General features: G+C 45.0%; 2 protein-coding genes across 3 annotated transcripts; one reads left to right on the top strand and one right to left on the bottom strand.

The window, feature by feature from the left end:
• Nucleotides 1-606: 606 nt before the first annotated feature.
• On the top strand, nucleotides 607-28,807 carry FDFT1 (farnesyl-diphosphate farnesyltransferase 1). Of its 2 annotated transcripts, XM_084886365.1 has the most exons (8): nucleotides 607-822; nucleotides 9,542-9,639; nucleotides 10,382-10,565; nucleotides 13,775-13,903; nucleotides 16,853-17,044; nucleotides 22,393-22,569; nucleotides 23,883-24,035; nucleotides 28,283-28,807. In XM_084886365.1, exons 1-8 carry the CDS (start codon nucleotides 724-726, stop codon nucleotides 28,502-28,504), a joined length of 1,254 nt encoding a protein of 417 aa, XP_084742491.1. In that variant the 5' UTR covers nucleotides 607-723; the 3' UTR covers nucleotides 28,505-28,807. The 2 variants fall into 2 exon arrangements, with proteins under 2 accessions (XP_084742491.1, XP_084742490.1); XM_084886364.1 differs by lacking the exon at nucleotides 607-822 and having other exon boundaries at nucleotides 9,225-9,639.
• Nucleotides 28,808-32,318: 3,511 nt separating this feature from the next.
• On the bottom strand, nucleotides 32,319-54,414 carry CTSB (cathepsin B). The gene is made up of 10 exons (XM_084886368.1): nucleotides 54,271-54,414; nucleotides 42,750-42,900; nucleotides 41,703-41,788; nucleotides 40,886-41,000; nucleotides 37,207-37,325; nucleotides 36,411-36,496; nucleotides 35,958-36,104; nucleotides 35,354-35,470; nucleotides 33,654-33,782; nucleotides 32,319-33,224 (listed from the first exon to the last, which is right to left on the bottom strand). Exons 2-10 carry the CDS (start codon nucleotides 42,873-42,875, stop codon nucleotides 33,127-33,129), a joined length of 1,023 nt encoding a protein of 340 aa, XP_084742494.1. The 5' UTR covers nucleotides 42,876-42,900; nucleotides 54,271-54,414; the 3' UTR covers nucleotides 32,319-33,126.
• Between the last annotated feature and the right edge of the window lie 6,534 nt (nucleotides 54,415-60,948).

Raw genomic sequence — 60,948 nt, 5'->3', positions numbered from 1 at the left:
CCCGTGGGGGGTGGGGGCTTTCTGTCACCTATCACACCACAGAGCGATTGACAGAGAAGTGAAAGCGCTTTCTGGGAACACACAGGGAGTTCGCGTGCTGTTGACAAGCCCGGCAACTCGTGGATGGGCTCACCTGCCTTTTAACTTTGGGCAGTCGGGCGCGACCGCCCACACAGCGCGCCCCGCCGGGAAGAGCTAGTCTGGCCAGCGGGACAGACAAGACACACGGAGGCCTTACTGACCGAAACCGTGGCGGACGCTGGCCCGGTGTGCTCGTCTCCGCAGAGCCTCCCCGGTCGCCGATCGGGAGATCGGAGACTGCGGGGTGCGCGCCCCCAGCCCGGGGGAGGGCTGCGGAGGAGAGCAAAGCCCACCCCCAGGAGGAGCGCCAATCCGGTTCGTCTGCCTCTGTCTCACCGTTCAGTTAGCTCCCGGCACATCTCCATCACGCCAGGCCGATCTTGCCGCCGATTGGTCGACATCTTCCTGGTGCGAACCGCCCCGGCCAATCAGCGCTCGTCAGTCCACCTCGCAAGCCCGCCGGAAGCGGCTCGGGAGCCGGAGGCCCGTTAAGATGGGCGGGAGGTGGGCGTGGCAACGACGCGTTGGGCCCGCCTCCGTCCCTGCCCCGCCCGCCGCGCCTCCCGTGCCTAAGCCCGGTGTCGGGTGCCGTCCGGAGGTATAAACCAGGTGATCATCGAGGTCCCGCGTCCTGACGTCAACATGGAGTTTGTCAAGTGCTTGGGGCACCCGGAGGAGTTTTACAACCTGCTGCGCTTCCGGATGGGGGCCCTGTATAAGGTGATGCCCAAGATGGACCAGGTGGGTTGAACATCCCTGCATCCCTGCCCCACAGAAACCCCGCGCGCGGTGCCCGCCCTTTGGGCCTGGCCCGGCGGACCCAAAATGGGGGCGAGGCGAGGGGATGGCAGACGCCTCAGCCTCCCCCCTCCTCCCCCTGCCCAGGCAGGTGGTTCCCCCCTATCCCCCGCCCGGCCAGCTTCCTCTCCTTGACTCCACGCCGCGCCCAGCCGGGCTCGGTCTCCCACGCAGGCCTTCCCTCCTCGCCCGGACCCTCCCCAGGTGTGCTAGTCCTAATGCTAAAAATGTTTCTACTCGGCCAAGACATTGGTTTGCAGGTGGTTTTGTTTCAAATTTTATTCTTCATGTCGATGTGTATGTATGTATGTTCTAACCCTCGGTGTACAAAACAGGTTGTGTGGGTAATTTCAGTGGGAGAGGACCCGAGATAGGACTGTGTGAACCAAATGTTCTGTGTGGATACTATCAATGAATGCATTTTCTAAATTTAAATCTGCCTCATGGTTCCTGTTCTCTGTCCTGCCAGCAGTTGCAGACGCTTCCCTCACTTTCCTGCAGTCTGATCAATCCCTTCCTCCCCAGTGCTTCCTAGATTTTGATAACCTTTATTTACTCCTCCCAGTTCTTAGTAGTTAGTTGCCTGCGTGTCTGTTGATTCACTACATTGTTGGTTTCTTGAAGGCTAGACCTGGTTTATTTATATTGCATCTGCCTCATTCCTGTATCCTTTGTTAAATGGATGCTTAAAAAAGTATTTATTCCAACAAGAAAACTATCCTAAAGTGACTATTGAATGAATAAACTCCTGCAGCTGAATTAGTGGGCTATATCAAAAGTTTTAAATTCTTTTCCCCCAATGGCAGTATTACAGTGAAATACTGTTACTTGTTTAAATGTACCCTTAATTGGTATCCTTCATTAAAACACTTTTAATTTTCCATCAGAACATTTTTTTCCATTTGTCTCATAACTTAGAGTCCTCATCTTTCAAGGTCTGGCTTCAGTGAGTGCCACCTCTATTAACCATTGAGCAGTCATTTATAAAACACCTGTTCTGTGTTAGCCATTATAGAGGTGCAGCATTGCAGGCTGGTGTGTATAGACAAATACGACACTCAAAGAACTCACTATCTTGTCAGGTCAATAAAATGTTATAAAACTGTTCACAGAAAACTTAGGAAGGCACCATCATGAGATGCCTTTTCAATGTCACCTGTGATTGTCCCTTAACCATTTTCTCTATTTTACCTTCTATCAATCCCATAGTCTTGCATTGTGGTTATTTGTGTATTGGCTTTCGGTTCCCCAAATCCCTTTCAGATGTAAGATTTGGGATTTTAAGTAGTTTGAAAATAGGAATCTTGTTCGATGTACCTTTAGTGAATTAATGAACAAAAGATAGGTACACTGCCCTCAAGAAACATCAAGCTTTTTTTTTTTTTTTTTTTTTAAAGCAATTTGTAGGTTCTATTTTCTTCTGTAAACCTGAATGGTAAGTTGCGAGGAGAGAGTTTGGTCTTTATTTTTATTTTTTTATGTATATTTTTATTGATTTTTCACAGAGAGGAAGGGAGAGGGATAGATAGCTAGAAACATTGATGAGAGAGAATCATCGACCAGCTGCCTCCTGCACACTCCCTACTGGGGATGTGCCCGCAACCAATGTACATGCCCTTGACCAGAATCGAACCTGGGACCCTTCAGTCTGCAGACCGATGCTCTATCCACTGTGCCAAACCAGTTTCGGCAACATCTAGCTTTTAAACAAGATAAATGTAAGTAAATGTGACAGATAATAGTACAAGCCATCAGGGGATTAATCTTCTGAGGAATGTCTAAATGAAATGCAGTTTTAAATTGCTCTTGTGCCTTGCTCAATAGATATTTAATTAGAAATTCTTACTAAGAGTATTTATTTGGAGCTTTCCTGAAGTTGTTTGCGAATATTTATGTTACTGTAAATTTGTGTGTGTGTTTTTTTTGGGGGGGTGGGGGGTAGGGAAGGGACGGGGACACGGGGGAGAATGGTGTCCACTATTATCAAATTCTCCTAGGGATCTGTGGCATAAAACAAATAGTCACTGCTTTACAATCCAGGTTGTGCAATCTCCCGAACACCTCCTGTGACAGATAATTCACTATCTCTAGTCTACCCACTCCATTTCTAGCCAGTTCTGGCTTTTAGGCAGTGTTACTTTAAAGTGAGCTGAACTTCTACTCTTTGTTCTCACTGGAGCCAGAGAGTCTAATCCTTGTTTTGTAATACAGTACTTGAAGTGTTTTATCTTCAAGAAGTCTCATATCTCTCTAAGAATAGTGATATACAAGCCAAATGCTCTGTGTTCCTCCACTTGATATCTACGCTCTTTCCAGGTCATTTACTATCTTGGCCTCTCTCTCTCTTTAAAATCTACTGTTCAAAATTGAACAGTACTTTAGGGCTGGGCTGGTTATTTCAGACTTTAAAATTTCTTTTTATGTATGCTGTAATTTTTTTAAGTTAAAATCTTATTTATGACCCAGTAACATAAAAGATTTGTTGTCCATGTTCAAAAAGAAGAAAAAGGTCTTAACCAGGTCTGTGGTTTATCTCATCCCTTAGATTTCCCAACCTTACGTTTCTTGTTCTTAACACCTGTGAGGAGCTTCGGTGCCATCAGTGGGGGCGTATCATAGTGCTTGACGAAAAATCTCACAAAGCTCTAGCTGGTTTGGCTCAGTATATAAGCATCTGCCTGCAGACTGAAGGATCTCTGCCAACTGAAGGGTCCTGGGTTCGATTCCAGTCAAGGGCATGCACCTTGGTTGCAGGCTTAATCCCCAGTCCTGGTCAGGGTGTATGGGGGAGGCAACCAGTCGATATGTCTCTTTATCATCCATGTTTCTCTCTATCTCTCCCCCTCCCTTCCACTCTCTCTCTTAAAAATAAAAAGAGCCGAAACCAGTGGATAGAGTGTCGGCCTGCAGACTGAAGGGTCCCAGCTTCGATTCCAGTCAAGAGAATGTACCTTGGTTGCAGGCACGTCCCCAGTAGGGGGCGTGCAAGAGGCAGCTGATTGATGACTCATATGTTTCTAACTCCCTATCTCTTTCCCTTCCTCTCTGTAAAAAAATAAATAAAATATAAAATTAAAATAAGCTGAAACCGGTTTGGCTCAGTGGATAGAGCGTCAGTCTGCGGACTGAAAGGTCCCAGGTTCGATTCTGGTCAAGGGCATGTACATTGGTTGTGGGCACATCCCCGGTGGGGGGTGTGCAAGAGGCAGCTGACCGATGCTTCTCTCTCATCGATGTTTCTAGCTCTCTATCCCTCTCTCTTTCTCTCTATAAAAAATCAATAAAATATATTTTAAAAAGAAAAAGAAAAGAAAAAAAAAGAAATATCATATAAAAATAGGCAGCCTTGCCCTAGTGGGTTTGGCTTGGTGGATAGAGCATCAGCCTGTGGACTGAAGGGTCCCAGGTTCAGTTCTAGTCAGGGGCACATGCTGGGTTGCGGGCTCAGTCCCCATGAGGGGCATGCAGGAGGCAGCCGATCAATGATTCTCTCTCATCGATGTTTCTATCTCTCCCTTTCCTTTCCTCTTTGAAATCAATTAAAAAAGAAAAAAAAAAGGCAGCCTTGCCCTGGTTGGTGTGCTCAATGGTTAGAGCATTGGTTTGTGCACCAAAGGATCTCGAGTTCAATTCCCAGTCAAGGGCAGGTTCAAAGCTGGCCTTGGTCGGGAGTGTGTGGGAGGCAACCAATGTATTGATGTGTCTTTCTCATGTCATTGTTTCCCTCTCTCTCTCTCTCTCTCTCTCTTTCTCTCTCTCTCTCTCTTTCTCCCCCATCTCTCTCATCCACTTTCTCTAAAAATGAATGAGGAGCCCGGACTGGTTTGGCTTAGTGGGTAGAGCGCCGGCCTGCGGACTAAAGGGACCCAGGTTCAATTCCAGTCAAGGGCATGTAAATTGGTTTTGGGCAGCTGATTGATGTTTCTAACTCTTTATCCCTCTTCCTTCCTCTCTGTAAAAAAATCAATGAGAATATATTCAGGCAGCCTTGGATGTTATATTTCTAATTAATGCACGTTAAGATTGCTTTAATTTTAAAAATGTGCTTAATTATAAAATATTTAAAGAAAAATACTACAATAAACCATTTGTGTCTCCCAAGATTAACTATAAAATTTCTTTTGCTGTTTTTGCTTATCTTGTAGACTTAGAATTGTGGTCAGTCCAGATCCTAATTATACTTGTTTAGGACCTATTCTCCCATTTAAAAAAAATACTTCAGTTGATTTCAGAGAGGAAGGGAAAGGGAGAGAAAGAAACATCAATGAGGAAAGGGAATTATTGATCGGCTGCCTCCTGCTCGCCCCCTACTGGGGATCAAACCTGCAACCCAGGCATGTGCCCTTTGCCAGTATCTAACCCAGGACCCTTCAGTCCACAGGCTGATGCTCTATCCACTGAGCCAACCAGCTAGGGCTTATTCTCCTGTTTTGATGATCATAATAATGGCTAACATTTATTGACCTATTGCTATATGTGCCAAGCACTATTTTAAACACCTCCTTGCATCTATTATTTAAACCTTCCAGTGACCCTATGAGAAAGCTACTAAACTTTTTTGTGTTTTATAGGTGAAGAAATAGGCACAGAGAGATTAATTAATTGCCTGAGGTCCAACAGTATTCAGTAGTGGAGCCTGTTTTTGACCCTGGAAGTCTGACTGAGAGCTCACTCTGTTAATGCCACTACGCTGCTAACCTTTAAGGTGATGCAGCATGGAGAATTAAACAAGATTATCCAGATTCACCTAAAAGTGAATCTTTTGTGTGATGTACACAAAGTGGAAAATACCTCCCCTAAAACAACCACAGTCTAATGGAAAATAGATGTAAAAAAGTAATTAAAGTTATTTTGATTTCAGGAAGTTTTAGTGAAGTAGAAATGTTTGAGTGACAAGTTATCAGAAAACCCCCCAGGAAAAGTGCTTTGTAAGGTATTGGGCCTTGAAGAGGTATTAGATTTAGATTAGTAGGGAGGATCCTCTGTGGGAAAAGTCAGCTGAGCCAAGTCATGCAGGTAGGATGGAGCATGAAGTGTGTAGGATGATAATGAAACCAACCTGGCTGGAATTGAAGAATGTGAACTCGATGGATTAAGTTGAGTAAATTTGGGTGGGAATACAAAAGCTGAGCTGTATTCGGTAACACAGGTAATGGTTAACAGCAGAACTATGTCATGATGAAAGCTATATTTTGGAATACTCATCTGGCAGGTGAGTGGGATTAGGAGATTACATTGAGAGTTAGTGTGACCAAATTAATAATAATAATAGCCATTATTTATTGAGTTCCTATGTTTGCCAGGAACTGTGCTAAGCTTTTCAAGTCTGTTACCTCAGTGTATCAGTTAGCTTTCATTGAATAAGAAACCCCAAAACTTTAGGGCTTGAAGTTCATAATAATGGTTAACATTTATTGATGGTGACTCAGTTCTGGAGATTGGTTGCAGGACAATGTGTCCTTATAAACTTAATATTATTAAACTGCACGCTTTAAAAATGTTTAAATAATAAATGTTATTATGTTTACTTATCACAATTAACTAAAAATAATCAGTGACTTAAAATAACAACCATAATTGAGTTCACTATTCTCTAGGGCAGCGTTTTTCAACCGCTGTTCCGCGGCACACTAGTGTGCCGCGAGATGTTGCCTGGTGTGCCGTAGGTGCAGACAAGACAAGAATTTTATAACTTTTCACTATTTTGTTTACTTAATATTTCATAATAAAGTAATTATAAAATACTTTCTTTGTGTTTGATTCCTATTCAAGAGAATTACTTTATATATAGTCAATATAGGCACAGAGTTAAATTTTTTAACATTTTCTAATGGTGGTGTGCCTCGTGATTTTTTTTCATGAAACAAGTGTGCCTTTGCCCAAAAAAGGTTGAAAAACACTGCTCTAGGGAACCTGGGGAGTTCTTCTGGTCTGAGCCAGCTTGGTTGATTTCTACTGGTTTGCTCAGCTGAACTATTTGGCTTGTGGCTGGATAATCCAGTGGTTTGCAGACTGTAGGCTGGCCTGTCAAGGGGAGATTGGGCCATATGTGTCTCATCATCCAACAGGCTAGCCTCAGGACTCCACATGGCGACTAGATGAGGGCAAAGCCCAGTGTGCATGCACTTTTCAAGTCTCTGTTTGAGTCGCATTTGCCACTTGTTGGCCCAAAAAAAAAGTCACAGGGGGAGCCCAGGGATGTAGAGAAAGATCCCATTTTCTAATTGAAAGAGCCATAAAATTGTGCACCCATTTTATTTTCCACACCTAGTCAATCTCAACCGCAACCCTAAAGAGATAGGCCTATTGTTACTTACATTCTGTAGATTAAGAAATGGTAGCTTAAAGTAATTAAATAACTTGTTGGTCACCCAGCTGCTAAGCTCCTAAGTGGTGGTTGCAGGATGCCAACTGAGGTGTGTCTGAAGACCACCCTGTTTCTAGTTTGGAGGCCACCTGGGTGGGATAAAGAGCATAGGCTTTGACTGTTCCCAGACAGCTGATCAGATGCCAGCGCTGTCACATGTGCTCCCAGCACATAGCAGGCACTTCCCGATTCCTAGTTGCTGACTTCCCTTCCCAATTATGTTGTGTATTAGCTTTCTTGCTCCCTCCTTCCCTTCCTTTAACAAATATGTGGCTACCAATTTTATGCCAGATATTGTTCTGGTGTTGGAGATAGCAATGGTGAACGAGATTGGTGAAGACCTTTCTGTTATGAAACTTAGATTCTAGTGGAAGAGAGAATGGGGGAAAAGCAAATATACAATATTTCAGATGGAGATAAATACTATAAAGAAAAATAATAGGTCAGGGATCTGAGAATCTGAAGTCAGAGAGTTTGTAGGGTTCATATTTGGGTCTAGAGAGTGGACTTCTGGGACATGCCACGGGACCCAGAATCAAGTCCTGGCCTACCTGCAGGAGCCTTGTAATTGAGAGAGACTAAGACCCAGCCAGCCCCACCCCTTCAAGCCCCGCAGGGCACAGCCTCAGGTCCCCCGTCCTGGCCTCAGGTCCCTGGGCCCCCAGCATGACAACCATTCGCATATTAGCTCTTTGTTATATAGGATTTTTAAAAATTGATTTCAGAGAGGAAGGGAGAGGGAGAGATAGATAGAAACATCCATTCTGAGAGAGAATCATTGATCAGCTGCCTCCTGCATGCCCCCTGCTGGGGATCAAGCCTGAAACCCCCGGCATGTGCCCTGGACTCTTCAGCCCACAGGCTGACACTCTATCCACTGAGCCAAACTGGCAAGGGCAAGGGTCTAGTGTTTAATGTTAACATTTCAAAGTGACTATAGGATATCCAGTGGATATGACGTATGTATTTTTTAACCTCTCCTGTTAGATACTTCAAATATTTTCCACTTCTCTTTTTAAAAGAATGTGGGGGAGATTGTGGGCATGTAGGAATGTATATTGGGAACTCTACACTTTCAATTTTCCTGTAATAATAAAACAACTCTAAAATATAATCTCTATAAAATGACACACATACACAGCAATTCTTTCTTTTATGCTTGCATATCAGAATATGGTTTGTTGTGTTTTTTGTGTGTGTGTTTTTTTTTTCTGGAAAAACAGTACTTGTTTTCCTTAAGAAAGAATAAATTTCACGAAGCAGCTCGTTACAGCTCACTGATTTGAAAGGGGAAAGACATCTTAAAAGGAATAACTAGTTTTCCAGAGACTAGTATACGATTACCAGGTGTTAAAGAAAAAACAGCTGTACAAGTAGTTAAAGTGGTGAAAACAGATTTTACTTTAAAAAGCTGTTGCAATAGGGGAAAGAAATCTCATTATAGAACTAGGCTCAATTCTGAATACAAGGAAAAGTCAAGGAGCAGGCAGAGTGGAAGGGTCTTTGGAGGGAAAATTTCTAAGAGGAAACATCTGGGACAAGAGCTTTCTGGCACAAAGACTTAATGGGATTCTTGCTGGGGGATGGCGGGGGAGGAGCCCGGTCAGACCAAGGCTGGTCTGGTACCCAGGTTTGGGAAGTTTGGCCAAAGCATATTAGCAGGATTTTTGCAAAAATTGGGCGATGCAAAGATAGACACACAAGTGCAAATGTGGAGGACTCAAGGGAGTTTTGACTAAAGTTTGCCCGCGGAGAGATGCTGTCACGGAGGAAAAAGCAAGCTATTTAAATGTGGGCTGTTTCGTTAGCAGCCTGTGTGTTCTGGGGAGAAGGAGAATGCAATGAAAGGGTTTGCCAGCCAGAGGCCGAGGGGCATGGCCAGCCGTGGGGCGGGGCCGGCCTCGGGGCGCGGGGCGGGATTCACTCCCAGCTCGGCCAGCCCCCGGCCTATTAAGGTGGAGGGAGAGCCCGCCCCGCCCCGTCGGTGGGCGCCTCCCAGCTCCGCTCGGGTCTATGGAGGAAAAACGTTGCTCAGGCTGCACAATTCTGATGGCCGCAGCCGCCTGCGGCACCAAGGCCATGTCCCTCTTCAAGCGGACCTGGGTGCTGAGCCCCGCCGCGGCGCCGAAGGGCGCGGGCACCCCCTCGCGCTCCTGCCCCTGGCCTTCCAAGGACTGGACTCGGGGAGAGGGCGTCTGCGCTTGGCTGCGGCGTCCAGCGGCTGCCGGCTTCCTGCCCCCGGCCCACTCCTGCTCCTCGACCACTGCTACCTCCGTGTGTCTTCTCTGCCCGCAGGACTCGCTCAGCAGCAGCTTGAAAACTTGTTACAAGTACCTGCGCCAGACCAGTCGCAGTTTTGCAGCTGTTATCCAGGCGCTGGATGAAGAAATGCGGTGAGTGGCTCCTAGAGCGCTTGGAGTCTTTACAAGCAACTTGTTGATACAGCCCCTAGCATTGCACTGGGCGCTCGTGGCTGGTTAATGTGTGCCACTTCAGTAAAGGAAATGTTCCCAGGTGTTTGTTTAGTTAGGCTGCCCTTCCAGGCACCTCGCCATCTAATACTGTTCCTGCACGCCCAGCTCTTTCAAGGGAGGGGTGGGGGGAATGTTTATTAACCTTTCTTAGCCTTGGCCCGTGAACTTGTTTCTGAGCATGCCATGCATTTTTCTTGGCTTCACTTAGACTTCTCTATATTTCTAGTTTACCGGGTTAATTTTTTTCAAGTTGCCTCTGCAGATTACATTTATACATGAATTTAAACCAATTGCCTTTATGTATGATAGTATTTATGTTGTGTCTTTTTATTTTATCTGAAAAATATTAGTTCCATCTAAACATTTGGTCTTTGGCCTTTGTACAATTCTACATTAGTTCATCGTAACTCAATCTGGGAGTAGTAATGACATAGCTGATAAGTTTATTTTATTTTATTTTTATAAATAAACCACAGAAGTCCATTGCTACCATCTAAGAACAGAAAACTAAGATATTTCAAGTATGAAAGGCTGGCTGTTCTTTCATAGTTCTGCAGAGTGAAGGGTTTAGAAAATGACCTGCTATAAATGAGTTGTTATTTCAAAATAAATACCTTTGGAAGTTTGTTCCAATGCATTAATAGTTCTTCCTTTTTTACAGCCATGCAGTATGCATATTTTATCTGGTTCTCCGAGCCCTGGACACTTTGGAAGATGACATGACCATCAGTATAGAAAAAAAAATCCCACTGTTATACAACTTTCACTCTTATCTTTATGAACCTGACTGGCGGTTCACGGAGAGCAAGGAGAAGGATCGACAAGTGCTAGAGGACTTCCCAACGGTAGTGGAATTAGAGATCTCTTCTGCCTGTGGTTATTTTATAACTGATGATGCAATGTCAGTAGCCTGCATACCTGTAGAGAACAGTTAAATAAGCAATCAGAGGGCAATGCAATATAATGTGATTGCTAAGCTAAACTGTCTGGGTTAGAGCCCCAACTCTCCCACTTACTAACTGGTGCTTAGTTACAAAGCCTTTCCAGTCCTCACTTTTAAAAATCTGTAACAGAGAGATAATAGTACCTACTTCATAGTATTGTGAAGATTAAGAGTTAATAAAGTTCTTAGAATGGTGTTAGCTACTGTTATTATTGGTAGAGTGTTTGGAAGTCCCATGTTGACTCCTGTGGGAAGATGCCTTCGAGTTCCAGTGTCATAAAAGATGGATTCTCAAGCTAACCCACAAAACCTGTTCACTATAATGCAGTACCCTGACTTGGGTACTGTAAGCCTGATAGCATGGACAGCAGCTGTGGCGTAGGGAGCAGACACGCAGCAGCTGGGGTGAGGACTGAAAAGCAAGAGATCCTCTGTGGCTTGTAGCGCTGTGATGCTGCATAAGTTCCTTAACTTCTTGGTGTCACAGTTTTCTCATTTGTAACATTAAAGCTACCAGGATTGAATAAGCTCACATGTCTAAGTTACTTATAATAATCCTTGCCACATACTGAGTATTCTGGAAGTAATTAGGTGTTCGGTCCATTCTGTTGGAGTAAAGTGAGTTATAATTAAAACTCGAGTTTTAGGAAATCCCACAAGTTGATGTGATACATGGGGCAAGGTCCTGCTTTTCTGGATTTGCATGTCTTATACAAAAATAAGTGATTTCCTCATATCTTATGAAGTTTTGATATAGCAAATTCTCATGTTCCCTAAGAGCCCAAAGAAGCCCTTCTGTATGTACACAGTTGCCAGAATTCTGGGGGAAGAATGATTCTTATATGGCTCTTGCTATTGAAAGAAATCTATATTCCTGAGTGGAGAGGAGAGGAATCCAATCATAAAAGAATGAGAAAGACTCCTTTGGAGCAAGGGCTGGTTCAGATTACTGAGATTATGTCTTCAGTGTCAAAGCCAAAAATACTATACAAAATAAGAAAAAAGTCTGAAGAATAACGAGAGTTGATACAGTGCAATACAATATAAAAGAAGAAAGGAAAAGGATCTGAAAAATAATTAGGTGAGGAATTAGAGCTCACAGGTTTCTCCGTTATACTAGTGGGCTTTCCTAGTATCTTTTCTTCATGCACTTGGGATCACCCCAAGAACCTGCAAATCTGTAGCAGTTGTGAAACAGAATCACCTGGAGGGGTAAAATAATAATAATAATAATAATAAAATAAAAATAGGTCCTGGCTCACTTCATTGGGCATAACTTGTTAATATTAGAGAATATGTGAAATGGGCTCGGAGTCTGGAGCGAGTCTGCAGTGCTTTCTCCTTCCCTCAAGTTTCCCGGAAAACACAAAGCTCTTCATTGCCACTCTTTCCTAGATATTTTTGTTTTCATTTATAGAATGTATAATTATGTAACAAGTACCAAAGAGTTGTTGGAGGGGATGGCTCAAATTTAGCAGTGAAATGTTTGTTTTGGAGTGTTTGTTTTTAAGTCTGAGCTGCTGCTGCTCCTCCCCCATGCCACTGGCCTTTCCTCTCTTATAAATAGAACTGGCCTGGCCAAGGATCTGTTGAAAGAACCGATCTTAGGGAGACTCAGGGATCCAAATAACCTTTGGTAGACTTGCTCATTTGTTTCAGTTCACAACAGGAATTGCCTTTGGTTTTGCTTGGAGCAGCTGTTGTAGAAAGAAAGTTCTGGAGAAAGTGGGTTTATTTTTTTATGGAATTGGGGGAGGGGGGTTAATAGTTGATGTTCATAGAGTAACCCTAAAGTATCTTAGACTTCTGAATCCCTTTGGTGTCCTGCAACCAGCTGCTTTTCCCCCAGGTCCTTAAATTGAGGGATTTCCTGAGGAAGTTTTTCTAACCTTTCTGTAAACACAGATCAGTATTTCTCACTTTTGATGCAGATTAAAGTAACTTATAAACACTTCTTTTAACTTAAGGTATTTTGCAGTAGCAATGAATTTTAAAAACATCAATAGTACTTTTTTACATAAGAGCTTGGGCTATGGGAAAAAATATTGTGTAGCATGTCTCTGAATGAGAGTTGTGTAAAAGTTAAAAAGTGTGGCCTTATAGTGGAGGAAACACTAGTTTTGTGATACAAATTTGGGAACTGATGATAGAATATGGTTGGCTGATCACTGGAATATAAACTCTGCAGGATGTGAGTTTCTGGTCATTTCTGGCTGGTTGTCCCATGTCTAGACAGTGCTTATTACATAGGAAGTACTAAATACATTAGCACAAATGAATCTTCTATGAGGTTTATCTGAAATGAAGCATTCTTCCTAAAATTACATTTATGCTCAGTTTTATATTGAAGCATATCAATTATTAAATATTAGAAAGATGGGTATATATATAGTGAGACTATGAATTTTCTTGAGTCTAGAAACTAGCATTTTTAGACCCTTCTATTTTAATATTTTTTAAATTTACTGAGTTTATTATTCAATATGTAGAAGTGTTTTTTTAAAATATATTTTATTGATTTTGTACAGAGAGGAAGGGAGAGAGATAGTTAGAAACATCAATGAAAGAGAGTCATTGATCAGCTGCCTCTTGCACACCCCCTTCTGGGGCTATGCCCGCAACCAAGGTACATGCCCTTGACTGGAATCAAACCTGGGACCTTTCAGTCCCTAAGTCGACACTCTATCCATTGAGCCAAACCGGTTCCAGCAATATGTAGAAATGTTGATGTTAGTTACCGTATTTTCTGGCGTATAAGATGACCCCCTAATGTTGCAGTTAAAACATAGGTTTAGGCCTATATTCACTGTATAAGACTACCTCGCCACTTCAAAGAAAAGACTTACTTTGCCATCAAGATCTGCAGGTAATTTTTGTGCAATTTTGGTCTTTTGCCCCCGATTTTCGGTTGACTTTTTTTTGTTTCAAAAATCATCTTATACGCCGGAAAATAATCTAGATGTTAGGTAGGCATAATCTAGATGTTAGGCTTATAGATGAATCATTTGGGCGCCTTTATAAGTTTACTACTGCTTTGCTTTATGATCTATAGGTACCATGTTGGTTCCCATTGTAAATATATATTTTCTGTTTTTTATATCTCCCTTTCAGATCTCCCTCGAGTTTAGAAATCTGGCTGTGAAATATCAAACAGTGATTGTCGACATTTGCCGGAAAATGGGATTTGGGATGGCGGAGTTTTTGAATAAGGACGTGACCTCTGAAGAGGAGTGGGACAAGGTTAGTGTGTCCCTATAAAGCGGTGTGGGGGGCATAAGACAGATCTGGCAGTCCTCATCATGAAGTTCAGAAGGAGAAAGTTATCCACTAGTTCCAGGTTTTCTGGTTTTACAATCTGTTTATTTTGTCATTTAAAAATGAATTTTACTTATTGTTAATTAGTGAGAGAGAGAGAGAGAGAGAGACATTGATTTATTGTTCCACTTATTTATGCACTGGAGTCCCTGATTCATAGATTCATGCACTGCTGGAGTCCCTGGGCCTGGCCTGTGCTGCGCCCTCTCACAATCCGGGACCCATCAGGGGATGTTGGAGAGCTTGTTTCAGCCAGAACCCACAGGCCAGGCCCCACTAGAGCACAAATGCATGCACTGGGTCTCTAGTAGGCCAAAGTAGATACAACTCATCCCAGAGGTACAGACATTAAGCTTATAAAAGTGTTTCTGACTTGCTGTGAAATTTTAGGTAAATGGCCAGATTACTTCATGTAGTATAGAGATATTAGTATTCAGATCTTAAAAATGTATTTTTTGTTATTTTCTTCTTTCCATTATGGACTGTGTATGTGTGTATATATCTTAGTATCTGAGTCATTTCAAGTTCCATCTTAATATAAGAATACTTCTAAACTGTTAGATTATGTATGTTTCCTTAGAAATACAACTAGTTCATGAAAATTTACAGGTATTAACTTTGGATTATAGATGCTAAGGGGTGAGTACCTCTCTAGAACTTTCCCATCCTCTCCTTACAGACATAAGACAATATGAAATGTTCCAAGTTTCTTGACATCCCCCAATTTGTATTGTGGTTATAAGCAAATATGTGTGGGAATGGCTTTTCTTTCTGACGTTCAGCTGTGAAAGATGTTGATCAGGGTAGGAGTTAGGGGCTGGGAAAGTGCTTACCTAGACAAAGTGACCTAATTGACCATGGGGACTAAAGTAAATATCAAAACACAAGGTAGGAGGAAGGAGGCTTGCCCATTGTTCATAGAGTGGTGCTTATGAGATTTAATTTGTCATCCCAGTGGAAGCAAAGAGGTTTCAAACATCTAAACTGTGTACATATTTTGTATCTTTATAGTGCTTAGATTAGAATCACAATCTAATAGTGCATAGATGTTACTACTATTCATTGAGTGAGTGCAAGTCCAAGGTCTGGCATCTTAATTTTCAAGCTTCAGAACTTGATGGCAACATCTTTGAAACTGCTGGTCAATGCTTCCCAAGTTAGCAAGCGTTTAATTGCTGCTGGAATATCAGTTTATGAATTTAAAGTTAAAGCAAAACTCCTGGCCAAGAATCAGCACTGGTTATCTGCATAGTAACTTCTTTTATTGCTGTGCAGATCTGCCAGGAAACTGAGTTATAAGTTGTTAAATAGAAGTTCTGATCAGATAAAATTGATTTTAAAAGGATTTTATTTTTTCCTTCAATTTTGGAGAATGATGAATATTTTCATTCTAGGAGTATTTCTTTCCAAAGAACTATTATCTTCAAAGAAAATATACTTCTCCTTGGACAGCACTATGCATGTACCTAATGTTTTTAATTTCTAGTAATTCTTTTAAATTTTTTTTGTAGTTGCCCACAACTCATTTCCAGCTCTCTAATTCCTGCACATCTTTACTCTTTTCAGAGTCTTCCGCTCCTGGAACATATTTCAAGTGCTTTCTCCTTGACTAGTATCTGGCTTTGTATTACTTTCAATCAGAGATACTTTACATAACTCTCTCCAGAGGGTCCTTCTTGAACTACTCCTCACTTCTAATTGTCTAGTGGACATTCATTTTAGAAAAGCATTGCATTAAGTTGCTTTGGAGAATACTCTTCAGGGAAAGATAGTTTTGACAAACCACTTTTATGGGTAAATACTTTGATAATTATTAGCTTACCCTTTTAGAGAACAGCAGTTTGAGGAAAGTTGCTAAGCCTGCCTCTTAAGCCAGACTACTTGGCTTTGAATCCTTGGTCTCTGCCTTCCCAGATGTGTGGCTTTAACTTCCCAGATGAGCGATCTTGGGCAAGTTAATCAACTTCTTTGCCTCAGTTTCACTGAAAAAGTGATAACAGTATGTGCTGCAGCCAAATCCGGTTTGGCTCAGCTGTTGAGCGTCGGTCTGCGGACTGAAAGGTCCCAGGTTCGATTCCGGTCAAGGGCATGTACGTTGGTTGCGGGCACATCCCCGGTAAGGGGTGTGCAAGAGGCAGCTTGTCGATGTTTCTCTCATCGACATTTCTAGCTCTCTATCTCTCTCCCTTCCTCTCTGTAAAAAAAAATATGTATATATATACAGTATTTTAAAAAATAGTATGTTCTGCAAACAGTGTTTGTGAGATTGTATATACAGGAGGATGGGGCAAAATGAGGTCTACAGTTGTTTGTATGGAAATAATACAATAATTAATAAATAATTCTTTGTGTTTTGAATATTCACAATAGTAAACCTATTTTGCCCCACCCTGTACAAAGTGCTTAAAACAGTTTAAGAACATCCTGGTACTCCTTTGTTTTTTTGTATAATGAGGATTTTGAGATACTGCATAATCTTGAAATGTCTTCAAGATTAGACTCCATATTCAAGTTTCTATTAGAATATATTTTATTCCCTCATTGCCTTCACTCCCACTTTTGGATATAAAAGGTTTACTGTACTAGTTTATTTTTTAAATAACCTTTTATTCTAGAAATATAGAAAATGCAAGTAATAAAAAAAGATAACACCAGCCAGAGGTTACTTTTGTTAAATCTTTTGTGCACATCCTTCTAGGATGTTTTCTAGTCCTTACATGAACATAGTGTATATTGTTTTTGTTTTTATTTTTAATCAAAATGAGATCTTATACATTCTGTTTGGAGACTCTACTTTTGTAGCTAATGATCTCTAGTATTTTCATTTTAGTAAAAAATTTATTATTAAAGTACTTTAAAACTAATCTTTTACAGTACTGTCACTATGTTGCCGGGCTGGTGGGAATTGGCCTTTCTCGTCTGTTCTCGGCCTCAGAATTAGAAGACCCCTTAGTTGGTGAAGACACAGCGTGTGCCAACTCCATGGGCCTGTTTCTGCAGAAAACAAACATCATTCGTGATTATCTAGAAGATCAGAAAGAAGGAAGAGAGTTCTGGCCTCGAGAGGTAACAAATTCAGGGGACATGGGGGAAAATAATTTAAAACACTTTCTGATAACAAATCCCATTAAACTCCTTTGGTTGCAAGTGACAGAAATGCAAATCAAAGTACCTTTAACAACATAAGAGAATGTATAAGGTAGGCTAAGATTTAGTTTGCTTCTTGTAGATAGATTGGCTGAATCCAGGGGTTCAGACTGTGAATCAGGCTCTGTGTCCTTTCTCTTGGCAGGCATTCTCCAAGGGGGGCTATAACAATCCATGACTCACAACCTACTGGCTTAAAAAAAGTTCTTAGGAAGGTCTGATTCACAGGGCATGGTTCTCTCAATCAGTTACTAGAACCAGAGGGCTGAGTACTTTGTCCAGACCTGGATTATATCTTCCCAACACACACACAATGGATTCCTGGCCACCTCCACCCTTCTAAGCAAGAAGGATTCTAGAGCAAGAAGAGGGAAAGATTGACACAGATAGTAGGGTGCTGAAGGTGGGGGGTAGGGGTAGAATGGAGGGGGTCAGTGGGGGAGAAGAGGGGGACATTTGTAATATCAACAATAAAGATTTATTTTAAAAAATAGAGGGGAAGTATGCTAGATAGGCAAAAACTACAGATGCTCATTTAACAGACAAGAGTTGATCTTTAACAATTAAAAAATAGGAAAAGGAAAGGCTTTGACAAATTGATTTTTATTCAGAAGGAAAGCTAGAGAACCTTATAACTATTTGCTGATTTTCTCCCAGCATTTACCTTTTGCTTTCCATAGGTAGCAACCCAGGCATGTGCCCTTGGCTGGAATTGAACCTGGAACCCTCAATCCAAAGGCTGATGCCTTATCCACTGAGCCAGGGCTACATTCAATTTTGTAAAATATATTTTTATTGATTTCAGAGAGGAAGGGAGAGGAAGAAAGAGATAGAAACATCAATGATGAGAGAGAAGCATTAATTGGCTGCCTCCTGCACGCCCTGTACTGGGGATCAAGCTTGTAACCCAGGCATATACTCTTGACCAGAATTGAACCCCGATCTTCAGTCCTTAGACTGATGCCAAACCACTGAGCCAAACCGATTAGGACTACATTCAACTTTATTTTGTAATAGTTTCAGGTGTAGACAAGCATACTTTACAAAGTGGGCCCCCATTATTTCAATGCACATCTGGCACAATACATAGTTATTACAATATTATTGACTATATTCCTTATAGTGTACTTTAAATCTCCATGACTGTTTTGTTACTACCCTGCTTCCCTGAAAATAAGACAGTGTCTTATATTAATTTTTGCTAGGTCTTATTTCAGGGGATGTCTTATTTTTCAATAAAGAAGAATACGGTACACATTTATTGTTAAATGAAAATAAAGGAAATTTATTACCTGTATACGGTACGGTAGTATGGTAGTTGTCAACACAAACCAGACAAACTGAATCCTACAGTATCAAGAATTTACTCATTTATTCAATGACAGTCATGTCATCATCTTCTGGAACATCATCATAACAATCCAGTTCCTGAATTTCCTGGTGAATTTCTTGTGAATCCATTTCTTTCAGAATCAGTGGACCAAATCTCTCATGTTTAGCAATAGCATTCTGAGACAGAGCCTAGGGGGGTCTTATTTTCAAGGTGATGCCTTATATTTCACTGAGAGGGAAACCTGTAAGTAAGTCTTATTTTCGGAGGATATTTTATTTTCTGGGAAACACGGTACCAATTTGTACTTAATCTCTTCACCCGGTCTCCCAACCTTCCTTCCCTCTGGCAATCATTAATCTGATCTCTGTATTTATGCGGCTGTAAAACCAAGTGCTTTTAAAGTGAAAAAGGCAGGTGTCAAAGAGGGAAAATATTTGCAACTTAAATCGCAAATAAAGAGTTAATATTCCTAATATTTTTTTTTTAAATGCTAGGAGTTAAGAATAATTCCAAGTGTCCTGTAGAAAAATGGGCAAAGAGATAAGAACAGATAGCTCACAGAGAGAAAGATGCAAATGATCCTTAAACATTTGAGGAGAGGATCCATCCTACCCTTAAGAGAAAATTTCACATTAAACTTACCCCAACCTCAGACTTTATAGTTTTTCAAGCTTCCCAGATGACTCTAATATGCAGCCAGCGTTGAGAAAGAGCTCTTGAGCACCCTTTGAAACCATGGCTCAGAAAAGGGAAAACAATCCTAAGGACCTTCAGTGAGTTAGTGGTTGCCTGGAAGGGAAGCCTCAGTGTTCTGAGTCAGCCCAGTACCTACCCAGCATGCCATACTGCCTCAGAGGAGCACCACTTCTGCAGTACTGCATACATTCCACCTCCCTCTTCTGTAAAATAGAAACACAAAAAGAACTACAAGTTGACCCTTGAACAACATGGGTTTGGACTGCATAGGTCTGAATATATGCTGATTATTTTTCAATAAATATATGGTCAGTCCTCCGTATTCTTGGATTTCTCCAGCATTCCATGATTCAACCAACAGTATTTTCAATCTGCCTTTGAGAATCCATGTATGTGGAGGGCAGAGTGTATTATTCTGTGCCATTTTATACAAGGGACTTGGGCATCTTTAAATTTTGGTATCCACTGGGGTCCTGGAATCAATCCCCTTTGGATATCAAGGGATGACTGTATTTCAGTTTGGGGGGAGTCAAAGTTATATGTGGATTTTCAACCAAGTATGATTATTGACAACAACTGAAAACTTTTTTATATACGCTAGCCTAATGGCCTATTTTTTATGGTTGTATTTGTACCTAAACAGTCAGATCAGGTAGCCATTACCTACTATATCTCCTTTTCCTCACTTATTTAGTCTTAGCTTTATGCTCGCCATCCGTCTGTATGTTGGTGTCTAATCCTTTTGGTTTACTAGAGCTTATGCTCAGGTAGACAGGAAAGACCCAACAGAACATAATTCCCTACGTTTATACGTATTGGTCATGTGTCCTTTTTATTTGAAGGACAGCTTCTCTGGATGTAAAGCCTTGAGCTCACATTTTTTTAGTATCCTATCTGTTACTCCAGTTTTCTTCTGTTTTAAAGAAGCAGATTTGCCAAAACCGGTTTGGCTCAGTGGATAGAGTGTCGGCCTGAGGACTCAAAGGTCCCGGGTTCTATTCCGGTCAAGGGCATGTACCTTGGTTGCGGGCACATCCCCAGTAGGGGGTGTGCAAGAGGCAGCTGATCGATGACTCTCTCTCATCGATGTTTCTAACTCTCTATCCTTCTCTCTTCCTCTCTGTAAAAACTCAATAAAATATATTTTTTTTAAAAAATAAAGAAGCAGATTTTTCAGCTGGCTGTAGAACAGTCTAAGGATAACTTGATTTTCTTTTCCTTATAAAGTCATGGATTCTTTCTCTTTTTCCTTTGTGGTCACTATCTAGATCCATTATCATTTCACACGCCAAGTGGTGCCATCCTAATTCTATCATGCTTTCTGCATTTACTAGCTGGAATTTTAAATTTTGCAAAAATGATGATCATGATGGCAGCTTAATGTTTGGATTTTTCCAAATTTTCACAAAAAGCTATGAAAGCAACTCGATTAAAAAACAAACAAACAACAAAAAAACACACACCCAGAATCTAGCCCCAGAATAACATGTTCAGAAACACTAAGTAATACAGCACATCCAGGAACTCCAAGTGGGTACAAAAAATATACCAACACCACAGACAAAACCTGTCCTGCCACCTGCACAGGAGAGAGCAAGGGCTGGCTGCATGATGTCTAACATTTGAAAGCAGGGGAGGCCTCAGAAGAGCTGGCAAATTGAAACAGTGGGATAATTTGAACAGTAGAGATTTTGTTTATTTTTTTCCATATATATTTTTATTGATTTCAGAGAAGAAGGGAGAGAGAGAAACATCAGTGATGAAAAAGAATCATTGATTGGCTGCCTCCTGTACACCCTAGGAATCAAACTGGTGGTCTCTTAGGTCATAGGTTAACGTTCAACCTCTGAGCCACATCAGCTGGACCAGATATCTTGTATTTTGTATTTAATATTCATTGTTAATTTGTAGGTGTGATAAGATGTGTACAGGAAAGGTCCCTAGTCTTATAGAAATTCATAATAAAGTAATTGTGGATGAATTGACATATCAGGGCTTTAATTTAAAATAATCCCAGGGCGGGGGTAGGGGAACAAGTTTGGCCAGGTGTCAGTAATTGCTGAACTTGGTAAATGGAGACATAGAACCTATTTTCTCCAGTACCATCAATCTTAGTGGGTTTAGATGCAGGTTAAGATTGGATAACACTTTTGACTTTCCATAGAATTTCTTAGTCTTTTTAGGCCTAATCATTGATTCTGGGGAGTGTGTTCTTTAGGAAGCTTGAGAATCCTATATAATAAAAGGCTGATATGCAAATTGTCCCCTTGGTAGTTCAACCACTCACTATAACATGTGCTGACCACCAGGGGATTGATTTGCATATTAGGCTTTTATTATATAAGATATAGGATTTTCAAGCAAATCCCAAAATGAGGACGTTATTTAACTTTTTCAGAAAAAAATGTTATATTAATTTTAAAGAGAGGGAAAGAGATAGAAACATCAGTGCATCACTATCAGCTGCCTCCAGCATGCCCCTTTTGGGGACTGAGCCCATAATCTCAGCATGTGCCCTGCCAGAAACCAAACTGGCAACCTCTTGGTGTATGGGATGACATTCAGTCATTGAGCCACACTGGACAGGCTGTTATTTCACTTTCAAGATCCAAGGAGGTGTAATGTTCTTAGAGTAGAGACCCAGCTCTTTTTCCCGCATATGGTTGTTCAGTAGCATTCTTATCAGAATTGGGAATGTAGTGTTAAACATTAATTATTTTGAGGCCTGGCAATCTTGAGAATGTTTAGCTTGTACCATTGTAGCTGATCTTGTATGTATCTGGTTATTTTTTATTTTTTTATTTTTATTTAATTTTTTTAATTAAGTTATTATCTGTGTACATATTTTACCAATGACCCCCCCTCCCATACATACCCTCCCTTCCCAGAGTGTATCTAGTTATTTTTTTCAGGAATAGACCCTTCTAGATTACAGGAGGCCTCTTTAGTTGGAGGCTATCAAAGTATTGCTTAGTTCTTGCTGTACTAATTGTCCCAAAGGGACACTTTCCCAAGTACTTTATGTTCTCTTGGGTTGTGATTAGTCCTTGACTTGTAGTTATAAATAGCCATTGGGTGTAGTTTAAAATGGACTAAATCTTGGTGAAAGATGAGGCAGCAGCTAAAGAAGATTCAACTGTGTATCAATAGTTCTTATTCACAAAGATCTTTTCATGTTGCTTGTACATTTTTCCTCTATGCACATCTTGATTTGTTTTTGATCTTTTTATCTGTCTAGGTTTGGAGCAAATATGTTAAGAAGTTGGGTGATTTTGCTAAGCCGGAGAATATTGACGTGGCCGTACAATGTCTGAATGAACTTATAACCAATGCTCTGCACCACATTCCAGATGTCATCACCTATCTCTCCAGACTTAGAAACCAAAGTGTGTTTAACTTTTGCGCTATTCCTCAGGTATGGAATAAGGCTGTGCTTGTTGTATATGGGAAATAGAGGTTAAAGGGAGTGGGGTGATGGTAGTGATGGGGGTGGGTAGAATGCATCTACTATTTTGGTCTGCTATATTCAGGAATATGGTTCTTTAAAAAGATGACTCTAGTTTATTTTCTTTGGCTGGGGGTAGTCAGTGTTTCAAAACACTTCCCCTTGCCCTATAACCACCACACTCAGCTAAGCCTCAAGGTGAAGTCTGCTCCTTCTCTATATTTATGGGGAATGCTGAGTAGGTGAAGCTATTATCATGAAAAAGTCTTAATGAAGCACCTAAAATTTGCTGTCCTATTTTTAAGACTCAGGCTAACAGAAACTGATCTTATGGGTCTAGCACCTTGATGCTGTAGGAACTTACACTGAAAATGCCTTTACCAGCCTGGCTGATGTGACTCAATGGATTGAGCGTCATCCCATGGACCAAGAGGTCTTGGGTTTGACTCCTGGTTAGGACACATGCCTGGGTTTTAGGCTCCATCCAGTAGGGATGTGGGCGTGCAGGGATCAGTGTGTCTCATTGATGTTTCTATCTCTCTCTACCTCTCCTTTCCTTTCTGACATCAATTTAAAAAAATACTTTTACCAGTTTTATTTATTTTTTTGTTTTATTTTTTTTAATCCTCACCTGAGGAAGTTTCTCCATTGATTTTCAGACAGAATAGGTGGGGAGGGGAGGAGGGAAGGAGGGAAGGAGGGAGGGAGGGAGGGAGGGAGGGAGGGAATGGTTCTTGGAACTAAGACCTGTGTGCCTGATTTAGGTTTTCATTTATCTTGAAATTTACCTTTGAGCATGGGAAACTACCTTTGGTTTCTTTTGTCTCCCTCCTCCCACTATGATATTTTTAAACGTATAATGATTATGCTCATTGTAGGGAAAATAGGATGAAAAACAAAATAGAAAAATCATATTAGATATTTTTGGAGAATACTTTTTAGATCTAATAACTAGCATGGTAAATGTTACATTGGTTTTTTCCAAATAAAAAAAGGACTTTCATGACTAAACTATGGAATCATTTAAGACTGCAAAGACCACTTAATTATTTTGTGTGGTTGGGGGAAAAAAGGAGGGGGGGTAAAAAGTCTTGACATACTTTCTTCATGGGAATTTTTTTTGGTTAGTTATTAGTTACATCTTAGTTCTTTGGCAGCTCTTTCTATAGAAGATTTTCTTGCCTTCTCATGATGATGAATGCCTACAGAGCCACTTCTTTCTTCTGTTTTATGAAATGAAATGAGTTAATTAGTGTTTTTGTCCTCTTGTTTCTTGTCTGTAGGTAATGGCCATTGCTACTTTGGCTGCCTGTTATAATAATCAGCAGGTGTTCAAAGGGGTAGTGAAGATTCGAAAAGGACAAGCAGTAACCCTGATGATGGATGCCACCAACATGCCAGCTGTCAAAGCTATAATATACCAATACATGGAAGAGGTGGGCTATTGAACTACTTGGATAAATTGTAGCTATTTTTATGATTTAATGGTGTGCACTTGTTTAAACATGTCATTTGGGTATTAGATGACCCTAACAGCTCACTGTGTTATGTAGTAAAGAAGTAGGAGTTGGTGGTCTTTGGTGTGTGTGTGTGTGTGTGTGTGTGTGTGTGTGTGTGTGTGTGTATGTGTTGGGGGGGAGGGTAAAAGTGAAATCTCTAATAAAATATGACTAGGTTGAAAAGAGCTTTTTTTCAAGGCTAAAACTCTAATTGCAAGGCCCTAGAATGGTGGTCCTCAAATGCAGTGGTTTTGCTTCCACCAGGAGACCTTTGGCAATATCTAGAGACATTTTTGATTTTCAGCTGAGCTGGGGGTGGCTACTGCCAGCTGGAGAATGGAGGCCTTAATATGTTCTTTTGAAGATTGAAATACTACAGAAGTATTTGAAAACATAAAATGACCTGTTTCACTCCTCCCTTCCCAGAGATAACCTCTGTCAATAGTTTTCTACGTCCTTCCGGTCCCCTGGTTACACCTTTATAGGGATGTGATTTATAATAGTGGGGTCATCCAAAACAGAATTCTACAAACTGTTATTTCTTCAGATATCTATTGCACATATTCCTGTGTTTCCTCTCTGTCTTTTATCTGACAAGTTTTGGACCCCAGCATTTATACCAGAGGCACCTGTAGAGGGTACAAGAGAAAATCAAATTTTTTTTTAAATCCTAAAATTCTTTTAGTGACTGGATGACCAAAATATTGCTGCTGATGATATTTGAGACAGTCCAGTTCACCAAATGGGCAGCACTTATTTGGGGGCCAGCACATAGCCTGGCATAGCAATTGAATAGGCTGATAGTATTAAAGTGAAGGAAACTTGAGGCCCTAACCCCAATGGAGCCATAATTTGGGCCCAGTTCTTCCTGACTTCACAACCTATTCGGTCCATGATGTTCATGATCCTAAGGGGTTGAATTAACCTTTCAACACTGGATACAGTTGGCCCTCCGAATTCTGTTTATACATTTGGGATTTAACCAACCACAGATCAAAAGTAATTATGGCCCTAACAGGTTTGGCTCCGTTAATAGAGCATTAGCCTGTGGACTGAAGGGTCCTGGGTTCAATTCCAGTAGAGGATGTGCAGGAGGCAGCTCATCAGTGATCTCATTGATGTTTCTTTCTTTCCCTTTCTCTCTGAAATCAATAAAAAATATTTTTTTTAAGTAATTAGGGAAAAAAGTTAGGTTGTTGCTGACAAGTACTGTATAGTTAAATCTATGGTGTGTTTGTCTATATTGAAGATATATAGACTTTTTCTTCTTGTTATTACCTAAACAATTCCCTAATAACTATTTACATGACAATTACATTATATTAGATGTTATAAGTAATCTAGAGATGATTTAAAGTATACACAGGAGGATGTGTTTAGGTTATATGCAAATACTATGCCATCCTATATAATAAAGGCTAATATGCAAATTGACCAAACTGTGGAATGACCGGTTGCTATGATGCGCACTGACCACCAGGGGGCAGACACTCAATGCAGGAGCTGCCCCCTGGTGGACAGTGCACTCCCACAGGGGGAGCACTGCTCAGCCAGAAGTTGGGCTCACGGCTGGCAAGCTCAGCTGTGGTGGTGGCACCACTAACGATGTCCGACTGCCCGCTTAGGCCCATTGTGGACATCCCTCAAGGGTTCCAGGACTGCGAGAGAGCACAGGCCGGACTGAGGGTATGAATTTCGTGCACCGGGCCTCTAGCTTTATATAAAGGACTTGAATGTCCTTGAAATTTGGTCTCTTTGCAGGGTCCTGGAACCAATCTACTGCATATACCAAGGGATGACTGTAATGCATTCTGGGCACTATTCATTTATATGAATTAGAAACATTTTTCTGTAGTACAAAGTTCAGGGAATGTTTTAGTTTCAGTTTTATTTATCATCAATTTTTAGAAAACCATTTTTAAAAATATATATTTTATTGACTTTTTTCAGAGAGGAAGGGAGAGAGTTAGAATCATTGGTGAGAGAGAAATATCGATCAGCTGCCTCTTGCACACCTCCTACTGGGGATGTGCCAATAACCAAGGTACATACTCTTGACCAGAATCCAACCTGGGACCTTTTAATCTGCAGGCTGACACTCTATCCAATGAGCCAAACCAGTTTGGGCAGAAACCCATTTCTTAAAATGCTGTAGGCAGTTCTATATTAAAATTCAGTTTTATTTTGTATTTTCCTTAACTATTGGAATGAAATTCTAGGTGTGATTTACAGTTGGATTTAGTGTAACAGTGTTGACCTCATGGCTGGCTGACCTCATTTTTGTTTTAGAATAAAGCCACGCCTGTTGCTTTACACATTGTCCGCTTCTGGTAACACAGTGGCAGAATGGACTAACTGCAGCAGGGCAAATAGTTTTTGGTTCTCTAAGAAAAAAATTGTTGGCCTCTGATTTTGGGCATCACATATTTTGTTTAATCTGTCTGAGTATTGTTTACATATATGACATTTTATGCATTCTAATATATAGAGGCTTATAAGAGTAGGTGTAAAAGTAACTATTCTAGCTTATGGCTGAGGAGGAGAAATATAAGGGGATTTTGGCCTTTAATTTTTGTATTCCTTGTCCTTACAGTATATAGTTCCATCATCTAAATTTTGTTTTGAAGAATTACAGTTTTATCCCTATCTCTCTTTTCTCTATATAGTTGTCCTTTGTAACATAATATTAGATATTATACAAAACTAGCATATTTCTTTATTTCTTTGTTATATGAAATTGCAGCTATGCTTTTGGGTGGGGAAGAAGGAAGATGGCAAGAATAAATTTGGAAAACAATTATTTTTCTTTAATTCCTGCTCTGTGCTCTTCACCCACTGCCTACTCCTCAGCTCAGATCATCACTTCCTATCTTACTAACCTCCTAACTGCTTTGTCAGTTTGAGTCGGTAAACATTTATGGAGGGCCTTCTGTGAGCCAGGCACAGTGCTAGGTTGGAGGTAAGAAGATGAATAAGAGGAAATGCTTTTGAGCTTGCAGTCTAGTTAGGGAGCAACTAGATGATTTCAATGTAAGAGATAAGGTAGGACTATGTACAGGAGAGTGGCGCTAGGCCCAACGGGGAAGGAATGTCAAGGCAAGTTTTCTAGCACAGCGGTTGGCAACCTTTTGGACCTTATGGACCACCAATGGCCCGCAGACCACTAGTTAGCAACCTTTGCTCCGAAAGGTTTCCTTAAACCAGTAGTCACCAACCTTTCGGACCTCACTGACCACCAGTTGGAGACAGCTGTTCTAGAAGACATATTGATAAAGTTAAGTCTTGGGCAATAGGTAAGAGCCAGGTAAAGGAATGTGGGAGCAGCATTCCAGCAGAGGGAGTGGTGTGAGCAAGGAAAGGAACAGTGTGCAGTAGTAAAACAACAGGCCTTCGTTTCTTGGGTGTGAAGAAGGAAGGGTGTGGTGGGCTCAGGGAATTGGGGCCTTGTGCTCTACATCAGGAGCTCAGACCTTACTAGCTGGCAATAGGGAGCCCCTTAGGTTGTCAAGCAGAGGTTTTAGGTCTCTGGCTGTGGAGAACAGATGAGTGGGTTTTGGTAGTCCAGCATAGAGGCAGGAGCTCAATTTGGAGGCTGGTATCACCCAGAGGAGAGTCCCTGGGGGCCGAACCAGGGGCTGTAATGGGAGGCGTGTGGAGGAGGAGAGTGGGCTCAGCAGATGTTCCAGAGGTTTGCAGTGGAGGTAGGTGTGGAGGCACAGGGAGGACTTCAGGATGATTCAGGAGACCTGTTTCTGCTCTTGCCTTTCTTCATCCAGTCTGTTGCTCATCCCACAGATTCAGTCTTGTCCTAAGATGTGTCTGCTAGTCTTTCCGGTATCGTTTCCCCTTCGTCATATGAAACTATGCTGGCATTACCAAGCACCTGCTGTGCTCCTGGCTGTGGGAGGTGTGGGGAGGGATGACCATTGAGGACCAGTGGCTCCCGGGGCAGCATGGCTCAGGCCCCCCTGCTTGCTCCATAAGGCAGGCTTTGGGACTACACAGGCCTGGGTTGATATCCTGCCCTATTAGTGGAGTGACCTGGGTTGCTACTTTCATGTTTTGTTTAGTAAAAGGGCATAAAATCCCTACCTGTTTGGAGTTGTTCTAAGAAGTCAACACACTATGTTTATATGGGTCCTAGGACTCAGTAAGTAGCACTTACTGTCTTTTCCTTTTAATAGATCTATCACAGAATCCCCAACTCGGATTCATCTTCCAGTAAGACAAGGCAGATCATCTCCACCATCAGAACACAGAATCTTCCCAGCTGTCAGCTGACCTCCCGAAGCCACTACTCCCCCTTTTACCTGTCGTTTCTCATGCTCCTGGCTGCCCTGAGCTGGCAGTACGTGAGTACCCTGTCTCAGGTCACAGAAGACTATGTTCAGACCGGAGAACACTGATTTGTTGACATGAAATAGACTGACCTTTTTTTCAAGGATGGATATTGGTGTCCCCTTTTCTCCCCTCCTGCTTTAATCCTGTAATTCTGTGGGCTCAGACCCTGGGAAACTGTGACATGCAGCTGCGATGAGAATAAAAGGGAACCTCACCCTCAGCACCTGGGACCTGGGGGTTGTGCTCACCTGTGCTCGGTGGCCGAGGGGAGCACTCAGTGGTGCAGGTCGGGAAGTCGTTGCACTGGGCCCGCTGACAGATCTGTGTGCATCCTGACTAGAGTTGTAATTAAATGTATTTAATTTGAAGCAACCTTTGAACTGTTTCTTTTCTCATTTTTTCTTCCATTGATTTGAAGGTAATATCTGTGAAGTTTACAGCTCTAGGTAATTTTTCTATTTCCTAAGAATGGCAGACTATGTTCTGCACATGAAGACTGGGAATGAACTTCTGGGTGTTCTGGTATTTTCTTTGAAGAGGTTAACTTTCAGAAAGATTGCCTTAGCCCCATTGTTGAAGATTGGTCTCTTCAAGGCTGTTTTTGAGATTTTGTAAAATAATGAATTGAAATACTCTGCAGTGGTCAAATGCAGTTCACTTGAAAGCTTGGGTGAGTGTGGCAGATAAAGGAACTCAAATATGGAATTAGTGCTTGAAGGACAGATGGTACCACGATGGCACCTGGCGCAGTACCAATAAGGACACAGTTGCCTGGCCCCTACATGACGGCCTGCTGGGAGCTAGGAGCTGCTGGGAAAGGGGCCAGTGGCAGCCACCCCACCCCTCCAGCTGGTAGCCTGCTTAGCTGCCAGTCTTCTCTGCTTTTGACCAGTTCTCTTAGCTGCTTTCAGGGTTTTAAATTCAGCTTTTCTTTTTGTACCAATTTATACACTGAAGTCTCGAGAAAGGCAAAAACCATGTTTAGGTGATTGGCTTGAAAGCTGAATGATACTTAGCCAATTCTCCTAGCGCCGTGTTCACCTTCCTCCTTACCCGGCCCAGCTGTTTTGATGTACTCGCACCCACAGTGCCTCCCTGAGCTCTCAGCTTGGACTAGGGAGACCTGGCCCCACTTGGGTGCCTGAAGCCCCTCAGCCTGAGAATCCCTTGTAGGGCGTTCCAGTGCTTTATAGAAGCCAGTAGTGCTTTGGTGTATGTGGCATATAGCCTCCTCTGTGCTGCAGTCATTTATGAAGTGACTTAGTGAATTTGAGGTTTTTCCAGCAGTGGTGTTGGAGTTGCATTGTTGTACACATGCCCACACTGATTTTCCTCCTGTGACAGCCGTCACTGGACAGTTGGCTTAGTTTTTCGGTCCAGGGAAGCTTCAGATAATTGGTTCATTTGAGGCTCATCCCTGGACAAACTAGTGACTTGCCATGTACCTGTCATTCAGCTGTGAACCAGACTCAAGAGCAATCTTCCAAGAGGTTTAAAGCATCAAAACTTGGTTTGAGACGAAACCGGCTTGGCTCAGTGGTAGAGCGTCGGTCTGCAGACTGAAAGGTCCCGGGTTTGATTCCTGTCAAGGGCATGTGCCTTGGTTTTGGGCACATCCCCAGTAGGGGGTATGCAAGAGGCAGCTGATCGATGATTCTCTCTCATCAATGTTTCTCTCTATTCCTCTCTCTTCCTCTCTGTAAAAAAATCAATAAAATATATTTAAAACACACACACACACACACACAAAAACAAAAACAAAAACAAAACTTGGGTTGAGATTCTAGAACAGAAATTTGTGTGAAGTCTAAGGTGAGTTCTGAAGTTCCAGGTGGACATCCTGGAAGTTTCTCCCGTGGCTCAGCATGATCTATGGGACTTGCTGAACTTGTGATTTGGTGACCTTAGTCCCTCTCAGCTGGAAAGAGGTGTAATTTTTACTGTCACTGTGCAGAGGTCTTAGATCTCAGGCCCACACCTATCTTCCCTTTCTTGAGACCTCAGATGTTTTCCTTTAAATGTCTCTACTAAAAGTGCCAGATGAAATGCAAGGTAAAACCAGTTATAACAGATAAACTTAAGTATTGTATCCCAAATATCGCATGAGACAATACTTGTTTGCTTTGGCAGCACACATACTAAAAAAAATTGTCTGAAATTCTAATTAAATTGAACATTTGCTGAACCTGTAACTCTGCCCTTTATAGCACACTTTAATCCTAGATAATAGAGGTAATATGCAAATTAATCCCCACATCATCACAAGACGGATGTACCCACAGCAGAGGTGGGGGTGAGTGATCAGCTGGGACCTGACGCTGTGTGGCGCCAGGTGGGGTGGGGAACCTGAGGTTGCACCAACCCAGTGGAGCTTGATGGGGGGTGAGGTCAGCGGGTATGGGTCTCTCATTATTTCCAGGTGGGTGAGTGGGAACTTGATTCTGTGGTTCCATAGTGCACCCCAGACTCTTCACAGGAGGAAGGTTTTCATACACATTTTACTAATTTTCTTTCATCTCTGACATATTATAGAGAAAGGGCATATAACAATATTAAAATACTTCCTCTAATCCTTTTTGTTTTGTTTTGTTTTTTTAAATATTTTCAGCCTGGCCAGTGTGGCCTAGGGTTAGTTTTATTTATTTATTTATGTGTGTGTGTGTGTATATATATATATATATATATATATATATATATATATATAATTTTTTTTTTTCACAGAGAGGAAGAGTGACAGAGAGTTAGAAACATCAATGAGAGAGAATCATCGATCAGCTGCCTCCTGCACCCCCCAATCCTCCTACCCCCCCCCCTTCCCCCCCCAGGGATGTGCCCACAACCAAGGTACATGCCCTTGACCGGGATCGAACCTGGGACCTTTCAGTCTGCAGGCTGACGCTCTATCCACTGAGCCAAACTGGTTTCGGCTAATAATTCCCTTTTAATGTGCATTAATTTCGTGTACCAGGCCACTAGTGTAATTAATAAAATGTATAGCATTCCTGGCATGCAATTTACTGATTCCTCCTCACAGTGGTAGCTAAAGTAGTGATCAATGATACCTTGGTTTATTGATGCTGATCCCTATTTTTTTTCCCTAACAAAAACTCCTTAAGCCAAGTGTGAAGATGGCCTGCAATTCATCTTGTTACATTATTGTGCACATCCCTCCTGGCTTCTGGGATGAGGATGGAGTAGGGAACACTGTGGAGGTAGGAGAAAGTATGTAAAAATGGAATTATTCAACTCAGTTTGGGAGTAGGTAGAATAACTAAATTGAGGCTATGAATATATTTCTGATTTAAATGTTAATAAAATGTTATGAATTTATAGCTTTTCCTACAGTGTTCTCTGGATGTTAAGTTGTTATTTTAGGAGCTTCTGATTCTTGGGAGTCACATCATAAGTCAAACTTGGCATGATTTTAGGGAAGGGAAATAAGATACTGATAGGCCAGGGGGGTGGGTATAGATTCTTTAAGTTTCCTCTGTTCCCCTCAAGAACCGATGTACCTCACATCACAGCTTATGGTTTTTAGATAGACCTATCAAAGTAATATTTAAAGTCACAGGGAACTTGCAAAATAGCGCACCAAGCTCTGCCTCCACCCCATTCCAGCAGTGGGTGATGCCAGGGAAAAGCTGGTCCTCCAGCAGGACTTGGGCTGTGACAGGGACTGAAAAGACAGAAGCTGTGGTCTGAAAGGGTGCTGGAGCGGAAAGAAGCTAAAATGAGGTATTTACTTTGTTCTCAACTGACAGCCCTGGTGGAGTTTAAAGATCCATAAGCCCATGCTTCTTTCTGGGGGATAAGGATAAACAGCAGCCACGCACCTACAGACAGTGACAAATGACCTTTGAGGTCCCACCAGAACAGCACTGAGGGAGAAACCTTTTATTGGCACAGTATTCCTTTAATAGGGCACAGCAGTGATTTTTAAACAATAAAGGCTGGTTTCTCTCTATGTATTAAGAGGTCAGTAAGTCAGTCAAATCAAGACCACCCAGTTTGTTTTAAGGAGACAGTTGGGAAAACTAAGTACAGCTCTTCCAACATTAGACTACTTCATTCTCATGATCAGCTGAGGTACACAAAAAAATATAACTTCTATTTAAAAAGGATCATGCCAAGATCAGAGCAGGTTAGCAACACTGCAAAGCTCGACAGATGCAGGGGCGCCGGGAGAGTGGCTTTTTTCAAAGGGCTGTCCACTGTTTCTTCTCAACGTATTTCCAAATCTAGAAAGCTGCTTGCTTGGTGGTGCTGCTGATGGTGGGATGTGTGGGAAGCTACCATTAGGAAATCCACCTTTCGTTCCTTTGGAAAAACTCCGAACCTGTAGGCCTATCATGCTCCCTGGTGATGCACAGATGGAGACGGATGAAGGATGTGGAGGTGGTTGCAGGAAGAGCCGAGCAGCACTAGTCTAAGGGGGAAGGACTTGCTTTGCTTGTAGCAATGGTTTAAATGCATTGTGACAACAGTCCACTGAGTGGCCTGGGAGGTAGCCAGGCCTTGGATGTGTCTCCTTGGAAGACTGCTCTCATGAGAGACAAGGTTTGGCCCAATCCAGTCTTTCAGGCCCTGTCTAAAACCCATTTGTACTCAAAGAATAAAAGACATTCCTATCCCTCATCTCACCCCCAGCCCCACTGCCCCGGGGCTGGCTGGAAGGGCCCACAGCAGGTTAGATCCTTTTCCAGTACTGGTCCGTGCAGGGGAGTCCAGCCACGATCTCCGACTCAATTCCACAGTGATCCTGTCCTCTGAGGATCTTAAAGAAGCCTAGAAAGCAAAAGGAAGAAGCCTGTAAAGTGCGCCGCGGGTCTGGGGCCAACAGATTCACTCATCCCTGAGAGACCCAGGAGCAAAAGCCACCTAACAGGCACCAAACCAGCATCAGGTGCTCTATCAGCTTCCACTGTCTGCACAGCAGCCCCGCTCCACATCAATCTCATGTCACGTGGGGGAAGGGGTGGGGGGTGGCAGGCACAGCAATCTGAAGCTGGGCCCTGTACCCTACCCCCCTCTCTCAGGATCAGAAGCTGCCCTTGGGGGGGAGGGAAACCAGCCCACTAGGCACCTGGACACCTGGAAGGTCAGATAAGCCTAGGGTTTGGAACTGTGAAGTGAGGAGAGCAGAGGAAGGTAAGATGACAACTGTGTTCTGGCTCATAACACCCTCTTCTTAGCAGGAAGGGAGCGGCCACTCACCATTGTCACCCCAGTCGGTGTTCCAGGAGTTGCCGACCAGCCAGTAGGGGGTGCCATTCTCCACCCCCCAGCCCAGAATGCGGACTGCGTGGCCTCCCACCATTTCTCCAGTGACATGCTGGTACACGCCTGAGGAAAGAAAACACCAGTCAGGCTGAGACCCAGCCACTGCCCCATCCCTCACAGCACCCCTCCACGTCAGCTGGCTCCCCAGGCAGGATAATCAGGGCCCCAAAGGCCTACTATTGTCTTCAAAGTTTGTTCTCTCTGTTGGAGAGTTATTTGAATATACTTTTGAAAGCCCAACACACAATTATGTTGAGTAAACATTAAAATGGGAGTCCAATGAAGCATGCCTGTTGGTTGCCTTTAAAACTAGTTATAAATTAGAATTTTAGGAGTAATTTAACGTTTAAAAAATACCAATTGTCTGTTTCACATACTAGGACTCCTCGTAATGATTTGTCAAAGGCAGAGAGTTCACCTGCTGCTCTGGGATCACCAGAGAGGAGATGCAGAAGAGGGCTGCGCTGGTGGGGCGTGTCAATCAGTGGGAGGGAAAAAGTGTTCAGGGAGCTGGCCAACCAGCTGTACCCTAGTGACTCACTTATTATAAAAAATGTATTCTTTATAACATGCAGGCTGTGCAAAGAACTACCAGCTTTAGCCTAGCTGGTTTGGCTCAGTGGATAGAGTGTGGGCCTGCGGACTGAAGGGTCCCAGATTCAAGGGCACATGCCTGAGTTGTAGGCTCAATCCCCGGTAGGGAGTGGGCAGGAGGCAGCCAATCAATGGTTCTCTCGCATCATTGATATTTCTCACCCTCCCTCTCTGAAATCAATAATACATTTTTAAAAAATTTACCAGCTTTATAGTATTTTTTTCTTTCCATACGCATCTTCTTTTGTCTAATCTTTACTATTCTAAGAGTTGAGAGTTTTTTCCTGTGGAGTTTTCAATTTAGCAGCATGTACATGAGACAGAAGTGGTCAGCACAGACTGTTCATCGAGGATGAGGGGTTTCTAAGACAGCTCTTGGGCTGAGGGCTGGCCAGGTCCCTGTTTCCTTGTCCATGGAGGATGGTAGCCATGAGGCTAGGGCTTTGCCAAGAAAAGATGAAATTGCCAAAGCCGGTTTGGCTCAGTGGTAGAGCGTCGGTCTGCGGACTGAAGGGTCCCGGGTTCGATTCCGGCCAAGGGCATGTACCTTGGTTGCGGGCACATCCCCGGTGGGGGGCGTGCAAGAGGCAGCTGGTCGATGTTTCTCTCTCATCGACGTTTCTATTGTAGCTCTCTATCTCTCTCCCTTCCTCTCTGTAAAAAATCAATAAAATATATTTAAAAAAAAAAAAAGAAAAGATGAATAAAGAAGGTCACTCAACCCAGACACAAAATCCATTCAGGGAGGGGAGGCAAGGCTCCCCTGGGAGATCTCCGAGCTGGTTATTGAGGGATGAATGGAATAGCAGGAACTAACCACATAAAAACATTGCAGTGGGGATCCAAATAGAATGTGCAGAAGAGGCCAACAGGTGCAAGAAAGCAGAGCAGGGGCAGCTGCTGAGAGCAGTGATTACGAGTGTCGAGGGCCTGGCACCGCCCTTCTGGACACCCTGCCTTCCTACTCCGATCAGGTCCTGTCGGCCCATCTGAACCCAGACCTCCCCTCCCTGCCGAGGCCTTCTGGGGCCAATACACACCGGACTTGTACATCAGGAAGTCTGAATACACGGAGAAGGCTGCCTCCACTGGGCCATTCTTGTAGATCTCTGCCATGATCTCCTTCTCACTACTGGGGACGCTGTACGACTTGCATCCTAGCAAAGGAACCAGCAGGTGGGGTGAGACATGCCTCCAGAGGCTCCACCAGCCAATTCACTGATTTGCGGGGAGCCACCAGGTGAAGACTGAGCATCTAGGGGACTTGTCCAGTCTGGGGAGGGGGTGGGGGGGACACGGGAGGGGTGACAGTGATCAGGAACCCCCTTAGGGAGGAGTGATTGGGCTGAATCTGTAAGTTGAGAAGTGGGAGAATGTGGCCGAGGGCAGAGTGGGACTGGACCAGGAGGACTAGATCAGGTCACTCCCCTGTACGAGGGGTCCCCTCCATCTCTGAGGGTCTGACTCCTAAGACCACATCCCTGAGATGGAATTCGGGTAAAGACAGAAAACACAGCAGGCAGACAAGAGGCATTAGTGCCCTTCCTTGCTCCATCCTGTGTTCCTGACTCTGGACTCAGTTGCCCTGGCCTCTTCCTTTGGCTTGGGAAGGCTGTCAGTGGGTCTCAGGCCCAGTGTGCTTACCGTAGTGTTTATCTTCTTTGTAGGATGGGGTGTAGCCTGGCTCACAGATCTTGCTGCATGAAGGGGTTTCCCCCCCTTCCCCTGAGCATGAGGGCCGAGTGCCATTCACGTGGTGCTCACAGGGAGGGATGGAGTAGGGTCTGCAACCTGGGGGGACCAAGTAGAAAGGAAGGTCTTGGCCAACAGCCCCTACAGAAGCCTTTCCAGGCCAGAAAGAATTGGGATGATGACTTTCAGGAACAGTAGATACCCCCAAGTCTGCAGCCTGGGTCTGTTCTCCCCTCCATTGCTAATTTTGCCAATGAGAGGATTGGCTTGTCTTTCTACCCTGTTTTCCAGCCCAGTACTCTCACCCTCAACCCTCAGTCTTCTTTATAGTGGAAACTGAGACTATCATTAGTTATTGCTTATGAAATCCATCTGGCTAGATAGGGACTCGGGGCAGACACTCACCTACGTGGGAGTCATAGAGGCCACCAGACACCAGGCCTTTTTTTGTCCAGAAGTTCCAAGCGCCAGAGGGAAAGCCCCCATTACAGCTAAGAAAAGAGCCATTCATTGAAAGTCATCGTGAGAGAGGTGCTCGCTGCTCCCAGACTACTGCCTGGTGGAGCCACCACTGCCTTCAGCAAGCGGCCCAACAGACCCCCAATTCAACATCTCCTGGATTGTCCCTTCCAGGGACTCACCCAAGCTCTCCGCCCCAACCACTAAGACTCTCAAGAAGATTCCTGTCTATACCAAACCAGGTTGTGTCCTTTCTAGAGCAGGGATTCTCAATGAGGGAGCACACCAAATATCCCAGGGTACTAAGCAAAACACCAGTGTCAGAAATTCAAACTTAACTGGAGTGGACACACCTTTTTCTTTTTAGAGGGCAGCCCACTAGGCAGTGTGACTTATCTGGGGAATCATTATCATTAACTACAGATAAAGATACGGGTCTTGAGGCTACTACATTGCCTTGAGCGGAAAAATCAGACCTGAATTCAGAAATTGAACCACAAATTCTGAGCCCATCTGTTTTGCCCAGACCCCATCACCCACAGCCAGCCTGGGTTTAGGAGCCTTCCAGAAAACAACAGCCATACTGCTTCCAGACTCCCCAGATTCCCACAGCACCTCGACCACATCTGTCCTCAATGTACCACTTCCCCTAGGGAGTGTCAGTCACCCTCCACGTGAGGAGGCCTCCAGCCCAGGTCTCCCAGGTGCCATGCCCTCATGGAAGGTGCTGCCTCAGACTCACCCTTCTCCACACTGGAAGCCACAGCAGGTGAGCAGGTCCTCGGCAGACACCTCCACGTTGACATGCCCATTGGTAAGGATGCAGATCCGGTCAGAAATGGCTTCCACAGCTCCAAATGCCTGCAGAAACAATCCCTACCCAGTAAGCCCCACCTCTGAACTTTGGAAGGCCGCAGTGGGCACCCCAGACCTCCTTGGTGACTAGTCTTTTTCAGCATCGGGCAAGAGTCCTGGCACTCAAACTTAGCTTTAAAGCTCCTTTAATCTTTAATCCTCCCCTGGGTACTCAGTACATTTCTGAAGTATGTAGTTTTGATTTTTAACATAAAAAAGCAGCTCACTCTTGCCCAAGTGGTGTGGCTAAGTGGTTGAGCACTGACCTATGAACCAGGGGATCACGGTTTGATTCCAGGTCAGGGCACATGTCCAAGTTGTGGATTTAATCCTCAGTAGGGGGCATGTAGGAGGCAGCTGATTGATGATGTTCTCTCCTCACTGATGTTTCTATCTCCCTTTCCCTTCCTTTCTAAAGTCAATTTAAAAAATATTTAAAAATAATAACCTATATTATTATCTTTTTTTTTTTTTTTTAAATCCAGCAAGGCTACCTCAAGATGGGGGAAATAAAGAGCTTCCCAGACCAAAAAAAAAGAAAAGAAAAAATGGCTAAAAGAGTTTGTCAACACCAAACCAGCATTGCAAGAAACACTAAAGGGACTGCTGTAATGAGAAGAAGAGAAAAAGAGAAACATAGGCATAAAGAATTAAAATGGCAATAAGTAAAATGTAAATGGATTAAATGCTCCAATCAATAGACTTAGGTTAGTTGAATGGATACAAAACCATGGCCCAAATATAGCTGTCTACAAGAGACTTCAGAAAAAAGACTCACAAAGGATGAGAGTGAAGCAATGGGAAAAAAAATTCCATGCAAATGGAAACAAAAAAAGCTGGGATGGCAATACTCATATCTGAAAAAATAGACTTCAAAATGAAGGCCATCACAAGAGACAATAAAGGTAATACTAAGAGGATTGATCCAATAAGAGGATATAATACTGGTCAACATATATGTACCCAGTATATGAGCACCTAAATATATTAAAACTTCTGGAGGACTTTAAGAGATATTGACAGCACTATAGTCATAGTAGGGGACTTTAATACCCTGCTAACTTCACTGGATAGATCTTCCAGACAAAGTCAAGGAAACAGTGACTCTAAAGGACACATTGGATCAAATGAATTTGACATTTATAGAACATTTCACCCCAAAGTTGCAGAATATACCTTCTTCTTAAGTGCACTTGTGTTATTCTCAAAAACAGACCACATGTTAGAACACAAAACAAGTCTCTACAAGTTCAAGAAGACTGAAATCATTATCAAGCATATTCTCAGATTGTAATGGAATGAAATTAGAAATTAACTATAGCCCAGCTGGTATGGGTCAATGGTTGAGTGTCGACCTCAACATAATAAAAACCATATATGACAAACTTACAACCAACATCATATTCAATGGGTGAAAACTAAAACCATTTCCCCTAAGACAAGAAACAAGACGGGTGTCCACTTTCACCACTCTTATTCAAACTAGAGCCCTGATGCACAAAATTCTGTAGGAGTAGGCCCAAGTGCCCATTAGGAGATGAATGGATAAAAAAAGTTGTGGTACATTTATACCGTGGAAAAGAAGAATCTCTTAACCCTTTGAGACAGCATGGAGGGACTTGGAGAATATTATGCTAAGTGAAATAAGCTAGCCAGAGAAAGACAAGTATCACATGATCTCACTCATAATCTATGTAATCTAATGAACAGAGTAAACTGTTGAACAAAGAAGATCCAGAGATACAGAAGAATGGAACAGACTGTCAGATCTCAGATGAAAGGTGGGGCTCAGTGGGTAGGTGGGAAGAGATCAACCAAAGAACTTGTGTGCATATATGCATAGCCCATGGACACAGACAATAAGAGTGGTTGGAGGCTTCAGGTGGGGGATGGGTGTAGGCTATGAAGGGGGGGGGGGGGAGAGAGAAGAAAGGGGAGATACATACAATAGTTTCAACCACAAAGATTTAAGTAAAAAATAATAAATAAACACAAAGGTCAAACTTTCTATGATTTCACTTCTATGAGGTATCCAGACTAGTCATAATCATAGTAGAAAGTAGAAAGGTGGTTGCTGGGGGCTAGGGGGAGGGCAGATAGGGGTTGTTAGTGTTTAATGGGGATAGAGTTTCAGTTTTGCAAGATGACAAGAGCTGTGTGGATGGATGTGTGGTTGATGGCCAAACACTGTGAGCATACTTAATGCCACTGAACTATATACTGAAGAATGATTAAGCCCGGGCCTGGGGGGCAATGATAAGATATGTACACATATAATACCTTAATAAAAAAATGAAAGAAAGAAAAAAAAAGCCCGGGCCTGTGTGGCTCAGCTGGTTGAAGCATTGTCCCATGCACCTAGAGGTGGCCGGTTCAATTCCCAGTCAGGGCACAAACCCAGGTTGCGATTTCAATCCCCGGTCAGGGCAGTGCAGGAGCAATTGATGGATGTTTTCCACATTGATATTGCTCCCTCTCTCTCTAAGCATATCCACCAGTGAGGATTTAAAAAAAAAAAAAAAAAAAAAAAAAAAAAAGCAAAAGCCCTAGCTGGTTTAGCTCAGTGGATAGAGCATCAGCCTGTGAATTGAAGGGTCCCAGGTTTCATTCCTGGTCAAGGGCACATGCCATGTTGCAGGCTTGATCTCAAGTAAGGGCGTGCAGGAGGCGGCCAATCAATGATTCTTTCATCGTTGATGTTTCTCTCTCTCTCCCTCTCCCTTTGTCTCTGAAACCAATAAAAATATATTTTAAAAAAGAATGATTAAGATGGTTACATTTATATTGTGTATTTTACCACAGTTAAAAAAAATTAAGACATGTTAAAATATGTACACAGATAATAATTTAATAAAAAAATGTAAAAGAAAAAATAAATAACTAAAATTTGCTAAGCATTGCTTCTCTTAAAAAAAAAAAAATTAAGACCGCTCACTGGGTCTTCATGATATAGAGTGGAGGTCAAAACTAATGGTACTGGGGGTGGGGAAAAAAAACAACAACAACAAAAAAACCTAATGGTATTGCTGATGGCTCAGGACAGCAGGTCAAACAGAAATAAAAACATTTCACAACCCGCACATGGTCGTTGCCTGTGCAAAGGGCTTTATACTAATTTTTTATTTTTTTTTTAAATATATTTTTATTGATTTTTAGAGAGGAAGGGAGAGGGAGAGAGAGAAACATCAATGAGAATCATGTGATTGGCTGCCTTCTCCATGCCCCCTATGGGGGCGGGGAGGGGGGTGGTGTCAAGCCTGCAACCTAGGCATATGCCCTGACTAGGAATTGAACTGAGATCTCCTGGTTCATAGGTTAATACTCAACCACTGAGCCACACAGGCTGGGCTATACAATTTTTCTCCCACCTAGCCTCTGTAATAAGTCATGATCATAGGTTTTTTTTTTTTTTAATTATTATGTTTAAACTGCTGGAGATTGAGACTCAGGAAAGTTATGTAATGTGCCCAGTCACAGCTGGTCCAACTCTGACTTCCCTGGTCACTCCCAGGGCCCCCCTCCACCACCCACCCCTGCTCCAGCCACTCAGGACAGCAGGGCCTCACCCAGCAGGAGCCACAGGAACCCTGGTCTCTGATCTCCCCGATGGTTGGGCAGTTTGGCCACTGTTCCCGGGCGTCGAAGTTTTCAGGCAGAGTTATGTCCTCAGCAAGCCACACTCTGGATAAAGAAAGATCTCCATTACAAACCTGCGTCTTACCACCCCATCCCTGCAAAGGCCAGCTGCCTGCAGGCCCTCCCCGAGAAAGGGAGTGTGGCCCCTTTCAACGTACAGAAGAGGTATGTCTTCTTGGAAGTTTAGAAAGTAAAACCTGATCCTACTGCTTAACACAACTTACCACCCCACAGCCTTCTTTCTCGACTTATTTTGTGGATGTTTTAGCCACAGGGTCCAGATAATTGTGTTTCTTGCCTCCCCCGCCCCAGCCCCAATCATACATCTGCCCTGGCTCCTCACATCATTATTTTTAATATCTTTGCCGCTGTGTGATGTTACATACCTTCCCGAACCCACCCTCACTGTCAAGATTTATTTAATGCTTCCTGCAAGAGTAATAATGCCTACATGAAACTGTCCAGAATTTTCTAGAAAAGTAAAACATCAAGGGCAGATCACACCTCTTTTCCCAGAATTTCCTTATTCAAGATTGGGCCCACCTAGCTGGTGGAGACCCCGACGTGGCGCTTTCCCCACCCAGAGAAGCACGTGGGAAACACTGGCATTAGGGACTGAGCCCTGCCCTCAAGTAGAGCCTCTGGGAGATATGAGACCTGAGGACCCAGGGAGGCCTTCTCTCTTTCCTCTTTCCCACTGTCCCAAACCAGCGCCCGCTACTCATGCCCCAGGGAGCAGGTACTCACTTCTCGGGCAGCTTGGGCCCGCCCAGTTTGGTGCCACACAGAGTCTTCACGTAGCTCATGTCCACGTTGCGGAAGTTGTGTCCCGCCTGGAAGACACCCCATCCCAACAGTCACCCACCAACAGAGGGGGTGTTTCTGGGGACAGCAGGGATAAGAATGGGACGCTGCTCACATTCAAGGTCAGACAAGGCCCGGGGTCCCTCCCAACTCAGCAGAGGATGGGGGCTGCTCTACCTCTATAGACCAAATTTCCCCAAAATGCATGCTGAAGCCTCACCTGCAATGTGCCGATATCTGGCGGTGAGCCTCGGGAAGGTGCTCAGGTCGTGAGCATGGAGTTCTTATGCAGGGGATTAGTGCCCAGATAAAGGAACCACCAGAGAGCTCCCCTGCCCCGCCCACCATGTGAAGGTACCGAGAGAAGCCCGCCATCTCCAAGCTGGAAGAGAGCCCTCACTAGAACCTGCCCCTTGGCACCTGGATCCTGTACTTCAGACTCCAAAACTATGAGCAATTAATTTGTTTATAAGCCACCCAATGTGTGGTGTCTGTAGCAGCCTGAATAGTCTAAGATGGGCTCCCTGTAGAGCAGGCCTGGACCAGCCCAGAGGGGCCTTGTGGGCAGCATGCAGCTCTCAGACCAGTGGGGGGGTCTCCTCTTTTTGGCTCATGCCAAGAGAGGCCCTGAAGATGGCCTATTCCTCATTTGTTTGTTCCCAAAGTCCCGGGCCTCAGGGCTGGGCAGAACCAAGGAGCTGCTAGTACTGATGCCACAACACCTACCACAATGGAGCTCAGAAAGGAACACTTCCAAAGCCCGTCTACCTCACCATGCACCTCCAACAAGCTTACACACACACACACACACACACACACACACACACACACACGGAAGCGGGGCAGGGAGGAAGTGGGCATGGTCTGGAGCAGCCATGTCTCTGGATCAGATTTTCAACTGTCCTGTGGGCCACCCCTGCTGGGAGTCGGGGTGCCCAGACCGACCACCCTCGGGAGGGACACGTGCAGGAAGCGGCCCCTACAGCCCACCTTCCATGTAGAGTTCCGCTTATTCAGATAGTGGACCAGCTCATCGGACAGGGGCTGCAGGCCGGGCCTGCTCCGCGCACTGGTCAGCACCACCAGGCAGCTGAGGGTGGCCAAGAGCCGCCACATTTTGGAAGCCGGATCCTAACTCCACCTAAAAAGGAAAGGACACAAGACATCAGAGGCTGCTCCTCCTCCACCCAGGCCCACACACAGCAAGGTCCTGGGGCCGGAACAACCCGGTGGATGAAAGATCTGTGTCTCTGCCCCGGTTGCCACTTGTCCCCTTCTGTTCCTGATTCCTCTTCTGTCAAGCCGGGGTGGGCAGCAGAGAACTCTCAAGGACCCACAGTGCCTGTGGGCTCCCGGGTCTGGTCTCAAGGTCCCGACCTGCGCCTGCAGCACACAAGACCGTGCTATGGTCTGTTTGTGTCACCCCCAAGTTCTGACCCCCTATGTGGTGGTATTAGGACATGGGGCCATTGGTAGGTGATTAGGTCATGAGTGTGGAGCCCTCAAAACGGGATCAGTGCCTTTATAAAAGAGACCCCGGAGAGACAGATCTCTCACTCCTCCTGCTATGTGAAGACACAGCGAGAAGTCTGTGTTCTGGAAGTATGCCTCATGACCATGCTGGTGTCCTGAACTTGGACTTTCAGCCTCCAGGCTGTGAGGAATAAATGTCTGTTTAGAAGTAGTCCTGTCTGTCATCTTCTGTTGGAGCAGCCTGAATGGGCTAAGACAGACCACGTGCGCATCTCCTGCAGGGGCTGGAGCCAGGACAGAGAAAGTGGAAGGCCGGTGATACCTGCAGTGAGGCTCCGGGGCAGCTGAGGCCTGGGATGTGTGCTGCCTGGGTCTCCAGGGCGATCAGTTAGAGCCAAGGACCAAGCTAACAGTCTGAAATGGTGCTGCTCACTGGATGGTTTGTGGCCCAGACTATCTTGTGAGCTGTGAGGACCAGGGCTGACCTGCTGTTCTGGCAACACCCCAGGGCCCAGGCAACAAGCAGGATCAACGATAGTCTGTCCTACACAAATGAATACATCTACATCTCCAGGCTAACATTGAGTCCTGTGCCCTCTGTCTCGCCATGGATTTGTGGGACAAAGTTGAGGCCTTTCCCAAGTTAGTGCTCCGAAAGAGTAAACAGTCTGTCCATGTGATTATGTCGCAAGTGGAAAAAAAAAACAAAACAAAAAGCAAAACAAAACAGATTTCATGAGCCACAATTTGGACGCAAAACATAAGCCACGCTATGGCCGGCGTGTGCCAATCTCCGGAGAACAGGGAAGCAGGGCTGGTTTGGCCAGTGGCATGGCACCAGTCTCCTGGGATTTTCTCCGGGTTTTCAGGTCAGCCAAGGCCTCTGCTTCCGGTGCCAGGGATGGGCTTCCAGGAAGGGAATCCTCCACACCCCAACCTCGGCCCTTAGACTTGGGACTGGCTAGTGAGTCCGCAGACAGCGATTCCCCGCTCAGCCTTGGCATCATGCTGTCAGCTCCATGAAAACAAGAAATGCACCCTGATGCCACACGACATCCTGGCCTGTGAAGTGCAAATGCCCACATAGCGGGGACTGAGTGTGTCTGTGTGTGTGAGTTGGGGGGATTTCCTGTCCCCGAAATGACCTACCTCCTCACAGGTCACAGGTGACTGTGAGAGTTACATGAAGATGACATGTCTTAGGCGACAGCCCTTAAAACACTGCCTCCCACACAGTGAACTGTATCTGAGGGAATATTTAAACTTAACTGTTGCTTAAGCAACAATTCATCTGGAAGAATAAATGCGTAAGAATAGCTGGAAGGGGGGGGGGGGAGAAGGATAGCATGACATTTGTGGGGGGGGGAAGCAAGAATGAAGGCCTGGCCCTCGTGGTAGTAGATGTATTATAACCTCCAGGTGATGCTGGCCCAGGACCAACCTATCTACAAAACTGACAGACCATTCAGAAGCATATCCTGTGTGAGAATTTCATGCATGTGGTAGAGGAGAGTGAGAAAATTGCATATCTCAGGAGATGATGCTTATACAGCTGGCTACGCACTCTGAAGGGGGAAAAAAGTAAGGCTGAATCTTTACACTTGATTTCTTGCACACACAAAGTGCTACATGGAACAAAGACATTGAATAAAAACACCGAAGCTGTAGGAAGAAAATAAATGCACTTGAAAAAAATGTAATATTGGAGTGAGCAATGCCTAAGATCAACATAAAACAGAACCTTAAAAGGGAAAATATTTAATTACATGAAAATATTCTTCTAGAAAAACAACAAGTAGCAAGTGAACAAAAATTAGTGCTTATATATACTTAAGACTTCGTTTTCTTATTTTCCAAATGGCTCTTAAAATCAGAATAGAAACAATGTAACAGAGAAATGGTAGAAGAACATACACACTGAATTTACAGAAAAAGAACTACAGCTTGGCTGGTGTGGCTCAGTGGTTGAGTGTTGACCTATGAACCAGGAGGTCACAGTTCAATTCCCGGTCAGGGCACATACCCAGGTTGTAGGCTCATTCCCCATTGTGGGATGTGTAGAAGGCAACCAGATCAACGATTCTCTCTAATCACTGATGTTTCCATCTCTCTCTCTCTCTCCCTTCCTCTTTGAAATCAATATTTTTTAAAAAGGAAAGAATTATAAATGGCCAACAAATATTAAAAAAGATGCTCAACCATAGGCAGCTATAGATAAAATTAAGGAGATATTTATTTTCAACCAGAGTGGCAAAGGCAGGACAGTCTAATACAGTGGTTCTCAACATTTCTAATGCCGAAACCCTTTAATACAGTTCCTCATGTTGTGGTGACCCCAACCATAAAATTATTTTCGTTGTTCCTTCATAACTGTAATTTTGCTACTGTTAATGATTCATAATGTAAATATCTGTGTTTTCCAATGGTCTTAGGCTCTACAGCAGCGGTTCTCAACAGGTATTTTCAAATAATGTTATGGTTGGGGTCACCACAAATGAGGAACTTCATTAAAGGCTGGCGGCATTAGAAAGGTTGAGAACCACTGGAATAGTTCTCAATGGGGGCAGGATGTGTGCTAATGTGGGGAAGCAGAGATGTCACACTGCCCTGTGGAAGGGACCATCTCTATCAACCTTCTCATTTGCATGCCCTCTGACTTAGCAACCTGACATTTAGATTTATACCAGCCTCATAACACAAAGATACAGGTATACAGATGTTTCCGACATGTTCTCTTCAGTAGCAGAAGACCAGAAACCAAGCAAAGTACTTGTTAAGTTACCGTAAATGGTGAAATAATAGAATACAAAGCAGCCTCTAAGAGATGAATTGGTTGAAGTGAATCATACTTACCGATAAAGTAACTATGCCCAAGACACTCACCGCAGGTGAGTCATGGTAATGTAAGTGCACAAACCCATTAAGCAATGTCCAAGTACATTCCTGCCTCTACATGTTAAGCAACAAGAGAAACACACAAACTGCAAAGGGGGAACTTATTTTCACTATACATCCTTTAAAATATATATATATTTTATATATTTATTCTTTAATAAAATATATATATATATATATATATATATATATATATATATATATATATATATTTTTTTTTTTTTTTTTTTTTTTTTTTTGAAACTTTGCTCTTTTAGGAAGAATGGTTAGGGCGACCAAAAACCCCAAACCACTAAACTGAGGAAAGAACACTTATTTATTTTTTAAATCTACGTTTTTAAATTTATTTCAGAGATGAAGGGAGAGGGAGAGAGAAACAGAAACATCAGTGATGAGAGAGAATCACTGATTGGCTGCTTCCTGCCATGTCCCCTTACTGGGGATTGAGCCCGCAACCTGGACATGTGCCCTGACCCGGAAACAAACTGGTGACCTCTCAGTGCATAGACTAAGGCTCAACCAACTGAGCCACCCCAGCCAGGACATTGGTCTCAACGGGCCCCCAGATGCAATCATCTCCCCAGACTCCAATGGGGCTTTCACCCTACGGTCTTCTTGCTCAAAACACTGACTTTCCCACTTTCAGTGACTCATGGGGAGGCTGCCACTCACATGACCCCACGTCAGGGACCCACGCAATCTCCAAACGCTTAGATCAATGTCTCGCTGTGGCCTCACATGGCGAAGGGGGCAAAGGGCAATCGGGGAGCAGAGCAGTTGCAGAGCAGTCGTCAGAGGAGAACCGAGGGCAGGAGGCAGTCCCAGGGGAAGGCTCCCTAAATGGCAACAGGAGTGTCCCCAGGTGCCCCCCGGGGCTCAGCCCTCCGCAGAGATGCTAACTCATAAGCAAGTAGAGATGGGAGCGCTTCCAGGCAACTCAGATATTAAAGCAGTATTCCTCTCGGGCCTGTGGGAGGAGGCACCTCCCACCTTCCAGATGGTTCTCAGCTCCTGCACTGACAACTGCCGTGGCCGTCCCCCAGCCTGAGCCGGGAGTCCTGCCAGGCCCCAGCGCTCCTGCACCACCTGTCTTTCATGCACTCACCCTGCTGAGTCCTTTGGTTCCATATTTCCTGCCAACTTTGTTCTCCTCCCTTATAACTTCAGTGAAGAACCAGGGTGCCCTCCTGTGAACTAAGGACTTTGACCACCGACTCCCGGCCCTTCCTTTCAGCCCAGCACTCCAGGGATTAGAGAGGCTGGGCTGGAGACCCAGGGGTCAACAGCCACCTTCGCCAGCAGTGAGGGTGGGCACGGGCTTGGAGTCAGGGGACCTGGATTCCACACTTGGCTTTTCCACTCACTAGCTGTGCAGCCTGGAGCACCAACCTTTGTGAGCCTGTTCCACCCCCTGTAACATGGAGCTCATGGCCACTGATTTCTCCAGAGTGTAAGGAGCTGGGCCCAGTGTAAGGAGCTGGGACGACACCCCTGCCACAGTGGTTGCCCTCCCGCGAGAAGGCAACACAGGGCTGCTCCTTTGGGCATGCTCAGTTCCCAGGTCAGATGCACCACCCTCTGCCTGCCCTCCCTCTGTCTTCTTTCCTCCACTGACAGCCTCTGCCAGAGAATCCCAGTCCGCTCCTCCAAATAGTCTTCCGTGCTGAGGGTCCTGGGACTGTTGAGCCCAAAGAATATGGAGCCTCTCCTCCCAGAGGGAAAACAAAGGTCCCCAGAGCAGCGGTGATTCATTTAGTGAGCACCAGTCAGCTTTCTTTCTCCCCACATCCACACGAATCACGAACACTGGACACTACATGCAAATGGTTAAAGCAGCAGGCTGTGCTGTTTTGTCGTGGGTCCTGTGATCTTAGCTCGAAACAACAGCTTTCACTTCCCCTCTGTTTGGCAAACACTTCCCTTTTCTCTCTCAATTCTGTGCATTTCCCCCCACCCCCCTTGATTATAAGAGAAAATGAACAGAAAGTGCTTATTTCATGCGGGAAAGAGATCCATCAGTCACCACCCTACCCGGCCTGTCAGGGTGTGGGCTGGTGGAGGGAAGTGTGCAGGGCAGATGTTAGTTCTGTCCTCGTCAGCTGGACTCCCTGAGAAGACCTGGGATTCCACTACACCCGCCTTCCCCCTTTCCAAGCTAGATTCTAGCTAAAAATGGGGGGGTAGCGGGGAAGGGAAGAGATCCTCTCATTTCTTTGTTCTCCAAACCCCCATAGCACTTACTGGTTTATATGAAGGCACATCCCACCACAGCTCTGAGAATATCCTGTGAAAAGAAAGGGCCTCTGGCCAGGTGATCCTACCTCTGCCTCCCTCCCCGCACTGCAGAGCCGCTCCCCAGACTACCCTGAGCCATTCCTGGGACTAACATGGACCGTGGGGCTCTGGAAAGAGATCGAATGAACACAGAAAGAGAGGAGCGAATGCCCGAAAGATTTCAAACCCTGGCATCCCTAGAGGAATCAGTTTTGGCTGCCACGAGCCTTGATTTTTTTTCAAAAGGGTGTTTAACCTTTTGCACTCCGAACCATTCTGGACATTGGCTACCAGCTACTAGACGCTACTTTGCGGCGGAAACGTGCGTTGAATTAACTCAATTCCCTGTAATCACTAATAAACTGCAATGTCCCCCCTGAGAGGGGACATCCGCGTGATATGCTAGAATTCCGATGTCCCCTGAGAGGGGACAGCGGAGTGCAAAGGGTTAAAGAACCCTCAGGTAGACTGGAATCCTAATCTGCATCGAATCTGACGAGCAGGGCATCTATACTTGGAACTTTCCAAATAAGCCAGCTGCCACCTCCTGGCTAATACAGAAAAAGATGAATGAATGTCCAGCAGGTCTTTCACACCCGGCCATTTGCTCTCCCATGTCCACTGCTGCTGCCCATCCACCGCTCACCTCTTCACAGGTGGCTCTAAAGAATAAAAAAATTGAGTGCCGGCATTCTGCCAATAATCACAAATTTAAGTTGTGACACACACACACACACACACACACACACACACACACACGACTACCTTTCCACCTACACACACATATACGTAGGTGGAAAGGCAGGAGGGGTGTGAAGATTGAGTGTGACTAACTCTGTCCATTTCTTTCTCTTCCAAAAAGACTTGTCTTGCCCCCGGCTGTTGTTACTGGCAGTTCTTCCTAAACTTTTGATCACTTCCAGGCAGACCTTCATTTCCCCTGAATTTGTTTGCTCAGCTCCACCTCAGCCTTTGATCTGGTCTTTTCTGTTTTATGGCTTTGCTTCTAAGGCAAACTTGGTTAACTGCTTCATGGCTTATAATCTTTAATAACATAAAGGGCTCCTAGTTGTCGCCTCTCAAACGCTGTGAGGATGAAGAGGCACCAGGTTGGCTATCCATCCCCTAGACTAGAGCCTGACTCCCTGCAGCTGAAATGTCCCCACCCCCACCACCCCACTCCCCTGACCCCAAGCAATTGCTGTGTGACCCAGAAAAAGGCATCCCCTGAAGGTGGCCACAGCATCACCTTCATCAGCCCTGCAGGTTCCAAGGGAACCAGGAGAGCCAGTGAGAAGGCCCCGCTTGCCTTGGCCACTCCCCCTGCTGCCCACCTGTCAGTCATCCCCCCCATAAGTGACTAATTCCCACCATGCTGCCTGCAAACCACGCGGCTACAGAACCCACAAATGGAACATTGCTTAAGATCAGCCACAACAGCCCACATGCTGCAAACAGGAGCAAATGACTACCTTAGCCTTAAAACAAGAAACCCCCCTCCCCCCAGACAGGAGGTCTCAATGAGTCGAAAAAGTTTCTATTGTTGAGAAACAAGACTCAGTTTGGACCAAGTTCTGGAAGCTTTTGCTCACTGACTGATGTGGCCTTACTGAGATGCTGCCTGGGGCCCGGCATCCCCTTGTCTCAGTTTCGAAAATGGGCATACTGCCAGGATTCTGAAGGACCCTGCAACCACTTTATAAAAATCCTTAGAGATTTGAATGATATTAGTGCCCCGTTAGGTTCTCCGGTCGCAGGAACTAATCCAATCGCAGGCTACGTGACATTTCCCTGCTGGATGGGGACCAGCATGACAGAGGTTGGAAACCGCAGAAGCCAGTAACAGAAAGGCTTCGTCTCTCTGGCTTGGTCTTGGTTTCCTTTCCTGGGGCCCCAGGAAAAGCTACTCCCCTCACCAGGCTGTGGGGAGACAGATGATGCTCTTGTTTCAAAAAGCCTTTCTTGCTGCTTGTGTCTGAGCAGCAGCGCTTACAATGAACTGCCACTGGGACAGTCTCTCGCTCACTAAGTGCAGTCAGTGTTCTGCCTCTCCCTACCCACAGGCCAGCTGGTGTCTCGGGGTCATTCTTTTTATTCTCCAAAGTACCCCAGTGTGGGTGAAAGATTAGGATTTTTCCAACTTTAGTGACAAGCATTCAAACGATGGTTTGTTCCGCTATCCTGAACTCCAGAACCAAGTACCTCCCAACCACCCGCAGGGTGAAGCGGGATGGAGAATGGGTGGCAGGTGGCTCCCAACGGATGCTGGACAAGGCCTCAACCTTGGAGTGACTGAAGCCCTTTACTGGCACCACCCGCCCAGGTCTTGTGCAAGCCCCGAGGCCATGTGACGTTGGCGTGTGTGAGCACATGCTGCCCGAGTCCAGGTCAGCCGGTCAGAGGCTCACAGAGAAGCCCAGCCTCCGCTGGGTCTCTTGGCAGAACAGCCCTCTGTGCCGAGCTGGTGCACTATCCTGGTGGTATCTGCCCCATCCTTCTCTCCCCGTCCTTGCTGCTAACTCAAGGCTATCGTGATGACCAGGCTAAACGAGTTACGGGCCTGGTGGAGACAGATAACACATTCATCAAACAGTAACACTGGAAGAGTCTTGTGTAAGTTTATCTTTTACAGGTGAGGGAAAGTGGTGCTTGAGAAAAATCAAAGTCTGATCATGTCGGGTGTTGGGGAACACGGGGAACAGAGACCTTCCTTGCTGTTGGGGGTATAGGTAGGTAAAACCTCACTTATCTAGCCACATAGAAGATGACCCAGCAATTAACTGAACTTCTGCTTTTGACCTACAGAAACTCTTGCAAAGTGTCTGAGAGATCCAAAGATATTTAGTAGCAACAGTGAAAATTCAGGAGCAACCTAACTGGGCCGCAGTAGGTAAGTATTCTGTACATTAAGATGAATGAACTAGAACTGTATGTATCAACATAAATAACTCACAAACACCAGTGGGGAAGGATACATGCGTTACAATTAAACTTCTATCAATTCTAAGAACTGTTCCTGGAAAAAAGTATCAGAGAACGACAGAGGGAAAAGCGGAAAGCAGAAAGGAGCTACAATGTCCCTCAGGAAGATCAGGAGCAAGTGGCGATGATTTGCAGATCAAAGAAAGTGAGCCGTGCTCCCTGCAAAGGGGAGCTAAGACTTGGAGGCCCTAGGTGCTATGGAAAGGGAGTGGGGATAAGGCTTGAGGTTAGAAATGGGACCAGTTAAAGTCTAGATAGGGAATGGTGTTTGATCCCTAAGCCCCCCTCCCTAGCCAAACCAGGGTGGAGAATATGAACATTATCAACCAAGGAAGGACTCTCTGGATTTATCTCCCTCTCTTAGGCAGCTCCTGGAGTATGTGTAGAGAGCTTACACCAAAGAGATGATGATATGGGACCGGGTGCAGACTGCTGCCTGCCTCCTAATATCCGGTGAGTACAATTACATCTGTATGTGCCTCAACCTGATCATCAACGTACTGGCAACCCCCATCATCTCTCTATACAAAAGGCTGGACCCTATGAAAATGTCCCATTTCATCCAGTCCAACCTCACATATCTCTAATACGTTCCTTATGCCAAACTCTCAAAAATATGTGGCAGACATGGCGAGTGTTCACCCCCAAATATTTCAGTCCTTCTGTCCCAGTGGAGGGAGTCTACACAGCCACCCCACACATTTAAGAATGTCACTCAACAGACATTTCAAGGCTCCCCTGACATATATATGCTCTCCCTTTCTCTTCTCAATCCAGCTGCCTGTAATAACACAAAATCTCTCTTCCCCGCCCTAAAATGTGAGCAACTTCCTACTCCGACTCCCTAGTTCAGCAGGTGGAGAGAGGAAGAACCAGGCCCCAGTGCAAGATGCTGAGTCAGCCGCACAGGGGCAGGCTTTTCCCGGAACCAAAAACCTCCACTCTCACCTTCGGACCAGCTGGGAAATAGGGCTGGCCAGACCCAATATCAAGGGAGTTCCTGCAGCCAGGCTGTGTCAGGCCTGTGTTGCCACCGTCTGGGATGAGATCTGTACCTCTTCAAGGGGCAGTACCCAGCCCTGGGACAAATGCCCAAAAACGGTTTGTGCAGAACCTCTCCAGGGAACATTCAACTCTCTTTGGGAAAGCCACACAGGGTGAGAACAACTCAGCCTCTTTCTTTTTTAATTTTTTAAAAATATATTCTTATTGATTTCAGAGAGGAAGGAAGAGGGAGAGAAAGATAGAAACATCCATGATGAGAGATTCATGGATCGGCTGCCTCCTGCAAGTCCCCCACTGGGGATTGAGCCCACAACCCAGGCATGTGCCCTTGACCGGAATCGAACCTGGGACCTTTCAGTTCGCAGGCCGATGTTCTATCCACTGAACCAAACCGGCTAAATTTATTTATCGATTTATTTTGTTAATCCTGCCCTGAGGATATTTTTCCCACTGATTTTTCTAGAGAGTGGAAGGGTGGGGAAGAGGCACAAGCCCGAGAAACATCCATGTGAGAAAGACACGTTGATTGGATGCCTCCCGCACATGCCCCAACCAAGGATGGAGCCTGTAATGGAGGTACATGCCCTGGACAAGAACTGAATCGGAGACCCTTCATTTGTGGGCTGATGCTCTAACCACTGAGCATCCTCTTTTTCTATGCTCAAGGACCCTTGGGCCCTGTCACCAGTGCCAACAGAAAACAATTCTCCATTAAGGAAAGGACTTTATGAAAGAAAAGGAAAGTAGCCTTGGCTACGCCCGTCTTTCGTCGTCTCCTCCCTCACTCTGCATTGATAGATTCATCTAGATTCTAGATGAATGAATCTCAGCTGCGCTCACCTAGGAGTGGAGGAACTTGGGAATCAGGTTTTCCAAGGTGATAAAAGGTGTGAGGCCTCCCTTTGAACCCACTACCTGCCCTCCACTGGGTAAGGGTTTCTACTGGGTCAGGCACTATAGGGGGCTGGGCTTTTGTTTCTCCCCGTGCCTGCTGGCTTCCTCTGTGGCCAGGGAATGGGGTTGGCCTAAGCCCATTAAGGGGGCAAATCCAGCTCACAGCTATCTGGACTGCCTTCGGCTGAGCCCAACAAATCCAGTTACCCCACATTGCTCCCTAAATGCTCCCTCTCTCAGGCCTCAGGGTCTGAGGGGAGGGTAATGCCCCAGGACTCCACCCTGCTTCCCCCTTCCCACACCACCCTGGGCCTGAGGCACCATCTCCCTCAGTTTCATTTTCCTTCCCATCTGTGCATTTAACTTTTTCTGCGGGTTTCAGCTGAATCCACCCAGCCCCAGATTCCTGTTTTCTCATTTCTGTCTTCTGGGGCTCCTGGAATCGTGTGTGATTGCGTGCAGAAAGTTGCCCAGAATAAGAAAAAAACACATAAAATAAATGCAGATAGATACTGTTATTTCAGCAGTCTGCTGCGAAAACGGAAGCCCAGAAATGGGCGCAGAGGCGGGGAGCCAGATGCTACCTGAAAAGTCACCAAGCCATTCCCCGCAGGCTCCTCCCGAGGATCATCCCCCCCAAACTGCCCGGCTCCGCCCGGGCGGCCTCCCGGGCCGGCCCCAGGGCCGGGCGGGCGCCAGGGTCGGGATGACCCGGCCCGGACACAGCCCGGGCGGAGGAGCCACCGGGGCGCGAGCTCCCCGGCCCATTGGGGGCAGGGAGCCCGGCTGCCCGCGGGCGGGTTGTTTACGGCTCTTCTCTCCGCCCCGCCCCCCCCCCCCCCCCCCGCTGCCGGCGGGGACTGCCGGAGGGTCCCCCCAGCCCGCCGGGCCCCGGAAACGCCTCCAGGCCCCGGCGGGGGGCGCGCATGGCCCCGGCCTCCCCTTCCGCCGCCGCCAAGGTCATCCCGCCGCCCTCCCGCCGCCTCACCTACTCCGCCGCCGAGAGCCTGGGCCTGAAGCCGGCGAGTGAGAGTCGGTGCCCGAACAGCCGCCGTAGGAAGCTTCCCCCGGGCCCCCCCGGTCCTATTTACCGCGCCCGGCCCCGCCCCGAGCCGGGCCCCACCCCGCGCCCGGCTGATCCCTCACGTGATCGCTGCGGCCCCACCCCCGGCCCCAATCAGCCCCGTACCCCTCTCCCCCGCCTTTCCTGCTGGCTGCACCCCTACCCAGCCCCTCCTTCTGCTGGCCGCACCGCCGCCCCATCCGCGTCTCTCCTGCGCGCCCCGCGCCCGCCTGGGCTTCTGGCGATCCCTTGTGGGAGGGCGCGCCGCCGGGGAACAGGGGCTCTGAGCTCCGCCAGCTTCTAGCCTGCAGATGGGGTCCCGTGGGGGGCAGAATGGAACTGAAGGTGTCCTTACGTGCCTCCAACCAGCCTGGCAAAATTACCCAGGGGCCGCCGCAGCCGGAACGCAGCGCATTCAAACCCACCGATCCCTGCGTGGGGGGAGGGGATGACTGTCCGGCATTTCATTCATTAAGTTGAGGGTATCAAGACAATAGGACTAGCCGAAAGCGGTTTGGCTCAATGGATAGAGCGTCGGCCTGCGGACTGAAAGGTCCCGGGTTTGATTCCGATCAAGGGCATGTATCTTGGTTGCGGGCACATACTAATTGCAGGATCGGCGTCAGGATTTCTATGGAGAAGGACCTTAGGAGCAGAAATCTCAGAAGGCAGCTCCAAGCCTGCGCTTCTCCAGTCCCTGCAGCACTCTTTCCCACCAGGAGGTGGACAGAGTTTGGGACTGTGGGACTCTGGAGAAATGACTCAAACCCTCTCTTCTTCAGATTACTCATCTGACGAATGAAGATTGTTGTATTTACCGCATACAGCTCTGAGCACTAAACGGATGGGGCTCCATCCATTTTGTTCTCCATTTGTGTCCCAAACCCTAGCTCTGACACAGTCGCTCAGATGAATCCGGGTGCTTTCTTTGGGTCAAACTGCTTATATTAATTACTCAGCCAAGCAGAACTGTACTGAGGTGTGAGTTGTAACTAGTCCCCCTACGCCCCAGAGGTTCCTTCCCTCCTTCCCTCGAATGCTTAGGGCAGCAGACGTGGAGCCCTCATCCTTCCTTCAGGCCTTTGATGAGCCTGAGAACTTAATCTCCTTCACCTCAAAGGAAACAAGTGTTTGGAGAATTTCTTCTCTTTTAGCTTTCTTCCATCCTTTGCCCCAATTCATCTAAACCTACAGGGCCAAAAATAAAATAAAATGTAAAATAAATAAAAATTAACAAACCTACAGAGCCAGAAACCCTAGATTCTCCCATGAACCAGAATCTTCTGAGCTTCCTGGAGGGCTCTGACCAACGGGAAAAGGTTGACCACACTCCCTTGCACAGGAATCTCCCTTCTCAACACCGTCTTGTTTCACGAGTCCTAGCCAAAGTGAAAAGAAAATGGAGCCAGAAAAACCCGGGTCTGAATCCTAGTTCCCCAGTTATTTCACCTCCCACAGCCTCCAAACAGGTTGTTATGAGAATAACTTTACATTAGCTTCTGCACAGTGCGCACCAACCACAGGGTCATACACACTTATTGAGGACAGTGATGACAAAGCCCTTCCCATTTTCTAATGCCCAGAGGCGGATACAGAAAATTAAAAATAATGGTCTTGCCGAAACCAGTTTGGCTCAATGGATAGAGCGTCGGCTTGGGGACTGAAGGGTCCCGGGTTCGATTCCGGTCAAGGGCATGTACCTTGGTTACGGGCATATCCCCAGTGGGGGGTGTGCAAGAGGCAGCTGATCGATGACTCTCTCTCATCGATGTTTCTAACTCTATCTCTCTCCCTTTCTCTCTGTACAAAATCAATAAAGTATATATTTAAAAAAAAAAAAAATAATGGTCTTATTGAAAGCAGTGACAACACCAAATGCTGGCAAGACTGTGGCGCAATGGGGGTTCTTGTATATTGCTGGTGGGAAAGTAAAAAAGTACAGCTGCTTTGCTTTAAGAAACACTCTGCAGGTTCTTAAAAAAAAATTTAATAATGCACTTACCCTATGACCCAGAAATTCCATTGTTATGTATTTACCCAGCAGAAGTGAAAATATATGGCCACAAAAGGACTTGTACCATCATGTTTATAGTGGCTTTATTCATATTAGCCAAAAACTGGAAACAGACCAGGTGTCTATCTGTTGGAGGTTGTTGGATCAACAAGTGGTGTATTCAGCAATTCTTCCCAAACACGACATTCTACACACAACCACAGGTTCAGTCTCAAAACATTCTGCTGAGTGAAAGAAACCATATGTAAAAGAATGAACACTATGTATGATTTTAAAAAAAATATTTTTATTGATTTCAGAAAGGAAGGAAGAGGGAGAGAGATATAGAAACATCACTGATGAGAATCCATTGATCAGCTTACCTCCTGCACGCCTCTTACCGGGGATCAAGCCCGCAACCAGAGCCTGTGGCCTTGATCAGAATTGAACTCCTAGGCTCTTCTGTGAGCCAGCCGTTGCTCTATCAAACCAGCCAGGGCAGCAGTTAATATCTTATTAAAATTGGAGAGCAGTGGGGGTTGGTTGGAAGGAGGAGCCCTGCTTCACCATGTCACTCAGGGGCTCAAGCTGCTCAGAGCTGCTCCTTCTTGTGCTGCCACCTTCCTCACATGGTCCCCGCCAAGAGAATGGGAAAAAAGTCCGTGTTCTCTTCCCCTCCCCGTCCTATGAGCAGTATATAAAACTTTCACATACATTCCACTGAAGAAAGCTCTCTGGATTTAACAGAGCTGGGAAACGAGGTTTAGCTGTTTTCTAGGAATAAGAAATGGTTTAGGTGAGCTCTGGCTGGTCTCTGCTGTGCATTCATAATCCTGGTTCCACCGCTTGGGCAAGTTCATTAAACTCTATGGGCTTCTTTTTTCTCAGCTGTAGAATGGCAGTAATGACAGGGCTGATCTTATAGGGATGTTAGGAGATCAAGGGGGTGTCTTAGTCAGCTCAGACTTCAGTAACAAAACACTAAAGACTGAGTGGCTTACAACAGGACTTTAGTTCTCACAGTCCTAGTGACTGGACGTGTAAACTGGAGACTGGAAGTGTAAACTCAAGGTGCATTCAGGCTTGATGTCTGACGAAAGCTCTCCCTTTGGGTTGCAAATGGCCACCTTCCGGCTGTGGCTGTGTCTGTACATGGTCTTTCCTCCATGTGGAAGGGAGAGGAGAGGAGAGGAGAGGAGAGGAGAGGAGAGGAGAGGAGAGGAGAGGAGAGGAGAGGATGCTCTTTGATGTCTCTCTTTTTTAAAATATATTTTATTAATTTTTTTACAGAGAGAAAGGGAGAGGGATAGAGTTGGAAACATTGATCAGCTGCCTCCTGCACACTCTCTACTTGGTATGTGCCTGAAAGCCAGGTACCTGCCCTTGATCAGAATCGAACCTGGGACCCTTGAGCCCACAGGTCGATGCTCTAGCCACTGAGCCAAACCGGTTAGGGCAGGTGTCTCTTTCTTATTAGGGCACTCTCATGACTTCATCCAAACCTAATTACTAAAAAATAAAAAGAAATAAACCTAATTACTTCCCCAAAACCCTATCTCCAAATACCATTCATTGTGGGTAGGGCGTTAACCTATGAAATTGGGGGAACACAATTCAGTCCATGGCAGGGAGATAATATTGTACATGCGAGGCACTGAGTGCCCAGCACAGAGCGAGCTCAATAAGCATGATCTATCAGTCTGCTTGCTCTGAATCACAAGTCCTGACAATGCATGTGAGCATGTTTGCACTTATATAGCTCCTGAGAGCTTACAAGACTCTCTCACCCTCATAAACTTTTCTACTTGGAGCCTCTTAACCTCTCCGTGAGGGAGGCCTTTTCTAGATGAGAAAACTGAGAAGAGGCCGGGCAACTCACCAAAGTCACGTGCACTTAATCAGCTCAGTCTCCTGACTCGGTCCAGTGTGCTTCCCGCCTCCTTTTCTGAGCTCACACTCATCACCTTTAGCACAGTGTGGGCGTCTGGACCCACTCCCAGGCGGCTGAGAAGCTTGTAAAAAGGGTCTGAGTTACAGAGAACCGGGGAGCCTATTTCGGGCCCCATCTGTCATGGAATGTTTCAGAGTATTGTTGTCCCAGGTACTAAATTTCCTTGGGAGATGGACCCATTGACTTAGCTTTCTGTGCAGAAGCAGCGCCCTGCCATCCATCAGCGGCGAAAACTGAGCATCCTGTCAGCAACGTTGTCAGGAGGAGTGATGACAGGAAAGGACCCCAACTCAGGATTTCTCCATCCCTCCTGGCCCAGTCTGTCATCCAAATGGGAGGAAAGTTTAATACTAGTTTCTGCATCTGAGATTCTTTTTGCTAAGGAATGGGAAAGAGTAAGCTGTTTCTGTGCAAATGCACAACCATAGCTTTAACCCGTTTTACTTTGCAGTAGATCCGCCGTGGAAGATGGACTATTGATGTTGGAAACGTTGGCTCATTTGCTATTGGTGGCCAGTAAGTAATTTTCAAAAATCAGTTAACCTTCCAACAAGTGTCAATGTTTTGTGAATTCTGCTTTTGCTTGAGGATGACTTTGGAGTTCAGCAATCCATCCTGAGACAGGAACTCCCAGGTTTCCTCCAGATGTTTACCTGTGTGGGCTTCCATCCTTATTTGTTTGCCAAGGTTTCTGTGTAGGTGAGAGGCCCTCCTCTACTTGGTATGTGTGCCTGTGACTGATTGTATAAAGCATTTTTTGATTGTTAATCATCTTATTTGTGGGAAGGGAAGCCGTGGAGCAGTCCTCAGGGAACAGGTGCGGGGTGCTGGTGAATTTTGCAACAAGAGCTGAAAAAGGGCTTGAACGTTCAATGAGGGCCAGGTCCAGCCTTCATTCCAGCTCAGTTTACTGCCTTTCGTTCAACCAGAAAGTGGCTTTGGATTTTGGAAGGGGAGCTTGAAGGAGTTATGGCTCATGAACCTGAACAAGAATGTAGCTTCCTGCCAACAGAGGGAGATGATGGATGGAAGGCAGTGTTCCAGCGTGAGCAGGCCTGTCACAGAGGTTGCTATTAACACTGAGCCAGAGACAGGTCAGAAAGCCAAGGAGGAATATCTACTTTAGCCTGTGGCCAGGCTTGGTATAAACAGGTGCATGAGCTCAGGACCAGGGGCAGGAGAAGAACCAGGGTCTAAGACAACTTGAATTCATTCAAGCAAAAATATCTGTACTGCCCAGCTGGCATGGCTCAGTGGTTGAGCATCAAACTTGAAACAAGAGGTCACGGTTCAATTCCTAATCAGGGCACATACCAAGGTTGGGGGCTCGATCCCCATTGGGGGTGTGCAGGAGGCAGCCAATCAAATTATTCTCATTGATGTTTCTGTCTCTCTCTCCCCTCTTCCTTCCTCTTTAAAATCAATAAAACATTTTTTACAAAGTATCTGTGCTCTGGTCACTTTTCCTCTTTTTTTTTTTAAGCTGGAGTTTATTTACTTATTACCATTTTTTTAAAATTAAATTATTATCTGTGTACATATCTTACCATTGGCTCCCCCTCCCATACATGCCCTCCCTCCCCAGAGTTTTGTGTCCATTGGTTGTATTTATATGCATGCATACAAGTCCTTTGGTTGATCTCTTATCTCCCCCAGATCTCCCTACCGTCCCCGCTGTAATTTGACAGTCTGCTTGTTGCTTTACTGTCTCTATATCAGTTTATAATGTTCTTTATTATCCATAAATGAGTGAGGTCGTGTGGTGTTTCTCTTACATTGACTGGCTTATTTCACTCAGCATGATATTCTCCAATTCTATCCAGGTTGCTGCAAATTATAAGAATTCCTTCTTTTTTATGGCAGCATAGTATTCCATTGTGTAGATGTACCATAGTTTTTTGATCCAATCATCTGCTGACAGGCATCACTTTTCTTCTTTATTCACTTCTTCTTGCATGCACTTTTAGCTTTTCAGTTGTGGCTTTTCCCACCCATGAGAGCCAGATAGCATGGACGGAGACCTTCCATTTTCACACTGCCTGATGTTTAAAGCTGTCCCTAAGATGTTTGCAAATCTCAGGTGCCAGAGAAGAGCCTGGGGCAGAGGGGGTGCTTGCTTGCTGTAGACATAAAACTCTGTCCCTGGCTTGATTTCCTAACGCATCGCATCTGAAGCTCACACAAATCCCCATGAGTGTAGTTGACTCCCCTGGGGGTTGGGGAGTAGGCAGTGAGGATGGGCAGGCGGTGACCAAGAGGTGGGAAGGATTTTACCTTACAAAAATGCATCCAGAGCATAGGACATCTCCTTTCAGAACAAGTTCATGGCTGACTTCCTGGGGCTGGATTTCATCCTGAGCTCTCCATCTTTGGGGGCCCTCCCTGCTCCACATATCTCTCCCCTCCCCCTTCAGTGGCAAAACAGTCCAACCTTCCCTGTTTCCCCCTTCTCTGAAGTCTGAGCTCCCGGTGACATCATCCCAGGAGGTCTCATTTACCACAACCTCATCTCTCCAGGCTAAATATAGTCCGTGCACCACTTAGAGTTCTGGGGCCAGCTGTGCTTTCTCTTTTAAATTTCACTTCTCTAGAAATTTCTTCTGGAAATTTCCACCTTACTCAGCTGAATGGAGGGGGTCAGGATGAAACCAGAGTCCGG

Source organism: Pipistrellus hanaki, assembly GCF_964339955.1.
Source record: "Pipistrellus hanaki genome assembly, chromosome: 5".
In the NCBI taxonomy this organism is placed as follows: domain Eukaryota; kingdom Metazoa; phylum Chordata; class Mammalia; order Chiroptera; family Vespertilionidae; genus Pipistrellus; species Pipistrellus hanaki.
This window is presented reverse-complemented; position numbering and strand designations above follow the sequence as displayed.

Bases quoted from the DNA above. Each gene is read 5' to 3' on its own strand.
- FDFT1 (XM_084886364.1), top strand. From the start codon at position 9,260: ATGGAGGAAAAACGTTGCTCAGGCTGCACAATTCTGATGGCCGCAGCC. The intron at 13,904-16,852 runs GTTAGTGTGTCC...AATCTTTTACAG, and splicing joins CTGAAGAGGAGTGGGACAAG to TACTGTCACTATGTTGCCGG. The intron at 17,045-22,392 runs GTAACAAATTCA...TTATCTGTCTAG, and splicing joins GAGAGTTCTGGCCTCGAGAG to GTTTGGAGCAAATATGTTAA.
- CTSB (XM_084886368.1), bottom strand. From the start codon at position 42,875: ATGTGGCGGCTCTTGGCCACCCTCAGCTGCCTGGTGGTGCTGACCAGT. The intron at 36,105-36,410 runs GTGAGTGTCTGC...TGGTCCCCCCAG, and splicing joins CCTCTATGACTCCCACGTAG to GTTGCAGACCCTACTCCATC. The intron at 35,471-35,957 runs GTAAGCACACTG...TTCCTTTGCTAG, and splicing joins CAAAGAAGATAAACACTACG to GATGCAAGTCGTACAGCGTC.